The sequence below is a fragment of the Lycorma delicatula genome, chromosome 1 (genome assembly GCF_047948215.1).
Source record: "Lycorma delicatula isolate Av1 chromosome 1, ASM4794821v1, whole genome shotgun sequence".
Lineage (NCBI taxonomy): Eukaryota > Metazoa > Arthropoda > Insecta > Hemiptera > Fulgoridae > Lycorma > Lycorma delicatula.
The window spans coordinates 162,782,638-162,854,726 of NC_134455.1; the positions used below are offsets into that span (position 1 = coordinate 162,782,638).

The 72,089-nt window shown below is 31.2% G+C and overlaps 2 protein-coding genes across 3 annotated transcripts; both read right to left on the reverse strand.

Annotated features, from left to right (window-relative positions):
- Positions 1-549: 549 nt before the first annotated feature.
- Positions 550-26,104, reverse strand: LOC142325011 (glutathione S-transferase 1-like). 2 transcript variants are annotated; one of them, XM_075366256.1, is made up of 6 exons: positions 25,948-26,104; positions 23,057-23,207; positions 12,715-12,773; positions 8,632-8,773; positions 1,495-1,662; positions 550-841 (listed from the first exon to the last, which is right to left on the reverse strand). In XM_075366256.1, the coding sequence occupies exons 2-6, from the start codon at positions 23,198-23,200 to the stop codon at positions 692-694; spliced, it is 663 nt and encodes a 220-aa protein (XP_075222371.1). In that variant the 5' UTR covers positions 23,201-23,207; positions 25,948-26,104; the 3' UTR covers positions 550-691. The 2 variants fall into 2 exon arrangements, with proteins under 2 accessions (XP_075222371.1, XP_075222379.1); XM_075366264.1 differs by lacking the exon at positions 25,948-26,104 and adding an exon at positions 25,682-25,903.
- Positions 26,105-55,647: 29,543 nt separating this feature from the next.
- Positions 55,648-71,857, reverse strand: ND-B22 (NADH dehydrogenase (ubiquinone) B22 subunit). Its single transcript, XM_075366296.1, has 3 exons — positions 71,662-71,857; positions 59,700-59,842; positions 55,648-55,969 (listed from the first exon to the last, which is right to left on the reverse strand). Exons 1-3 carry the CDS (start codon positions 71,763-71,765, stop codon positions 55,776-55,778), a joined length of 441 nt encoding a protein of 146 aa, XP_075222411.1. The 5' UTR covers positions 71,766-71,857; the 3' UTR covers positions 55,648-55,775.
- Between the last annotated feature and the right edge of the window lie 232 nt (positions 71,858-72,089).

Genomic DNA, 72,089 nt, shown 5'->3' on the forward strand with positions numbered 1-72,089 from the left:
AAGTAATTTCCTTTACTAGGATTTGAATCTTAAAACTCTCAACTTCAAAATCAGCTGATTTGTGATGACGAGTTCACCACTAGACCAACTCGGTGTGTCTTCTCTTGGTCTCCAGAGTGGCTTTACAAAATATACGTATTTCTTGTGTTTGTGGGAGAGTCGGGCTACAGATAAACACTACGTGGTTAGACTGGCCAAAAAGAAATCAGTTTACCCTAGGAAAGAAAAATGTTATCAATATTCCCCTTGTCGAAGCAGACCGTATTATTTTACTACCTTTACACATAAAATTAGGCCTGATGAAGAATTTTGTAAAAGCATTAGATAAAGATATTGACGGTTTTAAATATTTAGCTGAGTTTTTTCACAATTAAGTGAAGCTAAATTAAAGAGGAAATATTCAATGGGCCACAAATAAGAAAATTAATTCATGAAAATATATCATGAAATTAACTATGGATATTAGAAGTCTATTTTATAAATTTGATATCTCGCTAGATCAAATTTATATTTAAGCAAGAATAAAGGGATTAAAAATAAAAAATGACATTCAAATTAAAAAATGTTATTTTTGGTAACAAACCTGATATAAAAACAATTCTTGGATGCTGAAATAATTATCTTACAAAAAATACCTTAAAACTACTTTAAACATATTTGTTAAAAATAAAAAGTTAACATATGAATGCATTTAGATTTGATTAGGGGCTAATTTACTTTTAACAGCTTGCCCAAAAATCTCAGCTCCTTCAAGGTTTTCATTAAAACCAGGCATTTCAATCTTACACTTTTCATACCATTCATAGGTTTTCTTATGTTTTGATATGTCATAACCAACAGCCTAAAACAAAAAGTAAATCATTATTATTGTAAAAAAGGAAAAAAATTATAATCTGTACAATCTCAGTTTATTTATTCATAAAATTTCCAATCAAAAGAAAAATGATTTTAAAATACATATAAAAATTTGTTTAAAATTGTAAATAACCTTAAAGATTAACACTAACTTAATCCTGCGCTATCTATTGGTATAAATTATTATTACAAACATGAGATTCAGTGGATTGCAGCTATCACTTGGCGTACTTTTCATAATGAAATTTCAAACAGCCTAACAGAAGCATTAAAAGTGATGTACTGCTCGGTGGATTAAAAGACCATTTTGAAAGCACAATAAAATTATAAATGGATTTTTTTTTAACAGCATGATAGAGCATTAGAAGTGATGTAATGCTCATTGTATTAACGGCTGTTTGACAGCAATCATATCAAATTAAAAATCATTTCTTTTTCTAACAGACCAAACTGGAACTATAAATACAGAAGTATAGCTTTTAACTAAAATCACTTTGGCAAAAACCTAATTATTATATGAAATCATAGAACAAAATATAAATCAAAGTGAAATTCTTGCCTGTAGAAAAACTGAAAAATCAATGTAAACAAAGAATAACAATCACTAAGTTCTCAAAAGCTGAAAGAAATTAAACTCACAATAATTGATGAAATTGAAGCAGCACAAGCACAGTCAGCAATAGTCATCTCTGTTCCAGCTAGCCAAGGGCGTCCTGTCAAAAATGTATCCACCCAACCAAGTGCTTCTTCTAGACTTAATTTCTTTTCTTCAGATACTAGAGTCTCGCCCAAAAATAAAACTGGAAACTAATAATAAAAACAAATAATCAATTAAAGAACACCATTTAACAAATGTTACTATTGACTCATATTTTGCATACAGAGTATGAGTCATGATTCTAGAAATTCTTTCCAGCAAATTGTTTTTGTAGTGATCAAGTAAAATATTACCACACTCCTGCTTTAATAAACAACTTTTTATGACAATTTGAATTATTAAAATCACTTAAAGGGAGTGTATATTTTAGCTACATACAAATTAGCCAAATTTACCATGTTTATCTGTTGTTTTATCACATATTACTGATTATATATAGTTTATTTAGTAGTATTAATCACTGAATGACTTTAATGAACAGGAAACTAGAAGTTTTGGTAACCCATCCCTTTTAATTTCCCTTAAAGAAACAATAAAGCCATTTTTTTCACCTTCAAAATATATTTTTTTCAAAAATATATTTGTCCCTATTTTCTAAATATATAAACATATTTTTTTTCATGAAATAAAATTTTAAAGACTAGATAACTTAAAGGCAAACATTCACAATAGTTGATTTTTTTCTTTTCAGCTAATCTCATTTTTTTTCTTGATGAATTAATTCACCACAGAAGCTTACAAAAAGCTTGTACTTGGTAGTATGGAAATGAAACTTTTGTAGAAAATGAAAAATCTCATGCCTGACCAGGATTAAAACCTGGGACCCCCAGATGAAAGATCAACACGCTACCACTCTGCCATGGAGGCAATTTTGAATTAAACTCACATTTACTAAAAACTACCATTTAACAAAATTTTTTTAGCCTTTAAATTATGATTCATAGACTAATCAACATTCCTACAGATTGGATGAAGAACTCAATTTTACAAATACCTTTTTTTTAGAGGATATAAAATAAACATGCTTACTATATAATACAATAAACAAACAAATCAATAAATGTATCTCTCTAAATACAAATAAATATTCAGTTGCAATGCAGTTTTTAGTGCTCACAAATTTAATAATTCATTATTCAGTGTAGCATTCATAACAAAATTAAAAACTTATCACACTACACAATATTTTAATTAATCTACCAAATGCGCACAGTTCTTTAGGTGAACAAGGTGTAACTAGCACAAAGCATTCTAAAGTAACATAGTTGATATTTTCTGACCCACAGAATCAATTCAGTCATATAGAAATATTAAACTTTCTTCTACAGATCAGAGGGAGTGTATACGTTGCATTATTTCTTGTTAGAATAGAATATATTAATTTGTTGCTTATACTATCCACTTCAGTCTTTCTTCATGTGGCAATACATGTAAGATATCAGAGATATAAGAATTATTGTTACAGTATCTTTCTCTAAAAATAATGACATTTACTGTAGAGCAAATTCCTGTGATAAACCAGTGGATATTCATTTTTAAGGTTGAATATCACACGTTATAAAATCCAAAAAGAAAAACAAGATTGTATTTTATATCATTTGTTTGCATGCAGGATTCACACATAATGGGAAAAAAGTTATTTTTATAGATACAAATATTTTTCAGCGGAATGTTTACGGTCTCCATTCTTGCCATGAAGATACTGAAATCGTATTACAGGAGGAAAATCCATAATTACTGTGCCTGCAGAAGACTCACCTCAATCCCCAGAATGAAGAGTCTTTTCTCGATTACATCTGTGAAAAATGCAATCATCATACTGCGGGCAGAGCACATGAAGATATAGCTGTTTTCCTGAAGGAAATCATATTAGCCATGTGGATTCCACTGACTACAAACATCCCTGCAGTCTCAATGAAGATACTGGTTCCATTTAAAATGAATATCAGCAACTTCTGATAAACCATTTTTTAGTGTGGTACCTTGAGAGAAACACCCTTACTGCCCCTGAAAAATGTGGTTTCCGCAAACACAGATTGTCTCTCAATCATGCAGTTGCCCTAGAATCTGTTATTCAAAATGCCTTCTTACTTCACCAGCACCTGGTTGCTGTATTTTTTGATGTGCAAAATGCATGCGACATAGTTTGGAATCCTAAATACACTGCATGAAAGGGGTACAAAATGGAATCATCTTGCATTTAGCAGGTGTTTCCTGAATAGTTGTTCCTTTTGAGTTTGAATTGGAGCAAAGGTATCAAAAGTTTCACACTAGAAAACGAAATACCACAAGGAAATGTCTTAAGGGTTTCTTTATTTGTCATACCCATAAATAGTATAAACTGTGTGTGAAAACCCGTAATGTATTCACTGTTTGTAATGATTTTTCAATTTATGTTGCATGTAGAACTGTAGCTACTGCCAAGAGACTGTTTCAAAACACAATACCTATTCAGAATCGTGGTTAAAACGACTGGATTCACCTTTACTACAGAGAAAACAAAGTGCATTTCCTTTATCTGCTTTAGGGATCATGTTGACCCTCACCTTTTTTTACATGGTGAACCAGTTGAACTAAGCATGCAGGTTAGATTTCTAGGAATGTGGTTTGAACGACTGATATGGGTAACACATTTGAAGGAGCTGAAGGTAAGATGTCTAAAAATGCTAAACAAGCTGAGAGTTCTATCCAATACTCGGGGAGCTGATCATATATGCATATTGAGCTTCTCCAAGTTCTGGCTTAGAATATGGCTGTGTAGCTTATTTATCTGCATGGGCCATCACTCTATAGCTGCTTGATGTTGTCCATCATTCATTTATCCATCTTGCTACAGGTACATTTTGTTCAAGCCATGTGGTAAGTCTACTAGTAGACAGTGGTGAGCCATCTCTTTGGAAAAGATATGCAAATGATATGCAAGCTTCATAGCTCGCATTAAACCATCCTACCTTTGATGCGGTATTCTCTAACCCACATCTTAATCAACATCAGGAACTGCCAAGATCTATTGCTCTGCTAGGCATCACAGCTCAGCTCCTTTTCTTAACTCCTCCAGTTCTTACTGCTACTCAATGTAACTACCTACCTTGGCGGCCTTCTCTGGTAAATGACTGCTTTAGTCTCTGTCAAAAAGTATACAAATCCAATCATCTCACAAGAAAAATTTTATAATATTGTAAATATCATGGATCCTGATGCTGTAATTTATACAGATGGCTCTAAACATGATAACTCTATTGGTTGTGCTTTTGTGGTTTGGATAACAAAAGATCCCTTAGCATGAGGAATCCTGTACATCAAACATGTACTGAAACATGTTTGATTTTCAGGAGTAGAACATCATCAGTGTTTTCATTCCTGAGCTGTAAACTATTATAAGGCCTTAAATTATTAGCCCAACATGTCAACACATACTTGTCTCTTCAGATTCCATGGGTACTTTGCAGGTGATCAGTGACATGTGCTCTAAACACCCTGTTGTCCATGAAATGCAGTCCATTATTTCTGAAATGACTCTGCGTAATACAAGTATGAGCTTCTGCTGGATCCCCAACCACACTGAAATTTTAGGTAATGACCGTGCCTATAGTGTGGCAGAATAGGCTTTTTTGCCTGTTCTTTTGGCTTATGGCAGAAGGTAATTTTATTGTTTTAATTTACATTTTTAATGTTATATTTCACTGTGTTTTTATTTCACCTTTAGCAATATACCACGGGCACTTTACAATTGTGCTGTACTGTTTATGGAATATTTTTTGCCATGATATTGTGCATTTTAATTGTTGATTTTAATTATTTTATATTGCTGTTGTCAAATATTTAAGTTTGATGTTGTTTGGCTAAATTCATTACTGTATTTGTGTCCAGGTGCTGATAACACTTCATTGTGCGCCCAGGAAAAAAACCTTGAGGGATAGTCCAAAGAGATATTACACTTTAGACAAATACATAAAAAATATTTACTTAGACGTAAGTATAAAGAATATTTGATAATTGGCAAGATTTTTGGATAGATAATTATTAAGCACTAATAAAAAATGAGATAAGGATTTCTCTGTTGCTTTCTAAATTCTACATCTTGAAGAAAGGACCTACATTTTATATGTGTATTCTTATCTAAAGGTGACAGTACAACTGCCTATTTGGTAAGGTATGACTAACCAATTGTATGCAGCTTCTCTAATATCATAGGCACTACATTTTTATCAGTAAAAAATGTGAAACTAATCAAATTTTTCACAAAGGCTGCAAAAAAATTGAAAATAGAAGAATCTTTTTCTTTTGCTAAATGTGCTACTTTAAATACTTTCTAAAGGCTGGGAAATAGCTGTGTCAGTAGACAATTTTTTCCTAAACCATGCTGAACATTTGTCAATATGTTATGCTTTTCAAAAAAATGTAAAGTCTATTTTTCATATACCTAAAAAAATATGAACAATAACGAAATTGGTCTATAATTTTGTAAATTCATTGCCAAACCTTTCTTAAGGAAGGGAATAATAATATGTCTTGCAGCTGGGAAATATTCTACTGGTAAAAGTTTATTAATTAAATTTATAAGTAGGACAATAACAGTATGATTTTCATTTCTTAAAAAAAAACTGGCAAGAACTTCAGTACCAACTGAATGTTTACACTTTGTATTTAAAATATAAATTTCTTGGTTGTCAACAGGAAAAAAATATTCATATGAATTTATTCTCATGGATTAAAATTATTGTTAACTGAAAAAACAAATTCCTCTGATACATGAATAGGAGGTAGAATAACAGAGGCTAATTCCTTTTGTATTTTTTATAAAGTTATCTGACACATTTTATTTCCAAATCCAATTGCACTTTAAATAAATCCTACTACAGTTTTAGGTATGTTTAGTTTTTATTAGTTATCAAATTATGATTATTTAATCTTTTAATATTAAGAATAGTTTTAAAATAAATTTATTTGAATAATTTTGGAAGTTATCAAACAAATTATATTTAGACAGTTCACAGAAATTCCCAAGTGTTAGATTTTACAATTCCTTAAGTTATCCATGCAGTTTTCATTTTATGGTTAAATTGTTTCTTTTTTACTGAATGGTAAAAAAGACCTTTTCAAAAAAAAAAAAATTAAAAATTTTTACTTTTTTCCAAGCTAATTTTGTTATAGTTTTCCTTAATTGTTTCTGATAAGATTACCAAATTGCGAATTTACTCTTTATTGATCATCCTTTTAAAAAATTAACAACTATCTCATCACATGTTATGCTATTGCAACTGAGATCAGGAAAACAATAATTGCATAAAAGTGCTTAAAATTATCTTTAGGCAGATTTATAAAAGTATTGTCTGTACAAGTAGCCAGGGTACTTGAAATGCTAGCTGGCTGACAGATAGAAATATTTAGTACAGCTAATTTAACTCAAACTGAGTTAACAGTTCACTCATCAGGACTAGAATTGTCTGGCAAGTTAACATTAAATTCATTATACGCTATAATATTAAATTTATTAGTAATTTTAAAAAAAGTTTCTGACAGTTTATGTAGAAAGGTTTCAGAAAAACCAGAAGGAGATCTATAAATTACCATCAATTTCAATTTTAGAGTACAGTATTGAATTGAATGTCAATCAAAATTAATTTCTTCTATAAATATCAGTAGCTTTCAATTTTATTAAAAAGATATTTTTTAACAGAAATTGAGACTTCTCCATTTTTATGTGTAGTTCTATATAAAGCTTCAGCAAGCTTGACATTATTCAGCTCAAAAATGGCATCTGTATTGGCTAGTTAACATTCTTAAAAACATGCAAAGTTTGATGTGATTAATTAAAAAGAAATATTTCATCTTTGGTTTTATTTCTTAGGCAGTGAATATTTTATGTGGAAAATATTTGTTACTGCAATTAAAATTTTTAAGGAGGAATCAGTGGCATTTAAAAAAATAAGGATCAACTTGTTATGTGTAATAATATTATCAGAATTTATTATATTTTTAGGGCCACAGTTGACAATATTAATTATTATATTAAAGATAGTAGGAGTACTGTCAGGAGAGGTTTAAGAAGAGTAAGAGAAGAATCATTTCAAAGATAGAAAAAGGGTCCCAAGAGTCTCCGTCTCATGTAATGCAAAAGGCATGAAACCCCCCCCCCCAGTTTTCACAAAATCATCAATTAGTCTTATCCAAACAAAGCTGTATAATGACAGCCAGGTCTCTAACATGACTGTTGCCAAGCAAAAAGGACTACATGAAGTTTAGTAGCCTTTTGCTACCTTTGTTTCCTTGAATTGATAGTGAAGTTCTCACCATTAAGAATTTCCTTTCCCAATCTTGAAATCAGAACTGACAGGAGATATATTCACAATCAAATCATATAAAGTTGTTATCAGTTCAACAACTTACAGAAACTCCCACAACCTGGCCATACTTGACATTCTTAAGTAAGTTGTGGAGATTTCTATTGTCCAGAGGAAACAAGTCTACAACTCCCTTAGCCTCACCACATCAAGATTACACGGCTTGTTGGCTTAGCTCCTTTACCTCAGGCATCAGAAAACTAGGATCAGAACATCTATCTCTCAAGCAGAATTACATTTTAAAATGAACTCAAAAATAACAAAATTAAACAGTTTCTTAAGATTAGCTACAAAGAAAACGATCACAAAAAATCATACACATTTAACAAAACAAACAGCACTTAAGTAATAAAAAACAAAACATTAACTGAGAGGTACAAATATCTAAATACAAATAATAATAGAACAAAATAACATAAAAAAATAAGGACTTGAAATAATATTAAATCTACTTTTAAGAATTTTTAACCTACAGACTCAGTTAATCATAATCAATACATGAAAATACATAGGTTAATGAAAACCAGTCCTCAAGAAGATATCAGTACTGTATGGAGTTCAAAATGTAACATCTTACTTGATGACTGGAATGGAGAATTAATAATTTTAGTCAACACTACTTTAAAATTACCTAATTATTCCACATACTATTGCACATAAGTCAAAGTAAATGAACCTAATGCCAGACATTGTAATATGTCAATATTTTTTTGACAGACTTTTACAAATGTTTCCAACTAAATAGATTATAAAATAAAAGTATTAATAACCTACACATATGTCCCTAATACGACTGTAGAGTACACCCAAATCAAAATACAATCTCTGGTCTACAAGTGCCTTCTGTTGAGGGTTTTTGGGATAAAGTTTATCATCTTTACCATACAGCTGAACCAGGTAACTTGCTATTGCATGGCTGAAACAGATCAAAACAATAACAAAATATGAGTTAAATTTCAAGTTATAAAGTATAATTAAAATTCAAACTAAAATAACAGAATCGAAATACTGATATCAAAGACAATTAAATTAATCAGACTTTTTCAATTACTTGAAAACAATTTTCCTTAAACTATTTGTTGGACTTAGCATCTGAGTTGCCCTTGGTATATATTACATGAGGATTGAGGAAGGATTCTATTTTCTTTAGAAAACTTATAGATTTACCAGAGAATAAAAAGAAATGAATCACCCATCATAATAATATATAAGTACTTAATTTAGTAAATGAAAGACATATCTCACCTCATCATTTGAAGATCCTAACATATTACGTTAAGATCTTCTGGGTAAAATTAGATTAGGCTTGTTACATAATAATGTTGCAAAGAAAATCAATGGAGCATTTAAACACTCATCAGAATTAATATCAATATTAAATAACCTGCTAAAGAAAACAATACCTTTGTAAGCTTCAGTGCCGTTATCTTTTACCAAATTGTAAACTTTTTTAAAACACAAAATTTAATGACATACAAAAAAATTTTAATTAATAATTTTATAAAAATTACATATTTTAAAAAAACAAAAAATGTACTTACTATAGTTGGGATTTGCAAAATAATGTACTAGGACTATGCTGCATATGTTTTTCTCACAAATTTTACAAAAAAAAATTACAAAAAATCATTACATGAAAAAATATTACTAACAGCGATGAATGATACATACTACTTATAAAAATAAAGAAAATGTTAAAAAACACATTTGTGTTGTATGGACATTTGATATGTCCATAACACATTTGTTATGGAAAGTTCCATAACTTGTCTACTTAGGTTCGTTTGTAGAACCGTTATTGCATAACTACTTGTACACATAAAAAATTAACAAAACATCTTACTAATAAATATGATACTAAAGAATTGGCCATCTGATGGTGTCACAGGTCTAATCCCACCACTATTTCTCCGAATTGTCCAAGTCTGTGTGAGTATGTGTATTTACACAAACATAACTCTCTTTGTATAGAAAATGTTAGTATATTTTTCCAGCACGATGTCATGTTTCATAAAATTCTATTTTAAGAAAGAATTTAATAACAAATGAATCATGCTGCTATTAATTTAACTTTTATGTTTTAACAAATATATCGTCCATCGACGTATAAAAAATCCATATAACAAAATAGTTTAATATAGAATAAAATACAAATGAATTCACAAATTTGCATAACCAATTTCATTTAATTTTAAATTTAGGTCAGAATTTATAATGGTTACACCTTTCATTGAAGAGCAGGAATTCACTTCACTGACTCTGCTTGCTGTATGACCAAAATCACTTTAAGAAAATGGTGAAACATTAGTGCATCATCATTCACATAACTTTGATAAATTCCTCTGTTCCACTTGATATGTAAAATGAGAATCTTCTACATAAGATTGAAGCTTTACCCCTTACCAGCTTCTCTTTTTTACAGAAATAAATGATATCTTGCTTTATTTTTTTTTTTGGTTTAATGTATATATTTTGACTAAATATGTAATTTAAAAACAATTTTTTTTACATGCAAAATGTATTTTATTACACACACAACAAACATATGTAATATTCACAGAATTTCCGTCACACGTATATACAAAATATTTACGCAAGTGGTTTTATTATTTTATACACACAAGATATTTACATAATTATACAGTTAAATACTGTTATATTTATAGAATTTCATGAAGTAATAAGAAATATAGTGCTCACAGTCTGACTACACAGAATACTGTAAACAACTACCTATTACAGCAGGTCAGCTGATTACAATCAAATACACATGAAAATACCTCACTTACAGTATATTAAAACTAACAACTAGCGTTATCTATCATTGCAGAATAGTAATAAAAAAAACTACATAAAATTACAGAATATTATGATGAGAATGAATTAAAATCGGACAAAATGTTGACGTCAGAATATTCCGACAAAAGCCCTAATTGTGCACATAAGCTACATTGGAATAGTCTGTCAAAGACTGGTATGGGGTTAATGCTTTGATAATATATTTCATAAAATCTACAGGTTTAAATGAATAAAAGAAGTCAGTGTACAAAACAAAATGGTGTATTCAGATTCACTTATATTACAATGCTGCTCACCAGGGTGGAAATTAGACATTGAGCGAGAGGTAAAAGCAAATCATATGCTGAAAAGATTCAATACCTATGAAGAGTGCTCATATGCGACTTCATATGGGACCTGAATATATAGGTGGCTGATAACAGTAATTCTTCACATTTAGGAAATGGAACATCACAGCAAAGGCCTCTTAGATGAGTCTTACAAATGAGCAAAGAAAGATTGCCTGAAAGAATTCGGGAGTGTAAGGCTGAAGGGAAAAGAACTGCAGTATGCCGAGGAAAGAGGAAGTTGGAATTACTAAGAAGAGAGTGTAGGATAGTATTAAGTAAGACAGAAGGCTCAATACAGCACAGGACAGAGCTCTTATGACCTCAGCATTCAGTGGTATTAAAGAAAGTGACAGGTTTTAATCAGTCTGCAATACAAGCTTAAATAATTGTGTACAAAACTGTTTTCAATATTTATCAAATAAAGTACACCTTTTCACAATAGCATTATCGCTTAATATTTCATGAAGTATAATTATAATTTGAAATTGAAGTAGAATTTTGCAACCTGTTTGGAATGACTTCATCAATAGATTTAGGATAGTTGCAACTCTATTTTAAAATCTCTCCCGGTAGATTTTGATAATTCTTTCTTGGATATTGAATTTTACAAAAAAAATTAAATGTGTAACACTACATTAAAAATATATTATATTGTGTTGACACGTACAATTTATTTAACACCCATATATTAGAAACTCATACAAATTTAGAAATTTGTGTGAGTTTTTATCATATTCAAAACTATTTTTCACTAGATACAGTTTTATCAATAAATTTTTAAGGAAACTTGACAATATGATAACATTTTTGTAGATGTTTCTTTGCTGAGACATTATACACATTTTTTTGTAGACATTTTAAAGTTTTCAGAGAGAAAATAGTTGATGCCCATTTTGGATTTTGTCTTTGTTCTTACTTATCATATGAGTTAGATTCTCATAATTTATCTTATGAGTTAAATTCTCATAATTGCCAAAACACATGATTTATTATCTTTTGATGGTCCTATTCCAAAAAAAGGAAGAAAATCATGTAATTATGAGCTTAACATAATTTTTTGTTCATAAAAATATATTTTTCACAAATTATGTTGTGTATGACAATCAGTAGTGAAGATTATACAATTTTAATATAACCATAAAAGTCTAAATAAACCAAATTTACATCTTACAAATCATTTTTACTTATAAAAAATGTACTTTTAGCCACTTTTGCAACCTTTTTCAGAGACAATCATTCTTTTTAAAAAATAATGTTTTTACATTTTTACAAGAATTAAACACTTCATCAATAATACTTATAAAATTCAGTGTAATAATTCATTATTATGCTTCTAAAAACTTAAAAATTAGATGGTATTTTTTTTATATTTTTAAATAACAAATACCCATAAAGATGTGAATTTTTAACTATTTCTAATACCAGGCCCAAAATTTTAGGCTTTTTTAAAAAATGATAATGAGTTTGCTATACTTCCTTATTCAGTTAATATTTTCTAAAATTTTGCATATAAGTTACACCACAAATAATAAAATAATAAACCCAGAAATCATGCCAAGATGAAATTAAATAAACTACAATAACAAATTCTGACCAGTAAAACTCTTAAAATCAAACAATACATCTTCACTGGCCAGACATGATAGTCAAGCTCTCCCAACTGAACACAAACACAAAATATACCTGTAAGCAAGTAAAGTAAATAAGTTCAAAATTTTAAAAGATTTACCTATCCCAAAGAACAAAATCACCATCTTTCAGTGTAGGTACAGTGTGCTGAGGATTTAGCTGTAACATAAAAATTAATGATTTTACTAATACTATCTATCTCATCATATTTTTAAAAGGAAAAATTATATATGATGAAAAAAATTTGATTATTTACAACCCACTGTTGAAACACATCATAATCACAATGTAGAACCACACATCTATAAGAATGATTTCCTAAAAAAAATATAATTCCAATAACAAAATAAATTAATCACAATACCCTGAGATAAACACTCTTATAATTTGAAGTTCAAATACTGTTATTCCAGATATGATAATGTGAAACAAAACGTAGATTGAATCGTTTATTTACATTTTTTTCTTAATTAATAATTACATTCATTTGAACAAATAAGCAAAAAAAACCTTCACTACATTCTAATGAAAATACATATTTGTAATTTGATTTTATAAATTCAGAAAAAAATAATGAACTACTTATAATTACAAGGCCACAGAACTCTTACATTTAAAGAAAACAGAAGCCTACATCAATATATATTTCTATATTAATATGCAGACTACATTTTCTTTTCTCTGGCCTCATCATGATATTAGTAATTAATTATTTTTTTCTAGATTTGTAAAATCAGATATTTTATACATATATTTAAAATAAGGGGAGATTAAAAAGTTGCAATAAACAGTTAAAATGATGCAAAAATCATTTATAAATATTCCCTCACCTCTTGCTGTATAGATGCGTATTAGTGTAAAAATGAACACGGTTACCATCTTAGTTTTGCATTTTTCATACAAAAAGGTTCATCTGATTACCTTCACAAAACAAAAATATATGTGCTCTGATCACAAAATACTGCATTTAGTATAAATTATATTTAATTCAAAATCTTAAAGAAACTGATCCAACGATTACCAGTAAATTTTTAAATTGCCATGAAATGTTTCAGTGTTGAGCAAATTAAAATGTTTCAAAGAGATGGTTAATAATACTTCAATTATCTCAGGTAGTACTAGCATCTTCAAAATTTTCTGAAGTACGGATAATGCAAATTGTCAAAACCACAGTAAAATCATTTGATTCCCAAGCAGAATTTTTTAACTATCTCTACTTAATTTTTTTGTAATATTACTTCTACTTTTCTAGAATCCTAACTTACCAGCAATTGCTAGTCACCAATATGTTTGTTACATATTTTACCTTTGTTGCTTTACTGCAACAAAGGTAAAAAATACTTATTTTTATCGTATACTTATGTTGCAAAAGGGGGTCTTAAAAAAAATTCCCCATTAGGAACTTTCATTTTATTTTAATTTTTTCAGTAAATAGTTCTAGAAATATTATTATTATGAACTAACTTTTAATTATTTTACATATGTATGTATATTATTTTATTCCTTGTATTTTACAGTCTGTTCAACTAGTGAACAATAAGTAACCCCCAACCTAGTCCAGTGAGATGAGAATGATATTACGTGACATGTAAATGAGTCTTGTACAGACTCAGGCTAACCACTCCTGAGATGTGTGGTTAATATAATCCCAACCACCAAAGTAGTACCCACCGGGTTGGTCTAGTGGAGAACTTGTCTTCACAAATCAGCTTATTTTGAAGTCGAGAGTTCTAAAGTTCTAAATCCTAATTAAGGTAATTAATTACTTTTATACAAATTTAAATACTAGATCGCGGATACTGGTGTTCTTTGGTGGTTGGGTTTCAACTAACCACACATCTCAGGAATGGTCAATCTGAGACTGTACAAGACTACATTTCATTTACATACATACATATCCTCATTCATCCTCTGAAGTAATACCTTACAGTGGTTCCAGAGGCTAAACAGAAAAAAAAGAACCACCAAATTACACTGGTATCCACTGTCTAGTATTCAAATCCAAATAAAAAGTAACAAACTGTTACTAGGATGTGACCTCAGAATCTTCGACTTTAAAAATTAGCTGTTAAACAAGTGATTTGCGACGAGCAGTTTCCCACTAGACAGCCCAGTGGACTAAGTACTGTTTAACTACAAAATTTGCTATTTAAAATTAAAATGTGCAATTAAAAATGAAAAAAAAAATTAGTATTCACTAGGTATTAATTGTGTTGGAACTTATAAAATCTCATGTTGAAATAAGAAGTGCAAGGGAAAATGAATTATAGAAATGACTATTCACGTTAAGAAATTAGTTTTGACAGCATATATGAAGATCTGAATCACTAAACGGCAGAGACCAATGTTCTGTATGTAATATTTAAATCAAAATTTACTTTTAAAATCCAGTATTATAATGTAGAACACCCATGGTGTGATCCGGAAATGTCTTCAAACAACCTAGAAATCACTGTATTATGTCATGATTGCAGTATAACAAATGATTAACATACCTAACAGGCAAAACCAGAACTAATTTCCTTCAAAAATGAAAAATATATACAATTTTTAATTCAAGTGTATTTTAAAGAATTTTTTTGTAATTCACAAAGCAGGTTTACAGAGGACTTTTAATTTCTGTTCTTTTTATGAAAATCCACTACCTAATCTTTGATGACTTTGATGAGAATACTAAGATGGATGAAATGATAAGACAGAATTGTAAGGTCTTGCCAGGAATCAAACTCACTCATCACTAATAATGAAAAACATGTTCTATGACATATTTTTACATGTTGAGTTTGGATCACGTGCCAAGCCACTATCATTTGATAAGTGAACCAAAGTTCAACTATCATTTTCTGGTAATAAATTTTAATACAACTTGTATAGGTGACAGTACATGTTAATTCAAATAGTTGACCAAAATGTAATAAGGCAAATGTTGTTCCCCAAATTTAGGCCCTTGCGTATGGGTTAATACTCTGGTTGGCAAAGAACCTGGAGAAACAAAATTAATAAAAAACAGTAATATTGCTTACATAGCAAGCAAACAAATATTGGTCAGTACAAGTACACCGAAATGACACCTACAATATTGATTTAATAAGTAAGCTTTATTTTTATTTTCATAATTCTATTCTTATGTATATACTTATTTTCTTTTTGTAACCAACACAGAAATTGATAAATAGATTTTAATTTGTTTATTTTATCTAAATAAGATTAATTTTTTTGTAAACATTTCAAACTTATTAGGTCAATGATAATAAAAATAATTATTAATTTTGTTATTAATGATGGTAGAAAACATTTAAAATTAAAAAAATATTTCTCATCATTATATTTCTAATATTATTCACTAATGAGATTTTTAAACATAAGTAAAATTAGTGTCATCAAATCAGTAGATATTTTTACTTTTTTTAAGTTATAAATATCTAGTAATTTATTAATATCAATAAATGTAATTACAGATACATGTTTTTTCAACTACTTCCAATAAATATTTCCAGTTTATCAGGCAAAATATTCTTTTTCCAAAAAAGGTTTTGTTCAACCCAAAGCATAGATTTTAATGAAATTTAAATAAGTCTTTTTTATGGGAACTTACACATCAAAACACAGTTTTTCAGAGTGCACTTTAGTATAAGACAATGTAGTTCGCAATAATAATGGCAATATTCAAAATATTATTTTGTAGAAATATCAATAAAGCAATTAAGTAAAATTTAACTAAATATCATTTAGACTAGTTTTTCAATGAAGCATTATAACAATGTGAATTTAACATCAATCTAAGAGAAATTTTTTAACTCTTTAATTGTCATTATAGAACTTCTATAAAAATCACTACCTGCACTCACATATATGTACCATTAAATGCTTATAAACAGTTCATATGTGATTATCAACCCAATGGACTAGGTCATTATAGAAAAGGGATATACTTGAGTCACTAAGGCTATCCTGTTATAAAACAAACTGTATGACTTTGTAATAGACTGTCTCAAAATTACACATACAAATTATAAAACTCGCTCTTTATATGCAACTAACTACTTGTACAAAGTAACTAATAACAAATTTTTTCCAAAAACTACATAACATGCACAATTTATTTGCATATTTATTTTTTCCTATATATTATCTTTATTTCCTATCATTTTCAGTTTTACCTTTTCTAATTTTTCAGTAATAACAAATTTAAGTTAAACCTATAATATTAAAACTAAAATACAGACTAACAAAACATTCAATTAATTAATTAATATATAGTAATTTAGTTTCTTGGATTACGAATAATTTTAATATTCCATATAAAATTAGTAAATATAATAAAATGAATTACCTGTAAAAGTGAAGTTCTTAATCCAACTTTGCACTTCTGTCCAAATCGGATTTGTAAGAAGATTCTGAAGATGAATCTGTATTCAAATTTATGACCATATTTTAACTGCTTACGACATCTTTTCCCAAAAATAGTTCTCTTTTTCAATATGTTTTTCGTACTTTTTATAATTCTCAGCCAATAATTACAGTATACTATCCTCTAGCAAATTTCCATGTCTTATTTTACATATTTTGTTATTACACACTACATACTTTTTAATCTGGCTTCAAACCAATTCTACTGGATTTAATGTGCTGTGGTAGGGATATAATCTTAAAACATGAACTTTTTAACCCATGACAAATCTTTTAAAACAGGACTTGTGTTATTTAACTATTTTTAATTCATCAAAAGTAATATTTTTGCTCTTTAATCATAAAATTAAATCGGCCTTCAATCACAATATATTAAGAATACATTCACTTTTTACACTAAGGTATGATGCAATTGTCTTTGACTATTACACTACTATCTGGTAAAAGCTGTACAGTTTTTTTGAACCAATTTATAAAAATATCTCCATTCATCTCTTGATAAATTCCAACTGAAACCTTACAAAAATGCTTGCCAAGCAGATGTTATATTTTTGTCGGGCCAAATTTTTGGCATTACATGTCCCTCATTTACCCAGGTTTCATCTAAGTAAAGAAGTTTTCCCCCTTTTTCTGAAAATCCTTAATTTTTCTTAAGCACTCTCTTCTCCATCAATATGATATTGTAACAAGACCGGTATAATGGACCTGAGTAATGGATTCCTACCTATTAAGAAGAAAATAATAGAAAACATAATAATGGGAGGAATCCAGGAAAGGGGCTAAAAGAAACCCTTTTAGTAAAGCTAGCAGGTCTATTCCAACAATCGTTTCTTATAATACTGCCTGCAACAGATGTCGTTCAATAAAAAGGGATTACTGGACCAGGGTAGGAATCTCAAGGGAAAATGTGAGTGCAGACAAATCATTCCCATGCTTTGAGTTGGGTCCGGTCCTGCAGATAGAAAGGATATGGGTATAAATACTCCAGGGAAGGCCAGTTGACGATCAGTCTGCGAGAGAGTGCTACAATGAGTTCTGTGACAGAGTTCTAAGCGAGGAGTGATTATATGAATTTGATGCAAGAGTATCCTGCGAGGAGTATTATGCAAGTCAGTGAAGGAGCAAATTTCTAGAGCGTACACGTTCAATGCAATTAAGGTGATGTCACAAGTAATTTCAGTGAGTGCTACTTCCTACTTTGTCTACTGTGTGGAAGAAGATCCATGCAATTTATGGATCACTGAAACAATCTATTCTCAGAATCATTCATGAAGGAGAACTTTCATTACCTTCTGCAGTAACAAGTAACTTGGCAGATTGTTACTGTTCAGTGTCTCTCACTTCATCATAACTTATGAATTTCAGAGGTAGAAGATACAGATGGAAGTGTTACCATTAAACACTGGTGATTCAATTGGTAAATTAAATGCTCAATTTGCATTCAATGAGTTGTTTTGTTGATGACCCTGGAACTTTAGATTAGGAGGCCAAGGGGAAAATTGGCTACTCACAAGTGGGGAATCAATGTGGCAAGAGCCACATTGTTGGACAGTGTCGGAGTTCCTAAATGCGGTTGCTTTGTTCAGCCGACATCCGTAGTTTGCTTAAGGGAAAGACTCTTACCGCATTGCCGTGGGAAGCTAACCCTGAATATGACTGACCACCAGCTAATTATTATGGCTCTAAGCACTATAAAATGGTAGACAGGTACTTGCTGACATTCAGCGATCTAGGCGTGGCAGCAAATTGCTGCCTAGACAAAATAAATTTTATTATGGATGTCATATGTATTTTTAGTAGTTGATGGGGTGCGCCTACCCATTTTAGCAAATATATGACAAGTGAGCAGTTGGATCACATAAGCCAACGGTGTGTGGCACCAGGCTTAGTCCGCTCACACTGTTAGGTAAGCTCTAGGAGTTATGTCAGGATACTGGTCGCTAAACTGTTCGAGGCTCAGTTGCTATTTGTGGCACAGACATTTAGTCTAATGCTTTAGGGCAACCGAATGGGATAGTGGCAGCAGAAGAAATACCAAGTGTCACACCGTGCTTAAAATGCTGGATGCTGTACATCATGCTTTCCTTCACCTTCCTACAGGTGTCTTTATATCAAGCCCTGTTGTAAATATACTTGTTAACTGGGGTGAGCCATCACTTTGAGATAGACAGGACCAGCTTTTACACCTTACTTTGCCTGTCTTAAAGAACAAATCAACCGATTTTTAACACAGTCCTTGCAAATCCTAATTTATAAGGCCTGAGGATCATTCATGTTATATTGCACCTGTAGGTGTTCGTACCCAATGTTTACTGCACCTTCTGAATTTTGACATAGCTTCTGTTTTTCAAATTTACCCTTTTTTGTATCCTCTGTGGAGAAACAACCCCCATAAATTTTATTTTTGACCTTACCATATTCAATAAAAAATCAAAACCTATTGCCTTTCAGTAAATTTTTTACCAATTTCTCTTCAAGATATATCCAGATGCAATAGTATACACAGACAGATTGAAACAGAATGATATCATTGGATGCATGTTAGTTGTTAATGACAGAACATATTTTGGCCTACCTAGTATTAAAAGTGTCTTTACTGCCTAGTTGTATACTATCAATAAGGCTTTAAATATCATTTATCCTAATTTCCACCATATCCTTATTTATAGCGACTCATGTAGTGCACTCCAGGCTTTAGATGATTTGTATTGTAGACATCCTATCATCATTGAAATCGAACAATGCAATTGCTGAATGGAACCATCGCAACACAGAAGTGAGTTTCTTCTGCATCCCTAGTTGCATGGTAATTCCAGGTAATGAACATGCAGATTCCCTTGCTAAGTATGTATATAGTCAATCATCCTTCACTACTCATATCACTGCATCCAATTTTATAAATTGTACAAAACACTTTCTTTAAACAAGGTGGCAAGGTGACTGGACTGCTACTGTGGGTAATAAATTCAAGCATGTCAAAGGTACTGTGTTGCCGTGGAATTCTTCATGCAGAAAAATTCATTAGAAGCAGTCCTCTGCCGATTGCAATTAGGACATACCAGTCACTCATGGATATCTGATATCTGGGGAAAGCATACCACTCTGTAGGCAATGAGACAGCTGCTTGACTGTGCACCACATCCTTGTGGACTGCATATACTATGCCGCCTTGTGACGTAAATTTAAATTGCCGAGGAACATTCATCAAATCCTGGGCAATGACAAAGAAGTTTTAACCAGGTGTTGTTATTTCTGCGACAGATCCATTAATTACATAAAATTTAATATTGATTTTCCTATTTTTTTAGGTACGTTTTTATTAATGTATTTTTATCCAAAAAGCGACCCTTTACACTCCTCTCAGACTTTGTTGAATTTTATTTAAAGTTTATATATTTTTTTTTTTGTTTTTCATTTTAAAATACTTTATATTATTATTCTGACTGTGATTTTTAGTTGAAGTTTTTTATGATATTTTATTTTTTTTATTAATTGTCAGTTTTAATTTTTTTTTTGTTATGATATTTTTGCTGCGATATTATTTGTAAGTTTTTGTTTGTTTAATGTTTTTAGTTTTAAATGAAGTTTTAGTTATCTGTTTTTCCTTTTTTTTTATATTTTAACAAACAACTGAAGTGAACATAACATTTTTATGAAATAAACTTACAACTCATTTTCTAAAAATTTGAATTCTGCTTCCAGATCTTTTCAGAACTATAATTCAGTCCTTCCTCAGCAGGGTTGCAGATGGTGCTATTGTTAAAGGCATGTATTTTCAGAACATACAATTGGACTCAGGAAACTAGACTAGATGACCAACAAATAGAACATTTCCATAAGAAAAATGTAATTTTTTTATAACTTTATTTTTTATGTTAACTGTTTTATAACTTTATGATAAATACGGTTGATGCATTCATGTACACGAAATAGAAATATGATCCAGCTTTGAAACTGATGAAGCCACAAGAAAGATCAACGATAAAACAAACTCCTAGAAAATAAAACTATAATTAAAATTTTTACTAGGGATAAAATGGCAACCATCTGTGTCCCATGCAATTACAAAAGTGGGAACAGGCAGATGTTTTATGTGAAATTGTTAGCATAATAATATCACCAGCTATCTACAATACTGTATAGTTCAATGGCACTAGGTTTGCCCAGATGATTTTTAATAAAAATTAGTTCTTTCTGCATTAATGAAGATGAAGCTATGTCTACAGAATCAGAGTAATTTGCTGATATAAAAATAAAAAAAGGAAAGATATTTAAATCTATTGTGCCCCTTTTATAACATTTTATTTATATGACTTTTCTGAGTTGCAAGTTTAATATATATCAATGTGCATTATGTAATTTGTTTTATTTATATAAATATGGATATTTCACAACAAATTTTAATTTAAGTAATTTTATACACTACAGTTTTATAAACAAATTCTATTACCATGAACAATAATTCTAATGACATGTACAGTGGGATGAGGAATTTGCAGTTAGTAACTTCTTTTTTTAAGCTCCCTCTCTTTAGCAAAGGTTGGTGGCCCATGTGGCCAAAATACATGCTGCAGCATGGACAACTTCCCCTGACGTGCAGTTGTACCATCTTTGAATATCCTTCAGTCACAGATTTTTCCGACTCCCAACAGAAGGGAAGATACAAGGTATCTTCCCTTCAATTATGAGTTGTAACAAATGGTACCTCTCATCTCTCATAATGTGCCCTAGATACTGAGTGTAGTTAGTAATTAGCCCACCTAATTGACTTTCCAGGACTAGCAGTTAATGCACTTCATACACGATCTTTCATCATTAACTGAAACTTATGGATGATTTCCAGTTTGTGAGACCAAGCTACCAGTCTCTCTTAAAGTCATATCCCACTGACGAATAGACTTGGATGTAGGAGGATCAATATTCCATTCAGTTTGTACACTGTTGAACACGGTAACTTATTGAAATTCCATTAACTAAAGCATTCATTGAACCTTTTGCTCTGGGATCCATGTCATGACTGACTACAATTACATTGTGAGTCAGCTTGCCTGCGCACGCATATTCTGCTGACCTTGAGTATAAGAACAAATTTTGAGATATTTCCTGTCAATTGAGCCTACATTTAAGAGATTATAATGATGGTTTTCTAAATATAAACCATTACTTTGGATATCTTCAGCCTAGACACCCTGTATACAACATCTTTGTATATAGTGTATTGTATCAATGTCAGTCTGTTAGTACTTTATAGTTCAAATGGGAATAAATACAGGCAACTTTTTAAATACATTTGAAGTATTTTAAAATAAGTATTATTTTAAAGAAACTAGAATATAATTTAATAAATAACAAAGTAAAGTATATTCAGTTTTAATTAATTTTTTTTAAATTTATTTATTTTTCAAAATCTTAAAACATACTTTGCATTTTTTTTAGTGTAAAATGAATCAACATCTGTGGCAGATGCGTGTTCAAGTTCCAATTTAATACATGTAAGTTTCATGATCACAGAGGTAAATAATCCTCCCAAATTTTGTTGTTATGATACCCTTTTCTCACTTCTCACCACACAGTGTTTTCACTCCAGAAGTGTTCCAGTGGTTTACAACCTTTTATCATAAATTTGGTTATAATTCACTGTCATACTAATGTTCACCACTCATTTCATTCATCTTTCTCACAACTAAATACACTGCAGTATATATGAAGTGGCATAAATGACATAAGGTTATATTTCCAAACTCCAATACTACCATTACTCTCTTGCATTTTTGTGCTACAAACAAATTAAAATGTAAATGTAATTCATACTAATCTGTACTAATAGATAACACATTCTAACCACTTTAAAAAGAATGGCATTGACAACAGCACTCTACCATCAACAACATTGAGGACGAAACTTTTTACAGTTCTGAAAATGTCTTCTTGAAGCACTTCAAATATTTTGAAAGTTATTTGTAAATAACTTATTCAACAAAAGTTTACACCTAATTTTATCATGCTGATTAATGAATGTAATTATTACTTACTTTTACAAAGTCAGGTTTTAAGTGTTCTTTCTGAAAAAGATCAATAACTTTAATATCGATAGTAATTCCAACAGCACGGGCAGCTAACAGAGCAGCTCTAGAAGGCGCACTTGGTGCAAAATGATACAGCTCAACTGTTGGCATCTTCTAGCTACAAAAAAAACAATAAATTTACAGAAAACTAGTAGTGACTTTTATTTACTAAAATTTAATTATCACTGCCATTCTAAAAATGTAACCTACAATTGAAAATTACATTTTTTGATAGTTACAAGCAATACATACCATAACTTAAAAGAATACCTATCATTAAAGTAGTGTAACTAAAATTTCTCTTTTTTTCAATTTTCCCACATCATCTTTACTGCATTTAAATCTGAGTGAAGTGAAGGAAATCTAAGAACATTGTGTCTGTATTGTTACATTAGTAAATTAAACTTACACTTTTTACCTTGCCATCATGTTTTAATATCAGTGGAAACAGTTCTGGTTTTAACATTCAATGATTGCATGCAACTGATCACTGTCGGTCGTTCCATCATTTCTTATTTTCTAACATAGAGAATCAGCATTTCTTTTCTTTTAACTTTATAAGATGTATGATTGGATGGGAAATTAGGAATTACAATTTGTTAGAATCTATTTACAACGTTTCTTCTTTGTACATAAACATGGATTTAAAATGTTCTACTTGGATAAAAAAAATATTAAAAATAATAAACACAATGCAAGTAACTTAAACATTTTTTATTAAAAAGATAAGTGATTATTGAAGTAGTGCTATTAAAAATAAATTATAAAGACCAGAGAAAACGATTTCATAAAATTAAACAAGCAGTTACACTTTTATATGATACAAGTACATGTACTGTAGAAGAGATTAAACCAAGCTGTTTACATTTGTTGACATTTTCAATTTTATAAGCAACTTATAAAATTGTGTGTAACGCAATTACACACATCATGCAAACTCATGATGATTCATTAAGTCTATTGAGTCTTATTTATTAGTCGTAAATTAAGTCTAAACAATGTTGTAATAAATTACAGTTGGATATAACATTATTTCATCAAGTTCAATTGTTTCTTGTGTACTGCGTAAATATGTGTAAAATAATTATATCCATTGGTAGTGTATAAAATTATGAGGATATACTTATTAACTTAATTTACAATTAGGATAATTACATTAAAAGCCCAAATTTACATAAATTAAAACACCTAATTTAAAATAACAACATGTTATAATAAAATAAATACAACTATATTAACTATGTAGATATAATATTTCTAAAACAAAAATTAATCAGTTATAAAATTACTTTTAAAACTAGCAACAATAAATCTAGTGTTTATATTAAAACAGGAGTCTATAAAAGGCTATGAAGAATGGGATTGTAAAAAAATTCTTTGAGGAATGACAGAATTTAAAAAAGTGCTTCCAGGAATATTTACAAACACACAGATAAAATAAAAATCTTACTAATTATGTTGATCATATTATGGAAAATAAACACATCTTTTGTAATCAATTTTAAAAATCAGTAGTGAACATTTATATCCTACTTTAAAAAATACATAATAAAAAACAGCAATGAAAATATAATCAATAAAAAAAAGTTAACTTTGAATGTGATGACTAGCTTGGTTAAAAATGTATAATTTAATTTTAAAATAAATGTAAATATGAGATACCAAATTAATATTTTTATCTGCCAACAGATTAATATCAGCAAAATAATTTATTTTATTTCAGTGATTAAAATAACAAAACATAATAATCTCACAATTTTTCTTAATTAATTGAATATAATAAAAAAATATATTCTAAAGAGCCAGAGATTTCTGTGAAAGTACTCAATGAAGGCATCAAAGAAGAAAAATTTGCAAGTTGGTAAATTGTTTAACAGCAATAAATTAACATATTCTGGTGTAAGATGCAATTTGTTCAACTACTGATTGTTTTAAATCATGAGATTCAATGATAATGAAAACTACTGAAAAAACGTTTTAGACAGTACAACTATGACACACAGAACTTTTTATGTACTACACATTCAATTATAATTTAATATTAAACAAATTAAAATATTTGATATGTCAAAGTAAAAAATCTCTTCTAGGAAATTTTCTGATTTTTAAGGAAATAAAAAGGATTGAAATAAAAGAAAACCTTATAAATTAACGTCCAATTGAAAGGGTTATTACTGCTTAGAGCGGTCAGTACAGCGTCTTATGCATAAATCATTTTAAGGCTGCAAACTAAAATACGGTAACATAAAAGTTATTTACTAGAAAAAATGTGATCTATTTTCATATTTAATTCCAGTACAAGCAACTCAAGTTAGATACTTAGTAATCCCAATATAGATAAATTATTAACGAGTAAGGATATGCGGTAATATAACACGCCAGACCCAATCTGCAGCGACCAAACATATTAAAAACAGTGTTTAGAGCCTATGTTTAGAGTAATTATTGTACAATAATTACACGGCGGCCTACTGGGAATTATTACTAGATTTACACATCACACATTGAGTAGTTGATTTTTACGAAATGTACAAGGAAACCAGTTAACATTAGAAATAATATACAGAAATTTATAACAAATTAACAACGAACCGATACTCCTATATGATAAAAGATTTACAACTTATCACAATGGTATCATTTCAAGAACAGCAGCTCAATCTGTTGAACGCTAGCAGCACCGAGTATAAAGTATAATTAAATCAACTGGTACTAGTCTATAAAGCTAAGATTACAAAATCACAAAGAGTATCTATTATAGAACAAGTTCACAACTAGTTTATACAATATATACGTTAATAAAAAACAAATTTGCCATGCTAAGATGTCAGGAGAAAAATAGAACAAAAAGTACACACCTGTAAATATCACAACTACGCTGTTGACTCTTCAACCTGTTGCTCTGAGTCTCCGTTGCACGAACTCCTTATTCCACAGAAGCAACAACTAATGTAATTTTTTATGAGGAGAGAGGTAAAACAGACGAATATCTCTGTCTCACAACTGTATTGCGTTCATTTGATCACTGAAGTGAAAGTTGTCTTTGCGAACTGCAAAGTATTTGACTGTCTAAAGGCATACATGGACATTTAAGGAACTGGTTTCGTAGTAGTATTACTTCAGATTAATAAACACTTATCTACACTGCCATCATCACTGGAATCAACCATTTTCTCGACGTTAATGCTGTCTATCAAATCACGTGTAAATGTTAAATAAGGAAACTACTAATGTATTATTGCATTTTTTAAGAAGTTTAGGTAATACTAATTTATTTAATATATAAAATTAAAAGTTTTAATTAGTAAGAAAATGTAAGTTTTTAATATATAAAAAACAATGTTAAAAACTGTTACGTAATACAAAGAGCGATATTGTTTCAGGAACTGTAATTTTTTAAGAAATCACTTTTGTGATCATTTATTTTTTTCCGTAAAACATAGGATAATACTAATTGTATCTAAAATTTCCCCTTTTATATCAAATAGTTATCTGTCCCGAGGCATGGTTGTTTCTGTTGTACAGTATTCCCTGCAACATTTGAAAGAAAGGAAAAATATTTTTTCCTTTCTCTTTTTTTAAAAGAGGCGAAAATCATGTGAATGCTATTATCGCCCTCGATAAAAAGCAAATGGTATATAAAACATAAGGAATAAATGGATAAACTTTCAAGACCTTACAAGTAAATAACAAGAAATAAAGGTAAAACAAAACAAAAATATCACAGATAAGAACCTAAATAAAAAATGAAAATAATAAAGACCCAATAAGGAGAAAAAATAAGAAGTTCATTAGTTCCCTTCGTAATTCGTCACAAAAATTCAATTATTTGATTACTCGGCAAAAACGTACTGTCAGGGAATAAAGTTAACACATCCAGGACAAAAATAGATTCTTGAACTTAGTCGCATAACGCATATGATCAACGAAGATGTGGTCGACCGTGAAACGGCGGCTACATGTTTTTCTTATAAGGGCGGTGCTAGATTTCACCAGGTACTAGTGAATACCTGATCTCCATGCCCGATTCGTAAACGAGTAATTTGACTTCATTCAGGCGATTAGTCTTTCTTTTGCGGCTTTCTTGCTGCTTGATAGCGATGATGATTCCAGCAAGGAATGAGAGAACGCTTAGATTTCCCAGATAATTCTGGTATACATTTTCGACTATCAATTATGTAAAATCAGAGTTTTTCTAACATACCATCACGAAAGTCATACTCCCGGTTAAATTTATACGATTTAAAGTTCAGAGCGTTCGGAAAGTCGCTGTGCAGTATACTTTAAAATTATGTGGTACATTCTGTTCTTTCGGCGTTAGGTTGGTTGCCCTGTGGGTTTGTTGGGCGTAACTAATTAAGAAACCAAGATTTGTTGAGTTGACTCTGAATGTGCTTCATTTCGTGTTGTTTCGTTTATCGTAATAAATAGTTACGAGAAAACGTAATGGTTCTTTCGGTAGAGGAACGCATTTTTCTCGTTGAACACGTATTTCAGAAGGTGACACGAATACTGATTTAGTGACGCATATGTTTTCTTAAAGGTTTCCAAATACAACTGTTCCTTACCGCAATACAGTTCAAACTATTGTCGCGTGGTGCGGTGTTGTTCCGCGTGGCTCGATCAGGATATTGAGACTTGTTGATAATTTATAATGTTTATATAATTATAGTTTACTGATTTAAAATGTTCAAATTACAACCAGGCAAACTATTAATAATAACAATAGTGATAAATACAATAATGATAATAATAAGTGACAATAATAAAACAGTTAATGAACACAAATGTTAATATAGTAATTACAACAATAATAATCAGAAATATAGTAGTAAACGATAATTTTATGACATGAAACACAACATAATCAAAACAGTAAGCATGACATAAAAACGACAAAAATACATAACGTGATCAACAAAGACAACAATCAAAATTATTACATGTAAACAACAACACATCATACAGTGATAGTATTGTCAATAGTAAGAAAAAATAAATACAGATTACACATAAGAGTTTAAAATAAATAATCGTTCGGAATTTATTCCAGGTATATAAACAGAAAACTAGTATTTAGACCCATTAACAAAGAAACCGCTAGTTTTAACCACAGTCTTACGTTAACAAGCACTCTTATAAAATTCACTTGCAAATACCTTTTGTTGTCCATCTTAAAAGTTTATGAATGAAGTCTATTTCATTATATCTTTCGGATATACACTTTTAGTTTTACTGTAGCTCACCGATAGTACTTTCTTGGTTACTGAATGACTCGTGGCGTTACCGTAATCATATCGAACTAGATACTCTCCTCGCTGGACTGACGTCTCGCAGACTCACAACTGTGACTCTCCACGCTGGACCGTCGTCGTACGTCTCGCAGACTGGTTTGCAGAAGTCTCTGACAAAATCACAACTCCACACAACTCACAGCCTCTCCTCGCAGAACTGTCCTTGCGGGACCGACGTCGTAATGCCTCGCAGACCGGTTCACGGATTTCCGTCGAACTGACCTTTTAGCTGGTCTTACTGGGCTATTTATACTGTTAGCCCCTTTACTTGTAGGATCGGACCCAAGTCGAAGCGTGAGAAGAGTCAACAGAGACTTTGTTCCTATAAATTCCAAGCTTCTCACCGTACAACAGGTGTGAATTGTGTGTTAAGGGATAGTATTACAAAAGACAATTGTAAAACAGACCTATTGTATGCAAAAAGGATTCTCCTTTTTGTCCCTTTCTAGATTCCCCAATCATTATATTAATTTTTATTTACGTAATAATTTGTAGGAATCCGTTATTCAGGCCCACTATACCAGTCTTGTTACACTGTTATCGAAAAATGTTTTGGACAAAAGGCTCTGTTGAAGACGCTGATCGAAGTGAAATACCACCTAAACTAAACGAAAAGAAGCTGCTTGATATTTAGGATGCTAAGGCTGAAAGTCCATCAGTCAATACGTAAGTTAGCCTAGCAGCAAGATATCGGAATTGCTATCGCACATAAAGCTGTAAGAAAATGAACGTTTACGACAGCATCGTTACGCTGCGGCAGTGAAGAAATGTTTGTCAATGTGAAATTTTCACTGACGTTACAAAAATCACTACCGGCATGCGAACATTTACTAAAAAATTTTTAAATTGAACTTTGAGGTCGATTAGACATATTAAAGAACACGGAACGATAATGTGAAGTTTCTATTTAAAAATATGAACTGCGAAATGCACAAAACGTTAAACGAACGTTCCACAACAAAATCTGAACTCAGACTAACGAGTGAATACCGCTCGACAATGTACAAATATTCAATGTTCAAATATGCACTGCTGCCGCTGCAGATCTGTCCCGACAATATGTTTCACAACAAGTAAGTTAATGTGGTGTCGGTATTATTATCGTACCTTCTTAATAAGCGGGACGGCTTTGTGACGGTCTTTCCTCTCTTTCAGTCGACAAGGGGGGTATATGCTTTGACACCCACCGCGCCAGTGAGAGCACTGCCGCCTTCTCAAAAAGTTGAATGACGACTATTGTGTCGCACGTTGAGTGGTGTACTGTACGTGCCGCAGCTCAGAGTACGAAGATTAAATTATTGAAAAGGAAGGGCGGCGGACTGGATCTTATGTCGATAGATTTTATTACTCTGACAGTGAAAAATTAGAGGAGAGAATAGATGGATTTTTAAAAAGATACTCAAATATATATGTGTAAATTTATAGTATGTTTATTTTATGTAGGCTTAATATTGAAAAGTACTTAAATCTTCAAGGTTCAAACCCGGTAACCCCCCTTGCGTACGCCCCTGAGTGAGTGTATTATTATTTTCGAGAAGTTAACGCGTCAAATTAAGAAATTCTTTAAAGGTGGAAAACCTTTCATTTGATAATTTTCGTTCCATAATCTTGAAGTACTGTAGTCCAATTTTTATGTTAGAAGTTGGATGACAATAAATTTATTTATACTTGTTTACAGGAAGTTGCACTGCTTCAAGCAAATTCACATTTGAGGAAATTTCATTAATAAATTTGGATGAAGTATCTACAGAATCTCTTTTTGTAGAATCTGTTCTTAAAATGCCTTCAGCATTTTATGAAATGCAATTATATATTTGTTATCAAATCGTACCTTCAATAATTCTAGAGCAATAAAATAATTTTCGTTAGTTATTGGCAGATTTTTAATGATAGCTTAGGGTTCATCCTTCAAAGAAGAATGTAGATGTGTAATTTTTTAATATTAATTAAATCATCTCTATTATGTATTAAATCAATAAATATATTAAAATAGTGCTGTCACTCTTACACATTACCTCTGAATACAGGTATATTAATTGGTTGTAGTTGTATTTGTTTAAATATTGTATTTGAATTAATTTCTTTATTAGATTATTTATACTCATTATTATTATTTATTAACTGTTGTAATTTACATTCTGTAGTACACAAGTCTTCCTTGACCTTTTCCCGATCCAATGATAAAACACCATCATCAAAGTCCATTTCAATTTTTGATTGAATGATGTCATATTTGCTTTGTAAATCAAGAAGATTCCTTAACTTAATTTGCAAGACGTGACTATCACCTAGTGAAGGATCAACTTTTTCAGTAAATGTGCCAATTTTGGTCATAGAGGCCTTTACTGACCCTCTTTGTTTAATTAATTGCTCCTTTTCCATAATAATAACTTAAATTAATGTAAATTAAATTTGAAATAAATTAAATGATATTGCAATAATGATGAAAGAGTGTAAATTATATTTAAAATATATTAATTAAAAAATATTACGATAAATAATGTTGTAGATATACTTGTTGCAATCCCTGGTAATATAAAGTTTGTTGTATATGAAGATTCATGAAAAGTTTTAGATTATATCCACGGTTCTGGAAGACCAAATGATGATTTTCAAATTTTCCGATGATATCCGCGGTTGGAGTACTGAAAATGGTTTCTTCAAAGTTGTAGATTATATTCGCGATGCTGGAAGACCAAAGATGATGATTCTTGAAAATTGCATGTAATATATGCGGTCGGAGAACCAAAACCTATGATGAAATAATTTCCGCCTTGGTAAAGTAACTCGGTTAGGTTTAATTATTTATATGGTTGATTATTTGCTGGTCCATTTGAATAAATAAAAAGTTTTACGTGATTTATAATATATATTATAGTTTTTGATTATGTAATTCACACGGACATACATATATATGTATTATATAAAAGAGAATGTTCTGACTGATTCACTGACTCATAATCAACGTACAAACAAAACTATTATAGGTAGAGACTTGAAATTTTCAGGGTACCTTCCTACCTTTAAGTAGGCGTGTAATAAGAAAGGATTTTACGAAATTTTGATTTTAAGGGGTTCAAATCGAAAAAAAACTAAATTTCGTGTTAACAGCGCTATCTGTTGGACGTAAAAGCAACATACGCTATACTAAGTATTTTAGGATTCCATTGCAATGTTTCCGATATGTGTCTCACTATAGACTAAAAAACTACTGGACCGATTTACGCGCGTTGAAGAAGGGAGAAAGGGAAGAAGGGGAAAATGGAAAAAAGAAAAACGGGAAGAGGAAATGGAAAGGGAAAAGAGAAAAGAGCAAGGGGAAAAGGAAGTAAGGGAAAAAGAAACGGGAGAAGGAAAGGAAAACGGGAAGGGAGAGCGAAGCAAACCATGACCCTCTGATCGTGACGGGAAGCTCAAATAACCATAGAGCACGGGTGAAGCCGCGATGTCGATGCTAGATTTGGGATTGTAATAAATTTTTTGTTTATCTTTATTGGACTTTTATATTGAGCTATTTTAATTCATTCATAAAATGGATTGGTCTAACATATATTAATATTGTTCAATTTTCTTATCTTCCTTTTTTGTTTTCCTTTATTTAAGTTTTGGGCAACAATTCATTGTTTATCGTATATTCCTTCAGTATTTTTCATAAAAACTTTTATTTACTGTTTAATCAGGATGTAATGAAAATCTAAATATAATATTGTTGATTAAATATTTTTTATTCATAATAAAATAATTTTGCTATTAAAAAAGCATTGCGAGTAAAGGCTACATCTATATTGTGAGCGAAGTCGCGACGGGGTACGCTAGTATATATATATATTATTAATGATGAGTTGTAACAAAACGAGTCCTCAAATGATGGATCGAGACTGCCAGATTCTAGTGTGGAGCCGGCTTATATAGTGTGGATGGAGCCAAGTGAGCCACCAGGAGCTACGTGTGGTACAGAGCCGAGTGAACTGCCAGGAACTCTGTGAATCGTACGGAGCCGAATCAATCATCAGGAGCTGTGTCTCAAAAAATACAATTCTTCAATTTTCTAAGTTCAATATCTTAACTACCTTTTCTTTCCCTACCTTCTTTAAAGTTATTCTCATTTCAATCTTAAATACCACATGACCACTATTGATGTCTTCACCCGGTAATGGGTTACCAGGTGCTTTCTTAATGCAATTTCTATACCTTTCATCAACTAGTCAATATGGACTATCTGATAGTGAGCTTGGTCCTCAAGGAGATACCCAAGTATACTTCCTCCTTCTGTGATTTTTGAACCAGGTATTGGTTATAAATAATTTTTTCTCTTGGTAAAATTGTACTAATCTGTTCACCCTTCGATTCCTTACTCCAAAGACAAATTTTCCTACAACACTTCTCTCTTCATCTCTAACCATAGCATTCCAGTCACCCTCAGTACCTTACAGTATTTCTTTTCTGATTTTATTACATCATCAATACTTTCATACAACTCTTCAGTATGTTTTTCATAATTTGATGTTGACATAATTAAATCTTGTTAAATATGAAGTGAATGTAATCTTGTAAATGAAATGAAAATAAATGTTGTACTATAACTAAATCTTTTGGTAGCATCCCATTCCTTAATGATATTAATCTATCATTTATATATCATACTTTCTGAATCCATTTTGCTATTTCAGTTCTGATAATTATTGTCACTTAGTTTATTTTTCTTTCAGAATAGAACATGGTATCCTCCACTCTTCACTTTACCTCATTCTTTTCACCTTACTTCAGTCACCCCTAATACTTGTAAATCCATTTTATTTATCTTCATTTCCCTCTAGGAATTCTCTAACTTTCCAGTCTTTAACAAAGTCTTGGCATTCCAAGTTCGTATACAATCCTTTAACATTTTTTATTGCTTCCCCAGGAAATCCAAATGAGAAGCTATTTAACTCCATGCAATGAATTATCACTGAGATCTTTAATACAGTGGCTTTCTGTCGCTTTTCTGTATTCTAATACCATTTACTTCTTGAAGAAGTTCCACCACATTGGAGTTGGTTTCCCATTACCAGGATAGTAATATGTACTCATCATTGCTCATCTGCTCTCTGATGAGGCTGTTGGTACTTGCAATGGCAAGTTCTTATACCAGGAGTGTCTCAGTCCCTTCATTTGCTAGCAGTTAGTATATATTAACAATTGTTCATGTATACAGTTGTTGCTCCCTTCTCAACCATGAGGAGGTGAATAACAGGAATTTCTCTTCTCTGAATCTCATACTTTAAAGGCATTTCTTAGATTCACTAGTACTTGTTAAAAGGTTATAAAAAGTATTTACGAGAAAAATTATTGGGAATCAATAATGGTTAACAGATAACCAAAGTTTGCTATTAGATAATTTATTATACAGTATATATATACATATTTTTTTAATGAAAACATGATTTTCTGGGGGGTTAAATTTTTTTTTTTTTTTTTTTTTGTCTTCAGTCATTTGACTGGTTTGATGCAGCTCTCCAAGATTCCCTATCTAGTGCTAGTCGTTTCATTTCAGTATACCCTCTACATCCTACATCCCTAACAATTTGTTTTACATATTCCAAACGTGGCCTGCCTACACAATTTTTCCCTTCTACCTGTCCTTCCAAAATTAAAGCGACTATTCCAGGATGCCTTAGTATGTGGCCTATAAGTCTGTCTCTTCTTTTAACTATATTTTTCCAAATGCTTCTTTCTTCATCTATTTGCCGCAATACCTCCTCATTTGTCACTTTATCCACCCATCTGATTTTTAACATTCTCCTATAGCACCACATTTCAAAAGCTTCTAACCTTTTCTTCTCAGATACTCCGATTGTCCAAGTTTCACTTCCATATAAAGCGACACTCCAAACATACACTTTCAAAAATCTTTTCCTGACAATTAAATTAATTTTTGATCTAAACAACTTATATTTCTTACTGAAGGCTCGTTTAGCTTGTGCTATGCGGCATTTTGTATCGCTCCTGCTTCGTCCATCTTTAGTAATTCTACTTCCCAAATAACAAAATTCTTCTACCTCCATAATCTTTTCTCCTCCTATTTTCACATTCAGCGGTCCATCTTTGTTATTTCTACTACATTTCATTACTTTTGTTTTGTTCTTGTTTATTTTCATGCGATAGTTCTTGCGTAGGACTTCATCTATGCCGTTCATTGTTTCTTCTAAGTCCTTTTTATTCTCGGCTAGAATTACTATATCATCAGCAAATCGTAGCATCTTTATCTTTTCACCTTGTACTGTTACTCCGAATCTAAATTGTTCTTTAACATCATTAACTGCTAGTTCCATGTAAAGATTAAAAAGTAACGGAGATAGAGAACATCCTTGTCGGACTCCCTTTCTTATTATGGGTTCTTTCTTATGTTCTTCAATTGCTACTGTTGCTGTTTGGTTCCTGTACATGTTAGCAATTGTTCTTCTATCTCTGTATTTGAACCCTAATTTTTTTAAAATGCTGAACATTTTATTCCAGTCTACGTTATCGAATGCCTTTTCTAGGTCTATAAACGCCAAGTATGTTGGTTTGTTTTTCTTTAATCTTCCTTCTACTATTAATCTGAGGCCTAAAATTGCTTCCCTTGTCCCTATACTTTTCCTGAAACCAAATTGGTCTTCTCCTAACACTTCCTCCACTCTCCTCTCAATTCTTCTGTATAGAATTCTAGTTAAGATTTTTGATGCGTGACTAGTTAAACTAATTGTTCTGTATTCTTCACATTTATCTGTCCCTGATTTCTTTGGTATCATTACTATAACACTTTTTTTGAAGTCTGACGGAAATTCCCCTTTTTCATAAATATTACACACCAGTTTGTATAATCTATCAATCGCCTCCTCCCCTGCATTGCGCAGTAATTCTACAGGTATTCCGTCTATTCCAGGAGCCTTTCTGCCATTTAAATCTTTTAATGCTCTCTTAAATTCAGATCTCAGTATTGTTTCTCCCATTTCATCCTCCTCAACTTCCTCTTCTTCCTCTATAACACCATTTTCTAATTCATTTCCTCTGTATAACTCTTCAATATATTCCACCCATCTATCGACTTTACCTTTCGTATTATATATAGGTGTACCATCTTTGTTTAACACATTATTACATTTTAATTTATGTACCCCAAAATTTTCCTTAACTTTCCTGTATGCTCCGTCTATTTTACCAATGTTCATTTCTCTTTCCACTTCTGAACACTTTTCTTTAATCCACTCTTCTTTCGCCAGTTTGCACTTCCTGTTTATAGCATTTCTTAATTGCCGATAGTTCCTTTTACTTTCTTCATCACTAGCATTCTTATATTTTCTACGTTCATCCATCAGCTGCAATATATCGTCTGAAACCCAAGGTTTTCTACCAGTTCTCTTTATTCCGCCTAAGTTTGCTTCTGCTGATTTAAGAATTTCCTTTTTAACATTCTCCCATTCTTCTTCTACATTTTCTATCTTATCTTTTTTACTCAGACCTCTTGCGATGTCCTCCTCAAAAATCTTCTTTACCTCCTCTTCCTCAAGCTTCTCTAAATTCCACCGATTCATCTGACACCTTTTCTTCAGGTTTTTAAACCCCAATCTACATTTCATTATCACCAAATTATGGTCGCTATCAATGTCTGCTCCAGGGTAAGTTTTGCAGTCCACGAGTTGATTTCTAAATCTTTGCTTAACCATGATATAATCTATCTGATACCTTGCAGTATCGCCTGGCTTTTTCCAAGTGTATATTCTTCTATTATGATTTTTAAATTGGGTGTTGGCAATTACTAAATTATACTTCGTGCAAAACTCTATAAGTCGGTCCCCTCTTTCATTCCTTTTGCCCAGCCCGTATTCACCCACTATATTTCCTTCCTTGCCTTTTCCAATGCTTGCATTCCAATCTCCAACTATTATTAAATTTTCATCTCCTTTTACGTGTTTAATTGCTTCATCAATCTCTTCGTATACACATTCTACCTCATCATCATCATGGGCGCTTGTAGGCATATAGACGTTAACAATCGTTGTCGGTTTAGGTTTTGAATTTATCCTTATTACAATGACTCTATCGCTATGCGTCTTGAAATACTCCACTCTCCTCCCTATTTTCTTGTTCATCACGAAACGTACTCCTGCCTGCCCATTATTTGACGCTGAGTTAATTACTCTAAAGTCACCCGACCAAAAGTCGCCTTCCTCTTCCCCCCGAACCTCACTAATTCCTACTATATCCACGTTTACCCTATCCATTTCCCTTTTTAAATTCTCTAGCCTACCAACCTTTTTTAAGCTTCTAACATTCCACGCTCCGACTCGTAGAATGTTATTTTTTACTTTTCTGGTGACTCCTTCCTTAGTAGTCCCCACCCGGAGATCCGAACGGGGGACTATTTTACCTCCGGAATATTTTACCAAGGAAGGCGCCTCCATTATTGCTTTTGAAAATGCAGAGCCACATTTTCTTGGAAAAAAAAACAGCTGTAGTTTTCCATTGCTTTCAGCTGCGCAGTACTCAGAGGACTGAGTGATGTTGATATGGCCGTTTAAGTCGTTGTGACTTACGCCCCTAACAACTACTGAAAGAGCTGCTGCCCTCTTTCAGGAATCATTTCTTAGTCTGGCTCTCAACAGATACCTCTCCGATATGGTTGCACCAATAATATACTGCATAATATACTGCATCCGATATGGTTGCAGTATAAAATACTGGATGGAAGTATATGATCAGTAAGAAGAATCGTCTTCACTTTTGGTTTTTATAACTTTACTTTAAATTCATGTAATATTTGTGCTACAGAACAATTTGTTTATTAAGTGAGGTTTTTGGACTAATATTTGTATTATTATTACAAACAGATTTATACAATAATAATGATATTATATCTCTGGAGAAACATATTGTTCTAATTTTAAAGTCAGCACATATTAATAAATCTAGCCATGAATTCTCTTCTATATTTCCCAGATAAAACTTTTGCTTTTTCCATGGATGTTCTCTTATCAACACTCCAAAAGTTGGTTCTTCAACAATAGGATTACTTTCATAATTTGTTCATTAAATTTAATCCTGTATTGCTCTATTATTTCTATCTAAGCATTTAGTTGATCTTCTCTCTATTTCTTGACAATTCCTGGTTATCTGTAAACTCAACTTACTTCACAATTTCTTTTCCAACCATCCTGTTGCTTTCATCTATACACAGAGCATCCAGAAATTCACTATGCATGAAGTTGAATTGTTAGTAAACAATACTCTGTAGTTTGTTATTATTCATCTCAAAAATGGATTATTTTTTTAAAATGTTGAAGGTGGATTGATATTACGTTATTTACAGTTGAAACTTTGATTCATTTGCTGAATCTTTTCTAGATTCCATGACTGTGACTATCTGAAATCCTTCTTACAATTTGTTTATAAGATTCTTACAATCAAAATTTAAGAGTATGAGCCTACAATTCAACTTTACAATAATCATATTGTAGACTCACAAAATCTTTTTTTCAGAAGACAATTAACGGTGATCATTTATTTTAATTTTGTAACCTATTCATTGGTCAATTTACAGAAATAAGGATTAGATACTCATATGCTTTGTTCCATCCATATGATTCCATGCTGTCATACCTGACAGGTCAAGTATATTAATGTATACAATCTAATAGTTAGACAATAGACAATCTTAAAGAGCTTATTATCTCCTTCAATCACCAAATTTAAGTTCACCACATTACTGTTTTTATGAATCAGGAAAATAAAGCTGCTGCAACTTATCAAGCAGCCACAACCAGGCTGAGCATAACACTTAACCTTAAATAACTATGTGTGAAAAATTCGATGAAATCAACTGATTAAAGTGTTTTGTAACAAATCAAACTGTCCCCATCTGTACATCTTCATTTGGCAGGCCTCTGACACGCATCACGTTGTTGTTAAGCTTGGATGATTTGGACCCCATTGTTGTTAGTTAGAACTTTCAGTACAGGAATCCTATTGGACTGTTGTGGCTGGCTTCCTCCGTTTCCTCGCCTTGAGCAGGATGGCTGAAGGGGTATAGTAATTATAGTAATGTAGCACCCCAGGTGGCTAGAGATTTCCTGGGCAGTTGATTGGCCGAAGGTAGGCGTGTTGGCATCGAGCCACGGTAAGATAGAAATTGTGGTGATTATTATTTGAATGTTAGCTGTTGGCGGAACAACAACTGCACTGCCGAGGGTATGGATTCCTATGCAGCCGTGAGGTGTAGTGGCATCTCAACGATGGTAGTAAGTGAAGTAAATGTCACGCGGGACTCTGCGATGGAGCTGAGTGGGAGTAGGAGATCTGTCCTCCTCTCCCTTGTAGACCAGACTTGAGTCCATCAATTAACCAAGTTAGGGGTATGAACTGAAGTTGAGTTTACTAGGGGAACTAGGACTAAATTTTTGTTGTTTTTCAATTTGCCTCAAAATCTTGAGACATTACAAGAAAGTGGCTCAGTAAAAATAGAACTAGGCGCAGGGTTCATGCTTCCGTGAACTCGGTTAGTTAGTTCAGAGGGCAATGATGTAGGACATTCAAGATGTCCGAATGAGGCCTACAGCGAAGGCAAAAGTTGGGCATCCCTTATTACTGGCATCCCTTATTACATCGAGGCCTGGCTTATTACTGTGAGATGTAAAAAGTTAGAGGGCGAAAGACGACTCCCGTTAAAGCCCACCAGGGAGAAACGAGGGTGGTGTTGTGGTGACCGGAAGCGTCACAAGGCAGGTGTCTTCCCTTGTGGGGTTGGGATGTCCCCAGCTGTACATCCTTACAAACCTTTATATCTTTTATACTTTTATAAATTATTCTGTTAATATGAAATTTATAGAAAATATTATTAATCTTTAAATGTCTATTAATCTATAAAGTAAAATGCACAGTGATGTTTGGGCTCTACAAAAATAATGCCACCATAGTTACAAGAGTGAGCAAACTATCCTGTTCAACCAATTCTTCTGACCAGTGAAACCTATCTTCTCTTCTCCTACCTTTACAAAACTCTTCAAATCTATTTTTCTATCTCTTTACTTTTCAACATCTCCCAGACTTTTCATGTACATACTCAATATCAAACTTTCTTTCTCAATATCTATAAGATTCTGTATTAGCTCTATATCTTATTTTATGGTTTAATTTACATAACACTTTTTTATTTTATTTTTATGCTACATTTTTTTATATTTTATTTATATATTTATTTATTATATATATTATTTGTTTATATTTTATAGTACTTCTACTAGTATTATTATCTTAAACAGACAAAAAAGATACTAAATTTCTATATTATTTGTTTTGTGACTCTCTACCTTTCAAATTTATGAAAACATTTTGCACTTTAAACAAATACAGAATTTGCACAGTAAAGTCAATTGGAGATTTGTTCTATGAATATATGAATATCTGATATGTATGTTGTTTATCTGATAACATTGTTTTATCCTGCAGGTGAAATGCTTTTGTTTAATATTTCCAGTTCTTCTGGAATAGAAACTGGAAACACAAAACCCTTATTCCATTTTTATTCTCTTAACAATAAGAACTCATGTAATAAATTTTCATAGAATCTCATAGTTACCATCCATTTCAAAGTTTTATTATTTGTTCAACATGTTAAAAATAAAGATGTGAAATAGAGAATCTATAAATATTTACATCATTTTAGACTTTTTTTCAAATTGAGCTCTCAATAATCTCATACAAAGGGTTACCATCCATTTCAAAGTTTTATTATTTGTTCAACATGTTAAAAATAACGATGTGAAATAGAGAATCTATAAATATTTACATCATTTTAGACTTTTTTCAAATTGAGCTCTCAATAATCTCATACAAATGCCTGAATCAGTGTGAATGCCTGAAAAAAGTGTGACTAGAGTCTACCAAGCATCAGTTTCTTTTGAATTCAAAATGTCTGAGTTATAATCAAATAAGTTACCAATTCTGAATTGGTGTAGAATCTTAATTTAATATGGTTGTGAAGCATGTTCTTTGGTCAAAACTGATGATTATTATTATGAAGATTTTTCAATGATTATGGCACATGTTTACTTCAATTGTTTATGCCTTTTTCCTCACTATCATGCTGCTTTCTCTGACTGAAGACAAGATTGTAGGATTCTTCAGTAATTATTTTAAACTTTCTTAACTTTTCATAACTCATTTTCAACTGTCATGAGATGAATTTCAATAACTTTTCTCTACATTTGTGTACACCCCTTTTTGTCTCCTTATATATGATGAAAAGATCCATTCACAGTAGCTTGTTACCTAAGGGCTTATAATATCAATGTCATATTTCAAGTTTCTAGCTCTTCCTGTCTCAGAATCTCATTCAACCCATTTTTAATTTAAATTCTTAGAGGATGGTTGTCAATTAAAAATCACATTGTAATAATTAATAATTAATCATTAAAGGGGAGAATATTATTTATTGAATAATATTAATATTATATTAAATGTAGTATTTGTTTAATACAAATGCATAATATCTGAGTCTAACGTTTACCTAGGGTAGATTGTTTTTGTGTTTTGCATGATGTCATGCCACATCTTATATAGTAGTTAAGTTCTGCTACTCCCAAAACATTTCTTATAGAATGTACTGATCAGTAATGTAAATTATGAACTGTATTAAATCTAAAGAAATGGGTGAAATAAAGTGCAAACTATAAAACCAATCAAAATCATTCAAAAAAATTTTTGTACATAAAACAAAACATTTTACATACTGTTTTTCCAAAATACTAAAACTACTACTAGAGCATCATAGGTTTTTGTTATCCTTCTTTGATTCTGTTATAATGAAGTATACAAACTTACTTATGCAACCATCTTCTTGAATAACAATTGAATAGTAATATCAATAATGGGAGTTCCAGATGTGCATTACTTTTTAAAAAATTACAAATAAACATTTGTCATCTTTACAAAAGAGCACTACGCTGTTTATGGGAATTGCACGTGGGCATTACAGGTGTATGTTGTGTATATATATATATATATATATATATATATATATAAAAACCCATGTGTTTGGTAGAATCTAGTCACACAGGAAAAGAAAACGACAGGTGTTGGGCATGGTCAAACAAAATAGGATTCAGGCATTTGTATGAGATTATTGAGAGCTCAATTTGAAACAAGTCTAAAATGATGCAAATATTTATAGATTCTCTAATTCACATGGGTATTTTTAAAATCCATGGGTTTTTTTGTATATATTTATATATATATATATATATATATATATATATATATATACAAAACAGTTCTAAATATAAACATAAAAGTATAACATTTCTAAATACTGCTATGCCCAGTTTTATATTATTTTGGTAATTCCTTTTTTTATTACATCTCTATGCGCATACTATATAATGTAAGGAAATACTTGACATTTGATGAGATTTTATACCTGAAAATATATGCAATTAATCTCCATAGTTAGATACAAACACTTTTGTACAGATTTAATATTAAGGTAATGAAAATGTGAGAAACAGTTTACTCAATTTGCCATGCACATTTTTTGTATCAATACCATGTGGAAGCAGGTTCATTTGTTTTAATACCTAAAGCTGAAAAAATACATTACATTATGAATATTAGCTAATTCTTATGATAATACATTTTTGAATCGCTGAATAACCTTCTTACCAGTTAAAACTTATTATTTAATGGTAGGTTCTCAAAATAAATGTAATTTTGCTGTGGTAACTGAAAATTAAATAAAAACATTCAAGGTTATCAAAATCCAAGTTTGAAGTTATTTACTATTTTTAGGTTGCTAGATTCTGTCTTTTATAAATTATCCCATTTTTTAAAAATTAACAGTTGCAGCATCAATATGATAACATTCATACCATTTATTGCTTCAATCAATAAAAATAGCAAAACTAGAAATTTATATTGAGATTTAAATTTTTTTTAAATGTGTTTTACTTTAATCTATAATAATTACTTTAATCTATAATTAGTTTTAAAACTAATCTATAATAGTATTTCACATGTAATCTTTTTTTAACAAAATATTAGTTTAATAAAATAGTAATTGTGCTTTTGAATAATTTTATTACAGTTCTGTTTTTTTTCTAATGAGTATGTTGCAATCTGTTCAACAATAAGTAAACCCCCCCATGACCCAATGAGATGAGGATGAAATGTATGATGTGTAAATGAGGTGTACCCTTACACAGACACAGGCTGATCATTCCTAAGATGTATGGTTAATTAAACCCCAACCACCAAAGAACACTGGTATCTACACTCTAGTATTCAAATCCATCCAAAAGCAACTAACTATTACTAGGATTTGAACCTCAGAACCTTTGACTTCAAGGGTATCAACTGTTAAACAAGTGATTTGCGATGCCATGTTAACCACTAGCTAGCCCATACAACATTTAAAACATTTTATTTATTTGTATGACTTATGTTAATAAATCTGACTTCATAAACTAAATATTTTTTTGGATGCCAACTGGTGTATTTTAGTAGGGCTGCATTACATTGAAGATACACTGTTTTGAAATTATCACTAAAGATTTAATCTCAAAGACAGCTGACATAAGATAGATAAATTCAGAGACAGTCTGGATAAACAGCTATCTCTATAAAATATACATTAATAAACCTTGTTTCTGCATTTACTGAGCTTTTGTAAATAAAAATGTGTGTATAGAAGAAGTCTTTTTAATGTTTGGGTATGATTATTTGAGTTGGTTTATATACCTAAAGTGCTTTGTTTTAAACTATTATTATTATGTGTATAGTTTTAAACTAAGTTGAGAAGCTTTAAATACATGTGATCTGCTGTGTTTATATTTTACCTTGTATATACGTGAGATATTGTGTTATTTGATGAGTTTACTTTGCGAAAGATGGTTTTTTTTTGTGTACCTGTTGAAAACTTGATTTTATCCTGTTATTTTAAATTTTTATAATTTTTACATTTTTTTGAATTGTGAGATGTTTTGATTCTATTGGTTTTCATTTTTCTTTTTACTGTAATTGTTAATAACCTTATTTTCGTTTCTATTATTAGTGTAAAAGAGTCAATGAGTATGTTTATTATTATGCTTATTTGTCTGTTAATGAGTTATTATGTAACACTGATTAATGTTCTTTGTGACATTGATAAATATCATAAATTGAAAAACAAGATTCTGCTCAAAAGACAATGAGATCAAATTTTAGTCAAAATCTAATCCTAGATTGCAATTAGCAAATGATAATGAACAAATAAATAATAGTAAACCTAAAATTACCTCTGGTATTATGATAATTGATTTCTGATAATTTTTTGAATGAATATTATATGACTTTTTCGGTTGGGCCAAATAGTGAATCTCTTCTTTTTTTTTTAATTAACAATGTTAAATTAGATGTATGGTGAAATATAGTATTGTACTATGAAATTCATAAGAGAATGAAGTGAAAAAATATTACACTCTACACTTTTTTTTTTGTCTTCAGTCATTTGACTGGTTTGATGCAGGTCTCCAAGATTCCCTATCTAGTTCTAGTCATTTCATTTCGGTTCAACCCCTACATCCTACATTCCTAACAATTTGTTTTACATATTCCAAACATTGCCTGCCTATACAATTTTTCCCTTCTATCTGTCCCTCCAATATTAAAGCGACTATTCCAGGATGCCTTAGTATGTGGCCTATAATTCTGTCTCTTCTTTTAACTATATTTTTCCAAATGCTTCTTTCTTCATCAATTTGCACCTCTTCGTTCGTCACTTTATCCACCTATCTGATTTTTAACATTCTCCTATAGCACCAAATTTCAAAAGCTTCTAATCTTTTCTTCTCAGGTAGTCCGATTGTCCAAGTTTCACTTCCATATAAAACTATGCTCGAAACATATACTTTCAAAAATCTTTTCCTGACATTTAAATTAATTTTTGATGTAAACAAATTATATTTCTGACTGAAGGTTTGTTTCGCCTGTGCTATTCAGCATTTTATATCGCTCCTGCTTTGTCCATCTTTAGTAATTCTACACCCCAAATAAAAAAATTCTTCTACCTCCATAATCCTTTTTCTTCCTATTTTTACATTCAGTAGTCCATCTTCATTATTTTTAGTACATTTCATTACTTTTGTTTTGTTCTTGTTTATTTTCATGTGCTAGTTCTTGCATAGAGCTTCATCCATAACATTCATTGTTTCTTCTAAATCCTTTTTACTCTCAGCTAGAATTACTACATCATCAGCAAATTACAGCATCTTTATCTTTTCACCTTGTACTGTTACTCCAGATCTAAACTGTTCTTTAACATCATTAATTGCTAGTTCTATGTAAAGATTGAAAAGCTATGGCGATAGGGAACATCCTTGTTGGACTCTCACCTCGACCTTCCTTTTGTATTATAAATCAGTGTACCATCTTTGTTTAACACGTTATTAGATTTCAATTTATATACCACAAAATTTTCCTTAACTTTTCTGTATGCTCCGTCTATTTTACCAATGATTGTTTCTCTTTCCACTATGAACATACTTTTTTACTCTTCACTTTTTTACTTTAATTCACTCTTCTTTCGCTAGTTTGCACTTTCTGTTTATAGTATTTCTTAATTGTCAATAGCTCTTTTTACTTTCTTCATCACTAGCATTGTTATATTTTCTACGTTCATCCATCAGCTGCAGTATATATGCTGATATCAAAGGTTTTTTACTAGTTCTCTTTGTTTCACCTAAGTTCACTTCTGCTGATTTAAAAAATTTCCTTTATAACATTCTCCCATTCTTCTTCTACATTTTCTACCTTATCTTTTTAATTCAGACCTCTTGTGATATCCTCCTCAAAAATTTTCTTTACCTCCACTTCCTCAAGCTTCTCTAAATTACACAGATTCATCTGACACCTTTTCTTCAGGTTTTTAAATTCCAATCTTCATTTCATTAACACTAAATTATGGTCGCTGTCAATGTCTGCTCCAGGGTAAGCCTTGCAGTCAACGAGTTGATGTCTAAATCTTTGTTTAACCATGATAATCTATCTGATACCTTGCAGTATCACCTGGCTTTTTCCATGCGTATATTCTTCTATTATGATTTTTAAACTGGGTGCTGGTAATTACTAAATTATACTTTGTGCAAAACTCTAAAGTCAGTCCCCTCTTTCATTCCTTTTGCCCAGCCTATATTCACCCACAATATTTCCTTCCTTGCCTTTTCCAGTGCTTGCATTCCAATCTACAACTATAATTAAATTTTCATCCACTTTTATGTGTTTAATTGCTTCGTCAATTTCTTTGTATACACACTACCTCATCATCATCATGGGCACTTGTAGGCATATAGACATTTACAACTGTTGTCAGCTTAGGTTTTGATTTTATCCTTATTACAATGATTCTGTCGCTATGCGTTTTCATTTACTCTACTCTCTTCCCTATCTTCTTGTTCATTACAAGACCTACTCCTGCCTCCCCTTTATTTGAAGCTCTTTTAATTATTCAAAAATCACCTGACCAAAAGTAGTTTTCCTCATCCCACCAAACCTCGCTAATTCCTACTATATCTACATTTAATCTACCCATTTCCCTCTTTAAATTTTCTAACCTACCAACCTTTTTTAGACTTCTAACATTCCACGCTCTGACTCGTAGAAGTTATTTTTTAATTTTCTGGTGACCCCTTCCTTAGTAGTCCCCCACCACAGATCCGACCGGGGGACTAGTTTTACCTCCAGAATATTTTACCAAGTAAGGCACCTCTATCTTTGTTATATAAAAATGCAGAGTTATATTTTCTTGGAAAAAAAGCAGCTGTAGTTTTTCATTGCTTTCAGCTGCACAGTACTCAGAAGACTGAGTGACATTGATATGGCCATTTAAGTCTTCCTGACCTACGCCCCTAACAACTACTGAAAGAGTTGCTGCCCTCTTTCAGGAGTCATTCCTTAGTCTGGCTCTCAACAGATACCTCTCCGATATGGTTGCACCTTCAGTCCAGCTATTCTCTATCACTGAGCACTCAAGCCCCCTCACCATCGGCAAGGTCTCATGATTCATAGATATTACACCACTGATACCATAAATGTACATATAACATTTTTATAGGCAGGATAAAATACACATATTTTTATTTTCTCCAAAACATCTTCCTGTTACAATTTCTAAAATTTCCAAATTATTGTATATAAAAGTAATTAGATTAAGTTGCCCAGTTACTTCTAATTATTTTAGAAAATGCATTAACTTGAGATATTTAAAATTATAGTAAAACTTAAACTTAAAGGTAATCAAACTTAAGAGTAAGGAAGCTTTAATTCTAATGTAAGGCTATATAAACTTTCCAAAATAAGAAAAAAGTAAAAAAGGTATGGATTATGATTAAAGAAATAATAATAAACAATAATACAATGCATTAGAAAATATATGCATCCCTGATAGTGGCGATTATTATCCCTTATTTTTCTTACTATATCAGTTGGCAAAAGGCAGATGGATCCACAGGCTTATCCCAGACCTGCAGAGATGGGTTAATTGCAAGCATAGGGAATTAGGATACAGGTTGACTCAGTTCCTTACCAGTCAAGGATGCTTCAAAACATACCTGTGCACACAGACACAGACACTGAAACCCTCTACAGAATGCTCTGGGAGTAAGGACACTGCATAATACACAGTGTTCGTTTATGATCAGTTCTTGCAGTTTAGGGAACCATGCTTGAGAGAATTTGATGTGCTTTCTTCAGATAACATCATGGAGCAAATCAAATGCATGTAGCACACAGTGTCTATAATGTTGAAGAATACACTCTTTGGTCAAAATTTGGAACTGAAAAGGGAGTAGGTGTTCCCATAGTATTTTATGCTGAATCTGAATAAGTATTCTGAAACAATCTACCACGTAATGTTCTTAAGTTACAACCCCTTAAATTTATTTTCAAACAATACAAATAAGTTAGTATGTCTGTATGTTTGCTTATTCACATCTGATTTACATTGTGATGCATGCTGTAGACCTATATTTGATACACAACAGTTGAATGATGTCACTTCATGTCAAGCCAGACATATATAGATATGTCAGTGAGTCAAGTAATGAATAATTCAACGTGATGTAATTTCTTTTTTCAGATCTGCATAATGCGATTGCACAAAGTTTATATGTTCATGCAATTTTCTTAGATGGGATAACCAACTGATTTGAAAGCAAGTCAATTTTAACTTTAATAAAAGTTGCACACAGGAAAATCCATTTGAATCAATAGAAAATCACTAATTAGCTTTTAATCTGCATTTGATGAAAGGGGTTGTTATTTTTTAATGTTACAATAAAATCCCCCAGAAAAGTTTTTAATGAGAATTAAAATCAATATTGTCTAAATAATGCTTATGCTTTATTCAATAATGTAATTTCATAATTTTAGGATACAAAACAAAATTATGTCTAAAGACCAGAAAATGTCATATATTGGAATGTAATTAGAATAGTACATTGTTAGAATCATGTAATGCAGACTTAAAAGAAAAAATATGCCTACAAAATCAAGTGTTAGTACTAATATTATAAATTATGCTAACTACATTAATACTTTATTCATTTACCAAATTTAAAATAAATTTTACGTTGGAGTTACCAATTAGACCACATTTAATCCACAAATTATAAATCTTTTACTGAATAATACACAGTATGTCTGAAAAGTTCCCAACTAAATTGAATAAAAATACAGATTTAAAGGTAAACAAATTTACTTACATCAGCCTTCTACATAGAACCCTTCTCTAGTTATACACTCATTGTAGTGCAGGTAGAGCTCATCAAATGCTCTGGAGAATCACTTCGTGAAATCACCTTCAACTGCTTGATGCAAGCCCTTTGGATGGCCAGAATGTCATCAAAAAAGCGATCTTTCATGTTCAACTTGAGTTTCGGGAACAGAAAATAGTCTACTGGGGCCTAGTCAGGTGAATAGGGCAGGTGGGATAAGACAGTGATTTGATTTGCGGTGTAATAACCTGTTATAACTGTTGCCATGTGTGCTGGGGCATTGTTGCGCAAGAGAGTCCAATTACCTGGATCCCAGTACTCGGGACAGATTCGACGAATGTGATGCATCAGGCATTTCATTACTTCCAAACAGAATTTAGAATTTATGGTTTGACCAGTTGGAATAAATTCATGATGAATCAGGCCCATTCGAATTGAAGAATCCAATCAATTGTCTTGACTTTGATTTTTGCTGCCTGACTTTCGCCGGTCTTTGTGCTCCAGGACTCAACCAAGCCGCGGATTAACACTGTTTGCAGGTCATAATGAAGCACCAGTTTTCAGCCCCAGTTACAACTGTTTGCAAAAAATTCAGGTCACTATCAGCAGTTTCAACAAAGTTTTGAATGCAAGAAAGACACACCTGTTTTTGTTCTTTGGTCATGAAGAGTGAAATAAAACAAGAGCACACCTTTCGGCAGTTCATTTTTTTCTGTTAGAATAGTACGTACTGCATCTTTACCGATGTTTAGCTCTTTTGCTATCGCCCAAAGGGTAAGATGAGATTGTTTGAGCAGGCGCGCACACACTTTCACAATGTTTTCGTTGTAAACAGCTGTTGATGGCCTCCCGCTTCGTTCGTCATCATCCAATAACTACAGTCTTTAAACCACTTCCACCACGTGTATGTTATAGTAAGAGATGCGGCTTCATCACAGAATGCTTGCTGGATCATAGAATAAGTTTCAACAACAAATTTTTGAAGTTGAACACAAAATTTTATTGTGCTTCTTTGTTCCATGTAGTGAGCTCACATAAACACAATGTACGCAGTTGAACATAAGTCGAGGCTGGAGTGATGAAGTTTTGTACACACACTCGTCAGACATTGTACTACATAGTTCCTTGGTTGTCTGAGAGATGGCACCACTTGTATCGACTACAGAAATTTAGTTCAGGAACTTTTCAGATCTCTGTGTACATCTTGCAACATTAATTAGTAGTTTATTTTATCCAACAATAAACTAGAAAAATTAACAATATTTTTATCTGTAATCCTTTTTTAAAAGCACATTACTTACATAATATATACATATAATGGCTTAATTAAAATACAACATGTTTCCATATCAGTAGATTAAATGTACTAAGACAACAAAAAATCTGTGCTCAGCATGTTATTATGATTTAGGTAATTTTTTAACAGTTTTGTGAAGCTGCTCTTGAAAAGAAAAATCCTTTGTTTTTATATTGCCCACCTCTTTCAAATGCATGATCAATGAAAGAACATCTATCCCCATAGTAAATTTTACTACCAAAACTGTTTCACAATATTTATTTTTTAAATAATAAAATAGATCATATAATTTCTTTTTGTATGAAAATACTTTTATAAAAATATTTATTTCAAAATTTTAAAGTTTTTATTTTTATTTGGATAAGTTAAAAAAAAAAAGCATTCCAGGAGCGGCATTTCAGAGCCAAATGATTGAATCAAGTGATATTAGATGAAACTGGAAGTGAAGATCTTAATTTTAGCAATGTGGACAATGAAAAGGACAATGAACATAAACAACCAAAAAAAAAAGCAGGTAAGATATCAAAGAATTTTTTTACAACTGGATACATACGTCAAAAAATGTTTCTATACCTGGGATTTCATATCCTAATCAATACCATCGGATAAAATTTTGTGCATGGACTGAAAATATAGAAAGTTGTGACAGCATTTTGCAAGGCCAGTTTACAACTTAACCCAAATTTCTTGAGGTAGGTCACAGCTAACCAAACGTATCACAATTTTGATTAAATTGAGCAAGCCCTTCGTAAACATTAAAATCTTTACCTCTATCCAACATCAGCAAATAATCAGTCAAGCAAGTGGGAAAAATCAGATTATAGACATGAATTCCCATTTTAAAAATTGTGTACACTTGGCAAATGAAATTAATCTTACAAACAGGAAAAAAGTGTATTAAACTAGTACACTTTCAAGAGTAGTGTTTATACTTATTCGAAGATAGCTATAACTAGAATATCCCACTTTGAATAAAACATTTACTCCAATTTTGCAACAAGAAATTGCTATTTCTAGGTTAAATGAAAAAGTAAAAAGTCTGTCAGGAACAAAACTAACATATTTTTTCTGGAAAAGTATTTGAATGCAAGTACTAGTAGTAACAGGTAGAATGCAGCATTAGTACCTAGTGTGCATGCATATTTTTTGTAACCTCACAAACCACATCATTTGATATCCAGAAACCCCTTAGAAGCAGTAGTGTATAGTCTGGTTGCTGCACCATTTTGTGCAAGACTACATGATTCTGCACAAAACAAATTATTTTGTGATTTCATGATGAATTATGAAACTGCATTATGTTCTGCCACATCCAGATAAAAACAATCTGTGTGATTAAGCAGGTTTTTGGGAACGCAGCAACAGGCATTCACAAGAGTGGTATAACCCAATGGCTGAACTTTAGCTGAGTGACCAGCATACCATTAAACCACCACCAAGCTGAAATTCAAATGTCATAAAAACTGTGCGATTTGATAATGGAAAACTATTAGCTGCATCTTTATTTGCAAAGACACTGAGATTAGTAATGTTCTGTACAAATAATTCTAACAGATGAGTTAGGCATGCAGAATGGCCATGAAAATTGTGACAAAGCAGTTTTTCTTTGAAAAACAGATTTGTTTTAACACTGTACAGGACATGATGGAGTGCATTAACTGCAATCCTAACTTAAGATAAACTGGTAATGAATCTTGGTTACTGAATATGTCCCAGAAACCAAAGCTCAATCATCTCACTTAAAGTCACAATCATCCCAAAGGCCAAAAAGCAAGGTAAGTAAAGAGCAAAGTGAAAATTATTCTGTTGACTGCCGTGGAGTTGTGCATCACAAACACACACTAGAAAGCCAAACTTCAACAGTACTACTGGATGTTTTGTGTTATCTTTTTTTAAACAGTTCAGTCTATGAAATCAGACCTAGGGGTATCAAATCATTCCATTGAAAATGGCTTCATAATAACACACCTGCCTATTTATAACATCTAATTTAGAATTTCTTGATCAAGCATGGAATTCTTCAGGTTTGCCAACTTTTTAACTTTTTATGCTATTTCTGCAAGCTGAAGATACCAATGAAAGGTCTAATATTTGGCTGAGTTATCACAAATAAAGTGAAATACTATAAAAGTAATTTTTTTGTCTTCAGTCATTTGACTGGTTTGATGCAGCTCTCCAAGATTCCCTATCTAGTGCTAGTCGTTTCATTTCAGTATACCCTCTACATCCTACATCCCCAACAATTTGTTTTACATACTCCAAACGTGGCCTGCCTACACAATTTTTCCCTTCTACCTGTCCTTCCAATATTAAAGCGACTATTCCAGGATGCCTTAGTATGTGGCCTATAATTCTGTCTCTTCTTTTAACTATATTTTTCCAAATGCTTCTTTCTTCATCAATTTGCACCTCTTCGTTCGTCACTTTATCCACCTATCTGATTTTTAACATTCTCCTATAGCACCAAATTTCAAAAGCTTCTAATCTTTTCTTCTCAGATACTCCGATTGTCCAAGTTTCACTTCCATATAAAGCGACACTCCAAACATACACTTTCAAAAATCTTTTCCTGAGATTTAAATTAATTTTTGATGTAAACAAATTATATTTCTTACTGAAGGTTCGTTTAGCTTGTGCTATTCGGCATTTTATATCGCTCCTGCTTCGTCCATCTTTAGTAATTTTACTTCCCAAATAACAAAATTCTTCTACCTCCATAATCTTTTCTCCTCCTATTTTCACATTCAGTGGTCCATCATTGTTATTTCTACTACATTTCATTACTTTTGTTTTGTTCTTGTTTATTTTCATGCGATAGTTCTTGCGTAGGACTTCATCTATGCCGTTCATTGTTTCTTCTAAATCCTTTTTACTCTCGGCTAGAATTACTATATCATCAGCAAATCGTAGCATCTTTATCTTTTCACCTTGTACTGTTACTCCGAATCTAATCTAAAAGTAAAAGTAAATGAAATTAAAATACATAGTGATGACAGTATTTTATTTTCCATTTTTGTCTCTTTTGCAAATTTTATGCATGTTACATATGAATGTGTGAATCTTTATGGTCACTTTTTAGTAAATATTCTATTTTATTATCTTTTCTGGCATTAAGTTTAATCTGTTTAAAGACAAAAACCATTAGATATTTCTAATTACTTTAGTATTAAATCACTGAATAAAGTGACTTAATAAGTATAGTAGGAAGTAGGCTCCTTCAAATCTAATAAAATAACTTATATTAAGAAGTTATAAACTTACACTTCTCTTTTGAATATCTACCAAATGATATAAATCTTGTTTTGAAATGAATGCAGAATTTTGTTGTAAATTAAAAGATAAGCTTATTAAATGTGGAACTTACTTTGATGCACACTATACTACTTTTTTCCTATGCATTTTACTCCTTCAGAAACTATGCATTTTGCGTTCATATTTCACATTTATTTTAGATACCAGTTATTAAAAGCATTTAGTCTTAAGTCGTTGTTGTAAAAGCAACTAATGTATTGGTGCAATCAGTATAAAGCAATCTATATAATAACTTATGCTTACAGCCAATGATAACATGTAAAAATTTGACTAGGATATTTTTCATAGATATTTTATTATTTAGTCACATCTTATTACATATTTTTTCTACCCTTCTGCATCCTGAATAAATGAATCTATTTTCAGGTTTAGCGTGTCTTTTCATTTTTAACACTACTTGGGTGTTACATGGTCACAAGGTAAAAATATTTACAAACTTTGTTTTTTTTTATAAATTGTTTTTGTGGTTTACACTCTAAAATGTATTAAAAAATTCATACGTTTTTAGATTTTATGATTTAGGTATTTTTTTAATATTAGAGATAGTTTTATTTTTGACTTCTTATGGCAGAGTTTAAATCTGCAGTTAGGAAAAAAGTTGTAATAATCAAGCTGTCTTACAAGTCAAGAAACTGTTTATCTCTAAAATTAACAGGCAATAAGCAAAATAAAAAAGGAATCCAGAAATGCAAAGAGCTGCTACTGCAGGTGAAATACCAAAGCCACAGGTTGAAAAACTTCAGAATGCAATAAAATTTAAGTTAATCTTTAAATCAACATCACAGTATGTTCGTTCAGCAAACTGAAATATAAACAACATTCGAAGTCAATCAATCAGTGGTTTAAATAATTAAAAAAGGGGTTGTATAAAAGCACATTAAATGGGTTTCACACAAAGAAAAAGGAATTACCTCCTTAACACGTTAAGCACTAATGACTTGTTAATATATCATTCTGAACGCTATCAAGGTACTGATGACACATCAAAATGTCTGATACTTTATATAGCAGTTATTTGAGCTAAGGCAGCTGCCTTGGATTACTTTACGTTATGTTTTCATTCAGAAAGGTTTTTTCAATGCTATTTTAAATTAGTTTTTTATGTGCTCATTTCATCCTTCTGGTTTTCATAATTCTTGCAACAATAAGTTCATCTTTGTGTCTTTTATAGAAAAAAAATAATATAATTTAAAATATATAAAATATTATTTTGACCATAATGATCAGATGATTGCCTAAAAAAACAATTGAATCCAGATGGTACGGTCACCTATGAAAACTATTCAAAACACAACATTTTTGAAATCAGATGTTCAGAGAAAAAACAAAATCAATACAATGAATACAGAATTGGAAAGCTTTCAGTGAAAAACTTATACATGTAGACAGCAATGAAAAGTCTTGTTACAATGAAGATAGTGGAACTTGCTGAAGAATTGGATGCATGTTACAAATTTAAGTAAGATTTTTTTTTTTGGTTATTAACAATCAAAAATAAAATAGTACAGTCACATTTAATGTAAAAAAAAGTATAAGATTACAATGATTTTCTAAATTATAGTTTTTAAATATTTTAATTTAATGTTTCTGATAATTAAAATCATTAATTTAAGAAGTCATAACAGTAAGGAAAATATATTACTATCTAAAACTGTTATTCTTCCACTAATTGTGCAGAGGTGATGTTTAATAATTTGAACAACACATCTGCTTTTATGCTGAGTGGTACGGTGTTTTTGGGCTACTTCATCACAAGACTTTTCATCTTCTGCACTGTATGGTGATTTACTAGACAATACCCTATTTTATCATCTATATGTGCATATGTCATGTTAAGCACATTTTTATATTTCAGTACCTTACTTATACTGCCTATCCTTTAAACTAATAACTTCTTTACCTTTATACAAGTATCCAACTTTTGGATTTAATGACATCTGAAAATAAAAGTGTTTTTGTCAAATTCACACAATCCTGTTCACTTATTATTGTAATAACTACTTCCTATTAAAATAACAATAATAAAATTAGTAAAAATATTTTATGGTTTAGGATTTTACTTTTTCTGAATTATAATTTTCCTTCTTTAAAACCCGCAGAACACTCTTTAATCAACTAACAAATTTTCTTCCTACAGTAAAGATATTAGTGGATAAAACTGTTACGTACAATAAATCTAACTATTAAAAAAAAATTTGAAGTTCAAAATTATTAATAGATACTGACACAAAGTAAATAAACAGATTGAAGACTAGTAAACACATTGTTAATATGAAAAATCAGAAAATAACTAAATGGTAGAGAAAAAACTTCCATTTAGCTATTTTTGAGTGACAAAATTACTGGTAACTCAAAACTTTATACTATTACATAACACTTTCATCCATCAAAACCATTGTAGGCATACATTACTTATATTTTACTTTCTTTATCTTACATATAATGTATTGAAGGTGAACTGAGATACCATTGTTACCTTGCATCCAAGGTATTAGGTGTTCAAGGTTACCTGTGAATTCTGGTGAATTCGTTTCAAGTTAATGCAAAAATAATTTCAAATTCATGCATTTAATTTTTAATTCAGCATTTTATCACAATGCAATAATCGTAAAAGGGAAATAAATAAAAACTATTCTATAAGTGAGAGCAATATACTCAAAAGAATTCAGACTGATTAATAATAGAGAATATGATAGCACAATTTTCATGAAAGTATAGACTTTATAAAAGCTACCCAACAAGTGATAGCAAAGGCCATACTGTTTCCACACTGCTGTTGATAGTAAGGCAAACTCTCTCGGCACCAACCTCAAGCAAAAAACTAATAATGACTTAGTCATCTCATAAAAAATTCAAGAAAAGTTAGTTTTCATTGAAAAAATTTAATACCCAAAACAATTAAAGGTGTTTTTGAAAACTTTGTATTTAATTTTCAACATAATTTTCCAAAATACACAATCTATTCTTTAACTGTTACCTAAATAATTACATTTTTCACTAATAAAATTTTTCAATTATTATATTTATCAATGATGAGAATCTGGATTTATTGGCTCTTTATATGTTTTCTTCCACCATTGTATGTACTCCTTTTTACGCTGTTCTCGACGAGCAAAATATTCTGGGTACTGGGCTTTCTCTAATGGATGCCAATAGTCAACAACCCAATCAGGAATAACACTATCCCGACACCAAGTCAGACCACCGTAATCATTAGCAACTGTAAAAAAAAATTATTAGTTACAACTTTAAAAGTTTTATTCTTATACATAATTAATTCAATTTTATAGTAATATTTATTTTATATATGGTAATTACATATTATAAAGGTAATAATATTATAAGGTATATTACACATAATATTCAAAGTAATAATATACCATACTGTCACCTTAAACTTTTTCCTAACACAACTTTCTAAATGAAAATTTAACACAAAATAAGTAATTGTTAAAGGTTGGAAAAAACTAAACATAACTTATCTTTCTAATCATTTAACGTAACCGCGCCCTCAGCTTCTGATTATGTATTCAGCAATGCTGAGTAGCACATCAGTTCTGTTATACGGTTCAGTAGTTTCTCTTAAAATATACAAATTTATACAGTAGTCCAGATTCAAGTATCAAAAGATGAATTGCACAAGATAGCCAACCAAATTATATTTACAAGCTGAACTTTAGGATTTTTTATCAGACCTAATGCCACAGCTTTTCAATATTTTGAATTTGTGTGCCAGTGTTGAAGTCTACAAAATTGTGGATAGATTTAACCATTGTATATTTAAAATGTTAAAATTACAGATTGCCAAAATACTTTTAAATAACCAAAAATTAACTTAATAATAATAATAAATAATAATAACTTTATTATACTTTTGTCAACAACAAATTTGGTTTCATCTATTTAAATAACTCAGCTACTCAAGCTTTTGTGTTCAGAACAAATAAACTGTCGAAGAGTTGGAACTGTTATCCAAAATACTACTAGTTGACACACAACTTTATCAGACAGACAACACAGGCCTCTGCATTTTTGAAGGACTGAAAAATCATTTTCAAAAATGACTGAAAAATCAACAGAGGAAGCAAAACTTTGGTTGGCTCTACTAAACTTTCTTTCAGTGTTTTTCATATCTTTTAAGGTTTGTCTTTGTGGTCATCCTTTTTTATTATAGTGCTGCTTTCTATGATTATCCCACTAGCACAAAAACCATGGATATTTGGTATAACTGCTTTGTTGTTATGTTTGTATAACCACAAATTGTCCAACCTTGATTCTTATACCAAAGTGTTTAATTAAAAGTAACTCCAGATTTTCATAACAGTCTTCCAAATGAACAGAATGCCCCACTGGTAAAGAAGCATATTACCTCCATTACACAGAAGAAATGCCTTAAGACTCCTTTTTGACAAATCAATGAGCAATCTCCATTCACAAACGTTAGTCAATGAGAAATTATTCCGTGAGCCAAGGTATATCATTACTGTAAACTAACACATCTTCTTCAACCTTGAGCCTAAAAGTTCAGCAAAGATTTTAGGAAACTCTCTCACCAAATAATTTAATTCAGACTGCTCAAACAGTTTTGGTTTATCACTCCAGGATCATATAATTTTCATTATACAGTTCATTACTACAGGCCTTTGAAACCATTTATTCATTATATATATCATCTAATTCATCAGATGGTGAAGGAAAGGTATTACTGGTCCATAAGGTTCCGGACATATTGCTACTCAAAGATTTGGGTGAAAAATGTCCTGTTTTTTAATTTGAATCCCTATATTATACATGAACAAACATAACAATCACTGTTACGGTAGGTAATCCAAAGCAGATTGTTTTTTTTATTTTCTGTGACTACTGGTGAAGCTCTTAAACACACAATGACCAAACCTTATGAGGAGCCAAAGATTTGTCTTGGTCTTTAAATTTCACACAAAAATATGCAAAATATATTTTTTATGAATTTTGTAATGTTTCTTTGTTGTTTTTTGACAGTAAAGTAACTAAAAATATTTTTTTTAAATCAGACACTGACAGCCTCTTAAATGCCATTGAAATTTAATAAAAATGTAAAATATAATTACAGTACATAAAAAAAATTATAAATATTAAAAAAAATTTATATTAAATTAATGAAGTTATCACAAGCTAATTAAAAATGCACTCACAGTTGTAAAAAAAGGTACTGAACTTAATTTTTGTCTAGAATAGCAAATGGTGATGGTGGGGAGCCAGACACACAGTAACAGGAAAATGATCAGACATGTAGAAACATGAAAGTGGCTATATGTTTAGTTATCATAAATCCATTACATTTTTATTTAGAATATCAACCAACTTCTTGCATTTTCATACATAAAAGAAATTGTTATTGTTTATTTAAACAAGTTTTACATAATGATCCTTGATAATAGGCTAACACCTATTATCAATTAGAAGTTTTTTCTTCTGTCTATAGACAGAACAAAAAACTTCTAATTGTGAAATAACTTGCATGATGGAATTTAGTATTTTCCCATTTTCAGTATTAAAAACTCTACTGAAATCACTATATAGATTCCAGATAATTTTACCATCCTTCACAATTTGCAGTGAAGAAACAGTTATAAAATGTTGAGATATTTTAATATTACAATTATAACAGTTACTACAACAGAAAAAAACCATTGTTTAAATTGGTCACATTGCACCACTTTGCTCATACTTGTCTGAACTGAACAACGTGGTCTGTTAAAATTCCATTCAATTTAAATTAAGGATTATACCAAACTGTTATTTGCAATACTGGCAAGAAAAAAATCTGAATCATTAGAACTGTATACAGTCATAACCAACTAAAAATATCAACTCAACCATTTGGCAAACTTAACTCTTCCATTGGTAAACTGTATTTGATGCGTAAGATTTTTTATAAAGTTAATAATTATATCTGCTTATCATTTTTGCATAGTAAAGAGCATATAAGTGAAGTAGTATGTCAACTAAATTGCAGTAGTATCTGTGCTGTTGTTTATGGGTTATGATCACAGCCAATACTAAGGAGTCAATATAATTAAGTAATATTATATAACTTAATATTAACTTAATATAATATACTCTTGTTATTCCATACAGATAAACTTAGGATATGGTTCTTGCTGATCAGAGAAACCTGTTACTGGCTTCCTATCCTATAGCTGCTGCTTCTAACATTTTAAAACAGGCAGCTGAAGCATATTCTTGGTCCAAAAACTGGTAGAATTGGAAAATACGGTCCAATTAAGAAATCGGTTCTCCAATAAATCAGCTATAAATTTTAACTATATTAAAAAGTTTCCTTATTAAACTAGAAATATTCAGCTCATATACAGCTACAGTAAGGCCACTTGGAAGACTGTAAGGAAAGGCTGACAAAATGTCAAAAGGGATTTAAAACAGGTTGGGGAGAACAGACAATTGGTGTAGATGATAGGAAAAGGGAAAGTAGAATGCACAAGGCCAAAACTCTATGAAATTTAGATTAAATACAGAAGCAAGTAAATGAGATCTGTGAACAAGAAAAATGAAAAGTGCTCTACAACTCAAACGATGATTCCACTCTCAGTTTTACAGTTTTTTTAAAGGTTTGGTTTTTTTCCTATGAGCTAGTGGAGATGTGAAAAGACATCAATCTTAGTTTTTTGAGAATGATGAGTTTATTCCCTTTCTATGTAAAAGATTTAAGACAAACTTCCATTTAGATGATTCACTTTACAGGGAATGACACGATTTTATAGATTAGTCTAAAAAATTAAATAGCATAATGCATCTGTCTGCAAATACAGAAATTCTGTGGCTTATAATATTTTACACTACATGACCATAAAAACCATAAACATGAGAAAATTATCACTAAAGAAACTAAACAAATTTCAAAATCATTAAAATAATACAAAGAAAATTTTTCAAGTGATCTCTTTTCTTACATTTAATAGGCTGATAATGTTGTTTTGCATGCAGTTCCTTTTCCCCTTCAGCTAATAACTGTACAGCTTTAATATTATCTCTGATGTCCTTATTCTTATCAAATCTACTACGAAGAACTGTAGCTTCATATCTTAACACGGTTCTGTAAAACACATATATTCCAACCTATTTTAAAATTAAGGAAATATTACCAATCAACAAATATATAGTCATAAACTAAATTCAATGAAATAAACTTTTTAATATACTGCTGACAGGGTGTAACCATAAAAAGTATAGTTTGAGGAACCACACACACTTTTCTTTTCAAGTTTCGAGATCAAATGCACATTTTATATGCATATATATATATATATTTTTTTTTTTTGTCGTCAGTCATTTGACTGGTTTGATTGGTTTGGCTCTCCAAGATTCCCTATCTAGTGCTAGTCATTTCATTTCAGTATACCCTCTACATCCTACATCCCTAACAATTTGTTTTACATAATCCAAACGTGGCCTGCCTACACAATTTTTCCCTTCTACCTGTCCTTCCAATATTAAAGCGACTATTCCAGGATGCCTTAGTATGTGGCCTATAAGTCTGTCTCTTCTTTTAACTAAATTTTTCCAAATGCTTCTTTCTTCATCTATTTGCCGCAATACCTCTTCATTTGTCACTTTATCCACCCATCTGATTTTTAACATTCTCCTATAGCACCACATTTCAAAAGCTTCTAATCTTTTCTTCTCAGATACTCCGATTGTCCAAGTTTCACTTCCATATAAAGCAACACTCCAAACATACACTTTCAAAAATCTTTACCTGACATTTAAATTAATATATATACATATATATATAATACTATATCATACTACTATATCATAGTAGCTCAGCAAATACAACAAACAGGATATATGCACTCTAGGTAACAGATAATGTAGATAGTTTCTCAACATTTAGACACTATTCTGTAATTACTGACCCACAACAGTTCACATCTAAAATCATCATGATGATAAAAATAATATTTACAGTCGAACACCATTTAAGAAAACAGTTACAAATATATTAAAAGAATTCTTCAACACAAAATCTAGCAAAAGATCTGCAGCCAAAGTATAATCTAGAGGTTTTGTGAAACGTCAATGCGCTTTTATTACCCAAGAATTGAAACTGAAGGACCAGCATAAATGACAGAAGAAAAAATTCTGTCATTCTTTTAAGAAAAAAAAGTAATAAGTCCATGCAAAGTCAAGAGATGATGCTCACAGTATATTATTGAGATCATTCTTAGTTTCCCACATCTCTTCTAGAGCAGCATACAACCAAGTATGTTGCTGTCGGATACATTCATAATTCTGTTGTTGGCAGTCATTTGAATTGACCAAGTATTGCGAACTGTGAAAAATGGATGTAATAGAATTTCGTGTGGTAATCAAAATTATTCTTTGAAATAATAAACCAAACAGGAAACTAAAGCTGAGCTGGATAAATACTATAGTGAGTCAGATCCAACGATAAGTTGCTTGTTTATTTGGGAATGGTCATATACATAACATCTGGAATACATACATACATATATTGTCAGGAACATAAAACAATGAATGTTCCACACAGTTGTTGCGTTACAACTGTAGAGAATGTTGAAGAAATCCACAATATGGAGATTAAGGATAGAAGTGAATGGATGCATCATGTATTTACATATACAAAAACTATCCACAAGACGGGTCACATGTTTGCTTATAACTGATCAAAAGCGTGAATGAATAACTTTTTTTAAGCACTAAAACAGTATTTCAAATTGGGAGGAAGTTTTGCAGTTTCATAACAGTTGAAAGTTGGATATCAATACAGATCTAAAATCAAGGAACAGTTAAAACAGTGGGTAGCTGTCAGAAGAGCTTGCTCTAAAGAAGAAGAAAGCTACTCCATCAGCAGGAAATGTAATGACCAATGTCTCATGGAGTGCTCAAGGCATATTCTTCATCGACTTTCTGGAGAAAAATAAAATGACTGGGCAATATTATACACTCATCTAAATCATTCATTCTCAAGGTGGGGGATTAAATACCCCCTTGTAGGCACTGGTGGCCTTCAGGGGGGGCGGTAGAAGGCCCACAAAAAGCTGGGGGTGTTCAGGCACGGTCTAGGAAGGCGACGGCTGATTAAAAAAAAAAGAAGGAAAATTTATGTTTCCTGATATTTCAAGCTAAAATTAAATACATAAATATGCATTTTAATAACTGCTTTCATTTTAAATCTAAGTTTTAACTCAAATACGATATGCCACATTTAAAAACAATAATTGCATGCAATTACTGATTTTAAGAGTGCATCTTAAAAACGGCAATTGCAATTATTATTTTTAACTGATGGTATATTTAAAAATTTAGGGGGTGCTAGAAAATCTTTGGTTCTCAATGTGGGCGGTGGACGAAAAAGTTTGATAATCAATGATCTAAATAAAGAAACAAAAAAGACCAAATTAAAAATTTTTTTCTTCATTTACTACCATTTTTCTGAGTTAACAGAAAATATAAGATAGGATTTTTTTAAACTAGTTCCCCCTTCTTGATGCCAATATACTGACAACAAGCCATAGAGAAAGAAAATCATGCCTGACTGGGATTCAAAACAGGGTTCTTTCAGATATACGAAGTCTGTTCAGAAAATTATTTGTGTTTGTCCTCTTCAAAGTACTCCCCTCCCCTATTCACACAATTTTTCCAGCAGTCCTAGGTAGCTTCATTTTAAATAGCTTTTAAGGTCTGTAATGAATTTGCTTTAACGTCATCAATAGTCTCAAAATGGCATCCTTTCATCACTGATTTTAATTTTGAAAATAAGAAAAAATCACAAGGAGTCACATCTGGCAAGTAGGAAGGGCTGAGGGAGGACAACCACCTGATGTTTAGCACAAAACTTGAATTGTTGTGGTGAGAGAACCATGGGTGTCTCACTACAACTCTGGTCTCTTTTGCGGATTTTTTCACATAACCATTATAAAATGCCTTGATAGTAGGCACAGTTCACAGTTTCACTTTAGAGGCAAGAATTCAAAATGCACATTCCATTAAAATTGAAAAAACATAGAGCATCACTTTGTCATTGGGTCGAGACTGATGTGCTTTTTGGAGCATGGAGATCCTTTGCCAATTTGTGATGACTGAACTTTTGTCTATGTTGTAGCTGTAAACCCAGCTTTTGTCTACTGCTGTTTCCTTTGCATGAATGTTTCATCGTCTGTGGCTTGTTTCCTACAAACATTCACTCAATGTTCTTTCTGTTGTTTGGTTATCAAACAAAAAACAAACTTTGCTGCTACTTTATACCTGTTCAATTTTTCAGTCAAAATGTCATAGCATGATCCATTTGAGATTTAACCTCTTCTGCAAGTTCTCTAGCAGTCAATCGGTGATTTGCATGCACCAGTTGAAGTTTAAGGCCTTCACGTAGAGGGACATCTTCAATTGACTGATGATCACTTTTAAATCGTGAAAACCATTTGTAACACATTGCGTACGACCAGCAGCATCATATTCATAAGCTTAATTCAAAAAGCTGTTTTAAGTTTTCCCCAGTTTTACACAAAATTTTACATTACATTGTTCCCGAATTGTACATTAAAAAAAAATCGCTACTAACATTTAAACACATTACAAATTGCAGCAAATACAAATTGCAGTATGATGTAAATTGCAGTAATGATGCTTCAGTCCATTAATCATAACAAACATAAGCAAATGTTAATCATAATAAAAAAAACATAATTATCATAACAAATAAGGAGTTATTTTATGACATGTTTCACATGGCATCACCCACGATGTGATCAATGTTTAACAAATCCATTCTAAATTATTATACGAATTTCAGTAAGTCATACCCACTGAAAGCATTAGCTCCTTTGCAATTTATGGTTAGTTGTCACTTGAATGTTTAGTATACACTACGAAAGACAATATAAGACAATAAAAGACAATATTTCCATGCTTCTCTTTAGGTTTTTTATTTCATGAGCATGAATAACAATTTTGCCAACAACAGGTGTACTGTAACACACTTTTTTGTTACTGTCCAGTTGTTTTGTTATTTGCAGTCATAGTTTTTTATTTTTTTTATTTCCAGTTGTTCCACATTTGGAAATATTTTGTTGACTTTTATGCATAGGTCTGTATCAACATCTTTAAACAGTGTCAATCTTTGTTGTAAGTCTACCTGTTAACATTTAATTAAAATTGTGAGTTAAAATAATGCGTAACAATATGACACTGGGTGAATGAATAAAGTTTCTTGACAAAATAAAAACATACCCACATAACTTAAGATAGAGTTTACTATCATAACTACCCAGTGTACAGAGAAGTATGATGGCTCATATCATGCTCCAAGAAAATAAATATACCAGAAATGGGCTTTAAAAATCATGGAACATCTCAGAAAAAAACCGTGATTGCAAGGGCCCACTTCTTGAGGAAGCTCTGAATGAATGGTTTGCCACTAACTTCACAGGGTGTTAGTGTCAGGGGTCCAATGCTTAAAGACAAGGCAGAAGATTTTGCATAAATTTAAAGCAATGGATGGCTGATTATCTCATTGGAGAATGAGAAATCAGATAAAATACAAAAAGGCTCACAGAAAATTTAAAAAAGATACAGAGAATGCTGCTTCATGGAAATCTATCAAACTCACAAACAAACAAAACTCTTAACTGGGAAGGCTGTCAAGCCTCGTTGTTTAAAATTGCTTAGAATAGGCAGTTTACTGGTATATTACATTATTTTTCTAGTAAAAATGACAAGTGCAATCTTTTCAGAATGGCTTAGCAATTGGGATGTCGAGTTGCAAAAAAGATTAAAAAAAACCATGCTATTGATTGACAATTGTGCTGCTCAACCTGAATTTTATTACTATTGAATTTTTTTACCACCCAATACAAGCCTCATCCAACTACTGGACATGGAAATTAGAAAAAAATATGAAGTCTATTTACTGATCTAAGTTGGTAAACCACATTCTTCTACAAACAGAAGAAAATTTACTGAATTTGGGCTGAGTGCAATAGTCAACAGTGCAAGTTCTAACGAACTCCATGAAAAGTAGGCTATGTAAACAGCTATTTTGGACTACATTAATCAATTTACAATTCGGTTTACACATTAAATTTTTGCAACTGCAGTATACTGTACATTGTGTGTACAATTTTTTTTTTTTTCTATTTATGGGCGAAAAACGCCTGGGCATTATCATCACCTGGTAGATATTAGTAAAAGGGTAAAATAACTCCAAAATAATAAACTATACCAGGTGTAAACGTAATATTAATCATATAATAAAAATTTACTAAAACAAGCCAAGAAGGCAAAATAAAACTCAAAACCAATACCATAGACAAAGTTGATAAAATATAAAAGTTAAAATAATAGATTAAAGAAAGTATATAAAACTTACCTAACTCCGATTGGTTGTGCAAAAATTCCCTCCCCTGATAGTAAAATTAAATAAATAGAACCAAAAATCAAATTGAAAATAAAGGTTAAAATTGAAAAAAATAACTCTTTACAGAAAAACATATATGAGCATATTAAATCCTTTGCAGTAACCCGGTACTAAGCAAAAAGAAAAACACCCATTCCAAAATCCTGCTATCGTTGTTTCTGGGTATATTAAACTGACGACGCAACGCCACATAACATACGCAGTCCACAAGAATGTAGTGTACAGTCATGCGGCAGTTGCATTGCGTGCACAGGAGTGGGTCTTCTCCTGACATTAGGTATTCGTATGTGACCCTCGTATGTCCCAACTGCAACCGGCAGAGGACCACTTCCTCACGACAAGAGTTTCTGCAAGAGGAGCCCCATGGCAACACTGAATCCTTAATCCGTTATACTAAGTAATACTTAGTAATACTTTGTATTATGTTTAATGCAATACAGTATTCGTATAAAAGTTACAATTTACAAATTCATTTATTAGGGCCAGCCGTTTAATTGAGCCAAATTGCTCCAGCCCCATTATGTCCCATCCAACTAAACAGCTAAAGCATGGTATGCACTGCAACATGACCCCATTGTACCTCAATTGCAATGCAAGGGCTATCAAGAAGGCAATAATTTTATTCTCTCTACTTATCAATGGTACACTATAACCAATGTTGCCAAATAGCCTGATTCACTGCTGCACCAAAAATATATAATTTATATATAACAATCTAACATTCACTTAATAAAAGCAAGTAAATCTGACCAAAGGCTCAGCCGTAAAACATACATTCTTTATAATATATAATGCAGATTACCATAACAGAGTGGTAGCATTTTCATCTTTCATCACAGTTCTAAGTCTGAATGCCAGTCTGACATGACTGGCAATTTGTACAGAGTTAATTTGTAACAACCACATATTAATCTCATCATTGTTGTCATAAAAGTTTTTAAATTGTAGGTTACCTTATGCTATTAATAAAATAATTAGAGATTTAGTCAATTTTTCAAGTAGGCCATCTAACAAGACCACGTAGCACTGATTTTTGGATGCCAATTCACAAATACTGTGCTAAAAGTATTCACTTTTGAGTAGCTCAGATATTAGAATGATCAGAGTGATAGTAGAATGATCAGATATTACAGTAGTTTGCTTTAAAGATGCTTAATTTTTTTACTTAAATTTTTACAATCAATTCATACTTAAAACACACTATATTACAAGAAAGATGAATTTTGTTCATGTTGATATCTAAATCTAGGATATTGTAACATTATACTTACAGACCATAATTGACTCTCTTGCAACATCATACATAAAACACTATCCTTAAAAATAAATAGCTCCAGATTATCCACAAATGCTAATACACATACCTATATCTTATCAGGACATGAAAAACATATTTAGAATATAAACAAGATATTTTACTCATGTTAGCCAATAAAATTATGGGTCAATCCATTTGAAGTTACCCAAGGGTGGTTGCTTGACCAATTCAAAAAAAATTTAAACTTACCCACTTGTTTCCAACATATTTCAGGACCTTAAAACTACTTTTTTTTTAAATTCAAATTTTAGCTTCAAATAACTCTGATGAAGCTGGTGATAATCTCAAATTTGCACAACTTACAGTGTTTTTGTAGATGTTTATGGCAAATAAAAAAGTTTCTTGTATATTGTACTGCTCCAAGGGGGCTCTGGATGAATTCTGCAGTGAAGGCAAAAACTGAGTTTGAAATCACTAATGTAAATATCTACAGAGGCATTGACATCGTGGCATCCCAACAAGGCCTGGCTTATTACTATGAAATGTAAAAAACTATAAGGTGAAAGAAGACAACTCCTGTTAAAGACCATCAATGCTGTGATGGGGGGAGGGGTGGTAACCAGAAGAGTCACAAGGCGAGTGGTATCTTCCCCTACAGGGTTGGGATGCTCCAAGGGGAGTTGATTTCTTGTCTTCTTGGCACGTTAATATTTTTATATTACTATAGTTGAAATAGACTTGTTTGAACCATTCTACTGCAGTTTTCATGCTGTAACAGACGCTTGAAGTCATTCCAGTTGTCAGGAAAATTCATGTTACAATATGCTCATTTATGCTTGTATTATTTAGCTTTGCGGTTACAAACTGGTCAGCCTGATAATAGTCAGTGACCTGTTCATATCTTTACAGTGTGTCTCAAATTTCATCCGAAGAGTTTACTTAATATATTTTCAAATTTTAAAATCAGTTAAATTTTTATATTATTTTCAAGAAATTTCACATAAAACAATGGAAGAACAATGTTCCATGGGAATTTATGTTAATGAAGTGTCATAAAACAGTGTATGGTACCAGTGACAAGAGAAATCATTAAAATTTATGAATTTAGTGATGAAAACTAACTACTTTATTTTTTTACATATTAATTCAGATGTCAGTAGTGTTTGTAGAAATTAAAAAAAGGTTTTTGTCAAAATTCAGTCAAGCCACCTGTAAGGACAGTTATGTTGTGACCCTTTGAGAAGGGTAGTTAAAAACTTAAGACAAACATTAGAGCAAGCTCTTAAAGAACACATTTTTCCAAATTTAAATTTAGTTCTTGGAAAGTCTCTTTGTGTTAAATGTTACAAAAGTATTTTTTCTCAGCAGAACAAAGAATTATATGAATGCGAAGGCAAAGAGATTATACATTGCCTCATATCACAATTTGAACAACTGGATGCTGCTTGTAGCATTTTGGGTGTATCACCTCCATCAAAATTGAAAAAAATTAAACACAGATCAAAGGACATCAGCATTAAAGTTTAAAATATATAAGGTTATCTGAAAAATTATAAAAGAATCTTGAATTGTTTTGACTCAAAAGTTTATGAAAATTAAAATCCAGCTCAATCTTCTTTACATAAATATGATCTTATTTTAAAACTAAAAGAAAAATGTGTTCTTGCTTCTAACGAAGATAAAGGTTAAAATTATCAGTTTGCTTCCCTAATCTTGGACCAGATTAAGCATTTGGTTAGACTTACTAGAGTTAATGAGCAAGGCATTCTACCAGAGTGAGGTAAAAAATATAAAACAAGAATTAGTAACAACAGAATTAAAAAAGTTGTGTTATTTTATGAAGATGACAATAATAGCAGGCTGTGTCCTGATAATAAGGATTCTGTTAGCATGCGTGTTAATGGTGTCAAAGTGCATAAGCAAAAGGCCTTGTTCTGACAAACTTAAATGAATTGTGTCTCGTGAAAACCCTGCGGAAAAAATTGGAAGATCAAAGTTCTGCAAATTGTATCCTGACTGGTGCATCTGGGACTTATACATATGTTTGTGTCTGCCCCCACCACCAGAACATCAAACTCATGATTGATGATCCCCAACAATGTTGATTATAAGGACTTAGAAGACATCTTTGTTTGTAGCAAGGATAACACTGCAGCTGTATGATGAATGTGTGCATCTAATGTCCAGGTAAGCAGGCAGTGATTGATTGCCCAAAGAGTATGATGTGTTCCAGATTACAATAGTGTACAAACAGTGGATAACAGCCAACAGGGCAGAGATGATTACTGTTCTTCACACCGAAGATGACTTTTTTAAATCAATTGTGGAAAAATTGGAAAAGCTGAAAACTCACCATTTTGTGTCAAAATCTCAACCTCAGTTTTTCAAGAAGAAAAAATCAGAATTGATGAATATTTGATGTTGGCAGACTTTGCAGAAAACTTTTAATTTTTTGTTAAAGATGAGATATAAAGCTTCCATTGGATCAACAGCCAAGTCACAGTTCACATCTTTTGTGTTCTATTTCAAGGAAAATATATTACAACATAAAAATGTCTATTTTAAGTGATCAGTTGAAGCACGATACAGCACATTTTATTGCTTTCAAAAACTTTTAACAGACCATATCAAGGAAGCACATCAGAACATTAAAAAACTCATCTATTTTACTGATAGTGCTTCAAGTCAGTATAAAAATACAAAGAATTTTGCTAATTTGTACAATCACAAAAAAGACTTCTTGAAGCAGATATCTTGAATCCAAATGGCACTTCTTTGGATTATCCCATAGGAAAAACACCTATGATTGTATGGTAGGAACAAAACAAGAGGTGACAAAGGCAAACCTGCAAAGTCCATTAAACAGTCTGATACATTGATAAAATTTATTCATTTTGTAATCACAAACAGAAAAACATCAAGTAATTTTTTTATTAAATCAAACAAGATAGCCAAGATTTCAGAAAATCTAAAAAACTGTTTTTACTGCTCTGAAAGTTGTTGGTACTAGAAGCTACCACAGTATGTTTCTGTATCAGAAGGCATTGTAATATGACACCAAGGACTATGAAGACCATCCGGTGTCAAGTACTGTACCACTTTCACTTAAGGAAAGAGACTCTATTGCTTGTGTGCATGACATCTGTGGGTGATAGGAAAAATAGTAGATATTAGCCTTGAAAATGACAATGTGCAGGTTCATTTTTCCCACTCAGCTGGATCACAAACATCATTTCAAAAGCCTCAACAAGACAAAGTGTGGGTATCAATCTGCAAAGTCCTGAGAAAGTTGACATCACTTGAACTAACAGTGACAAGTCGTACTCACACAATTTCAAAAGAATTATCAGAAGAGATATCACAGCTGTTGGTTAATCACTAAATAATAAACTTCATTGCTACAAAAACAGGCATTTCATTGAAGAATAATTAAAAATGTTGCTACTATTTATTTTTTCTTCAATAGTGTTCACAAAAATAAACCAATAAAATAATAAAAATTAATTCTTGAAATAAGATGTAGGCCACTCATTGAAATCTGTTTGGATAAGTTTTACAAGCATTTTTGAATTGAAATTGTATTAGATTACTGGTATTATCATTAAAATACTGAAAACATCAACTTTAACAACATAAGGACTAAATATAAAGAGCAAAGAAGACAAGAAACCCCCTTGAGGCACTTCTTTAGAGTCAAATGGTATCACTTTTAACAAGTTAACTTTTGAGTGATTATAACTTTTTTAATAGTACAATACACATGAAATTTTTTTATTTGCCATAAGCATCTACATAAACACAAAGTTGTGCAAATCTGATATTTTTAACACAAGCCCCATCAATTACTTGAAGCCAAAATCTGAATTTAAAAAAAAAATTATTTTTTATTAATTATTTTTATATTCATAAAATTTAGGGGGTAAGTATATCACCATTAATATTACTTGTGGTAAAACTACTAATACATACCTACATATATAAAAATTGAAACTGTCCCTGCCTCTTGAAAAAAAGTCCAAGTGAAATTTCAGTTTTTCATGTACAACTTTACTGGTAATTTTCTCATAGAAAGAAAAAACATAGGGAAATAAACTACTAGACCTATCTTTTATCTTGAGAAAATATGATTAAATTGATTTTTTTCTGTAAACCCTTCCAATCACAAAAATTGGTGTGCACACTAACAAAAACGGCCACCACATGTAAACTGCTTGAATAAAAATTTAAAAAAAATAGTTTTGATGTCCTGAAATATGTAGGAAACAAGTGGGTAAAATTTCAATTTTTTTTAATTGGTCCAGCAACCAGCTTGTTTTTTTGGAACAATTCAAATGAATGTTAGGGCGGAATTGGCCCTAACATTGTGAAATAATTTTAGTAAACTGGGCTCCAGAAAAAAATTTATAATAATAATGACCATCAAATGTACTAATTTGTCTCCTCCTCCTTCCAACATTTCGGGAGTAAAATATTTTATTTCCCTTGTCATTATTTGTCAATTGTGATGTGTTTTTTTACAGTCCTGATAATGTTTAACTTTTTAATAGATAAATACTGTTCCTACTGATGCTTTCTCTTCTGCCTAGAAAAGACCTACTTAAAAGATGTGAAAAATGTTATAGGTTCAAAAAATGTCTATACCTAGCTTTCAGATATGGTGAAAAATAATGTTTTTGAATGTTTTTTTCTAAAAAGGAATCTTTTAAGTTTAAAAAATTCAGCAAGACTTGGAAAGAAGTTGGGCAACAGCCCTGAAAATATCTTCAGACTACAATTGCAGAAAAATAGTCTCATTCTTTATATCATGCTCTTAATTTTTTTTTTTTTAATTATATTTTGTTTTTAATATAAAACTGGTGATTAATTTTAATCCTTGGATTATTAAAATTGGACCCTTACAAGATTTTTCCAAAAAAATGAAACCATAAACGAAGTGTTTATTACTTTTTTTTACTTACCAAAATATCCATAAATATTTCAATTCTTGAATAGATTTGTTTTTTTTTTATACTGATCAATACTTAAAGTGAGATTTCCCCTTTAGATATGTTTGGGTTGAAATATAAGACATTAGCTGTTCCATGTGTCTTCCTTCTTGAATATTATTTTAAAGGGAGAATTTAGTAATCAACTACCAAACTACTTACCTTATTCTAGCAACTAGTCTGTTAAAAAGTTGCACAGAGTTGAACAATACAGTACAAATAAAATCTCTTACCTTTCGCTAAAAGTAGATTCCAAATTCCTGTAAGCTCTTTTATAAAGACTGCAAACCTTTTTGGCATGTGTAATAATTCTTACAGGTACGTTAGGAACGGTCATTTTTAATGCAATATTATTTTCTGATCACCTTCAAAATTTTACTAAGACACAGCAGGATTAGTTCTATAGAGTATTATTGCCAATTTCCCAACTATATTTTGCCACCAAATCAGCTGATGACTAAACCCTTTGTTGACAGTTTTCGTATCGATATAATATTTTATAGAAGTTCGTAAGTTATCAACTGGCAGTAAAGAACTGCGATTTAATGGAAAATTTTACTCATCGCATTTTATAAATTATTATTGATTAGCTTTATCGCAAGGAGCTGAATTGAAAAATAATATTTCAACTTTTATTTTGGTTAAATGAAAATTGGTATGT

Excerpts from the sequence above, each read along its gene's own strand:
- LOC142325011 (XM_075366256.1), bottom strand. The coding sequence starts at position 23,200 with ATGCCAACAGTTGAGCTGTATCATTTTGCACCAAGTGCGCCTTCTAGA. Across the intron at positions 1,663-8,631 it reads GTCGTATTAGGGACATATGT|TTTCCAGTTTTATTTTTGGG; the intron begins GTAGGTTATTAA and ends TTTTATTATTAG. Across the intron at positions 842-1,494 it reads CTTCAATTTCATCAATTATT|GCTGTTGGTTATGACATATC; the intron begins GTGAGTTTAATT and ends TTTTTGTTTTAG.
- ND-B22 (XM_075366296.1), bottom strand. The coding sequence starts at position 71,765 with ATGACCGTTCCTAACGTACCTGTAAGAATTATTACACATGCCAAAAAG. Across the intron at positions 59,843-71,661 it reads GAATCTACTTTTAGCGAAAG|AACCGTGTTAAGATATGAAG; the intron begins GTAAGAGATTTT and ends TGTGTTTTACAG. Across the intron at positions 55,970-59,699 it reads ACATTATCAGCCTATTAAAT|TTGCTAATGATTACGGTGGT; the intron begins GTAAGAAAAGAG and ends TTTTTTTTACAG.